The following is a 63,372-nucleotide window of genomic DNA, read 5'->3' as shown; positions in this document are numbered from 1 at the left end:
CTCCCTGTCATAATATCATAAACAGAACATACATTTTCAGATGGGTTGCCAATTTCAGCCAATCAGGAGAGAGTACCCATTAGGCTATCAACTGTAACTTTATAGTGTTCCAGTTCCAAATGTATCGCTCATTTCTATATGTGTTATCATCACTTCTAATTTCACTTGTTTAACCTGCTGTATCCTGTGTGAGTTCTCTTTCCTGATTGGATCAAATTGGTAGCCTATGCCGACCTGAACATGTATTTTCTGTTTACTTAAGAGCTGGACAGACAGGGAGACGTTTTGTATCTATGTCTAATCTCAAGTACATACCTGCTGCTTTTTTAATGTGTACGTAGATATCTTTGACATGTTTCTTTTTCTGTTTGTTTTCTGCTCTCCCCCTTTTCTTTCTTTCCTAAAAACTAAATGATGGAGACTTGCACAAAAATGAATTTTACCCACAGATTTACACCTGTAACCAGTGATGTGACAATAAAACTGATTCTGATCCATGTGTAGTGCCCCAGACAAGACCCAGCCACAACTAGCCAGGAAACCAGACGAATGTGCCATTGCAGTGATATTATCCTGGCCTAATTATATTACAGGGGCAAGTTTGGAATTGCAGCCTCCTAAAGGTGTTCTTTTAGGGCAGTTTTGAAAGTGAGTAGGGGTTTACACTCCTTTACTCCTTTTGGTAGGGCATTCCACATTGTTGTTGCATAGCATGAGAAAGAGTTCATTCATTCCCTTGTTTGTGCCAAATCTGGGTTGGACATGATCAGTGGAGCTGCCTCTGGTGTTTGAAGTGATTGTGGACTTCATTTACGTTTTTGAAGTATTTAAATTTTAGACAGGTACATGGGTATCCCAATGTTGTGGTGAATCAATAGGCCCTCTGCGGTGGGTTGTGCTTCGGTTTGCCGAGTGGGAGACTGGGGTTCGATCCCGACTCGGGCCTAAATCACTACTCATGGATCTTCATGCATGTTAGACCAGATGGGCATCCTGATCCATCCATTGATCTTCATGCATGGTAGACCAGATGTGAGACAAGTGTTTCAGCTGCAGAACACATTTCCATGCACAGTAGATTATTTTAGACTGTGTGTTTTCTCTGGCCCCGCAGTGCAAAGCAGTGCTGCTGGTTGGTGGTGAAAAGCGGTTCTATATTGTGGAGAATGTTGATTATGTATGGTGAGATGGTAGTGGATGATCCCTCATCTTTCAGATGAGCTGTACTCATGTAACCAAACATTACCGTTATGGGACCCACATTATTCATGGTACTGAGGTATGGAAATAACTGAAAACAGATGCACAAATTGGAAGCGGTGCGGTTCAATGGGGAATTGCAGGGTTAAAGGAAAACAAAAAGAGTAAGACTACAGTACATCCTACATCGGACGTCATTAATCTGTAAACCTCAGTTATTTCATCTAATCTCAATGACTGCTAATGTAGTCGTCAGTGGCTGGTCTGTCCTCAAAGGACCCGAGGCGCTAACATGGAATGCTTCTTGCTACAGTCCTGAAATCAAACACAGTCAAGACTCAATTGTTTGTCTGTGTTTGTTTGTCTTTGTGACCATGCATGTCACTGCCCATCTTTCGCCGCAGGCTGAAAACCCGCCTCTTCAGGAAACACTACCCTGACCCTTCCTCTTAGCCTTGCCTACTTGTTGTCAATTATTTGTATGAGCTCTTGTTTTATTAGATCTTGTTTATTTGATGCACTTATTTGTTTTTAGCTCTTGCTCATTTGATTTTCCTATTCTTCTCATCTGTTTAAGAAAGTAGGTAGCAGATATACAGTATTGCACTTTTACCTTAGCGCTGGGTATACTCTTAGTTGCTTGTTTTAGAAGAGAATGCTATGAGTGACTGGTGATTAGTAGTTTTCTTGCCTACCTATGTTGAATGCACTAACTGTAAGTCGCTTTGGATAAAAGTGTCTGCTAAATGACTGTAATGTAATGTAATGTAAATGCATGTGGTCATTTGTGCAGTCAGATTTCAAATTGTTATGATTTATTAAAAGCAAGCCCATACATTCAGTGGTTTATTTATTGAGCATATATTACAGTTCAACAGGTTAACCAACAAAGCATCAGCACATTGTACACTTTTAAGTTAGACTCAACAGAAAATAAAGGAAATGTGCATTGACTATTTGTCCTCTTTTTGATCTATTCCAGTGATTCTCAACCTTTTATATTTCAAGGACCACCATACAGTATACTTTGGCCATGGACCCCCATTTGTTTCATCAAAATCATCTATGGGACCCCAATCTACACTGTAAAGTCCTGAGTGTTAATTGAACAAATGACCTATTTCATAACAAGCAGTACATGGCCCAAGTAGAAAATGAAGAGAACTGAAAGGCCCGAGCCTCCAGGTATGTGAAAATTAAATGTAAGCTGGATAAGAGCATCACAGTGACAAATGATGGCTTTAAGTAACTTGCAGTGGTGGTGGACAGTAATTAAGTACATTTACTTCAGTAAATCTTTGTTAGTATCTGTACTTTACAATACGATACCATAATACTTTATTGTCAGCTCACACTGAAATTTGTCTTGCGACCCAGCAGCCCTGTATGTAACACATATACACACACTTTGACATAACACAGAAAACAAAAACAAAATGACATGCATAAAAACATAAAGACAAGAGCAATGTCCACCGCTCAGCCTACCCCTGGTTAAGCCTCAAAGTCGACTGATGGACAAAGAATCGACCTCTTCTTCAGTCTGACCTTATTGTATGCTGGAACACTGTATCTCCTTCCTGAAGGCAGCAACCTATATTTTCCATACAAAACATAGCTAGTGTAGTGTTTGAAGTGACATTCCTTGCCAACCTTTACATGAGTATTCGTCTGGGAAACGTATTACTGAACTCACTCTGTTACAAGAAGATAAATCTTGCACGTTTGATTCCACTACATTTCTAGGAAGGCTGTCAAGTAATAATAACTTCAGGATTTTATCGGTAACCAAATGTGTGTGTCCGCAAACTAAAGTAGACATAACCCTAACCCTTAGAGTGAATTTCCTTGCTAAGCCTGTAGGATACATTGGGATTTCATAAAAAGGGAAGAAGAAAAAGAGGTAGCTGGAAGGGCTTTGGTCCCAAATAGAAATCTAGGCTAATGACAAACTTTTTAAATTCACCTCAGAGTTACATGTACCACTACTGTTTAAATACAATTAAAAAAGATAAATGACTGGCCTTTTTGTTGATTAGATTGCACATTTTCTAGTTTTGATAGGTGTTTCTAGGCTTAAGCAAGAGTGGTTCTACAAGCAAGCCAGCGCATACATTATGGTGTTTCAGAGAGTTACAAGCTTCTGTAAATGCTTTGTGAAATACAGCAATAAAACCAAAAGTAAAATGTATACTTGTAGTTTTGAATTTTGAGTGTTATTAAAAGCATTTACTTTGAATACTTGAGAATTTTAAAAAGCAATTACTCTAGTACTTTACCTCGAGTCAAAAAAAAATATGGACAACTTTCATTTGTAGTTGAGTAAGATTTGAGCAGATCTACAAGCTCACAACGTTTGCGATGCGTTGTACATCAGCTATTTTCAGCCAGGAGATTTTAAGCGGAGGGGAAAAAGGAGCAGACCGAGTATAGATCCCTGGAGGACCCCAGTCAACTAAGGGTTTAAGTGGTTAACACTTACATAATCCAAAATGCTATATATTGTTAAGATAAAAAAATCACCCCAAATGTTTTCATTTAATATCTCTAACACAGAGAGGATCCAGTCTGAGAAATGGTTATCCTCTTGTCAGCCAAAGACTTAAAGCGGCAATGCATAACTTGTATGTCCTCCACCGGATCTACCATACACATTGGTTAAAACAATGTTTTATTCATTAAAATAAGTTCCGGATTGCAGCTTTAAAGGGATAGTTCACCCCAAATTTTTTTTTTTTCCTATGATTTAGTCACCCCATGGAGACTTGAATTCATGGATATTTTTGTTTTTGTCGCATTCCTAAGCCAATAATTTGATGACGAGCGCACCGGTAGGCAGCGGTTCCGGTAGGAGACAAAGGAGACGCTGCCGGTCATCAAATTATTGGCTTAGGAATGAGACAAAAACTAAAAAATATCCAAGAATTCAAGTCTCCATTGATGGAAAAAAACGTCATTTTAGGGGTGAACTTTAAATTGCCCAGTCTTTTCCAAACGGTAGATATCTCTCAATCTATTCCAAATTCATAGTTTAACTCAGACAGAACCCCCCCCCCCCTGTCTCTCAGAACCAGAACTCTGAGACGAAGACGTGGATGACCACGATGTTACGATGAGACACCACTCCTGATTTGATGTAATTCATGGACACCTCCACCACCACGTTGCTGGGGCCGATGATGGGCTTCACTTGACGGACAACACCTAAAGGAGACACCACAGATTACGATCAGTGTTGCCAGATCTGCTTATTATAATTTCAGCCCAAGGTTTTATTTGAAAATAGCAGGTCTACAAGCGCACAACGCGTCGCATCGCGACGCGTTGTGCGCTTGTAGATAGTCTATTTTCAAATAGCTGATGCATATGTTTAAAGTGCTCATGTGTCCCATAGTCGCTTCTTTTGGGCTTGTTTTCCTAGACCCGGTTGCTTGTTTCTCTCACAGAATCTGGCAACACTGATTACGATGAGGATTTGGTGAGAGATTGGAACATGGGTTTGACACATACAGCATGTGCAGTGGTGGAAAGTAGTATAGTAAGTATATTTACTCAAGTTTTGTACTTAAAAAGTTTTGTACTTTTTTCACTTTACTGGATTATTTCCAATATTCAATACTTTTACTTCGACTCCACTACATCTCAGAGGCAAACATCGTACTTTTACTCCACTGCAAGTATTTGAAAACTTAAGTTACTAGTTACTTTGCAGATATAAATCACTATATTATAAAACATACATGGACTACTTTAGCCCTATTTTATACCTAGGCTATTTTCAAACATTTTAGTACTTTTGCTTTTGGTACTTTAGGTAAATTTTGATGCCAATACTTTTGTACTTTTACTCAAGTAACATTTTGATTATGTATGTATATAGATACTGTAGAAAGATTTCAGTTATAAATGACATAAAATGTCTGCATCTAACACACAGTTGCAGTAGTAAGAACACACATTCCTTCACTACCTTCATTTTCAACATGTTTGACTTACCCATAATCATGTCATAGTGGACGCGCTTCACCACATCAAAAGAATGCTCGCTGTCTGAAGCAACTATGTCAAAGAACACGTTGGTGGCTCCAGGAAGAGGGCTGTTAGGAACCATCGTCCTCAGGAAAACAATATCTGTTAGAAAGGGAGGATCAAATGTTAATTGACCTTTTAGCCCAGGAAAGAATCTGTCATTTTTAGATTTCTTTGGGCTATTCAAAAATAGCAGATATACAAGCTCGTAGCGCGGCACTCGGTGCCACGCTATGAGCTTGTATATCTGCTATTTTTGAATAGCCAAAGAAATCTTGAAATGACACAGATGCGTCCCCGGTCTTAATGGATTAAGCATTGCACTTGCACAGTTTTGGTCAAAATGAATTCCATCTAGGGTGAAAGTAGATGTACAACGTATTTAGGATGATGGTTGCCATCTACAGCAGCGGTTCTCAACCTGTGTGGGCCGTGAGGATATTGCAAGTGGGCCCCAACTAATTGGCAAGATTTTGATCATATAAAAGAGAATATGTATTGTGATACCAATAATAGGAATAGTTCCATAGTTCCATAGTTCCATGGATCCAAGCCGGAACACAAATGAATATCCTCTGAAAATGTGGTCAGGTGGGTGGAACGCAAATATTTTACAGATTTTCAAGTGGTCCCTGATCCAGAAAACGTTGAGAACCACTGATCACTGATCACTGATGTATGACATCATTAGTGTGACATCAGTCATCTATGATGTCAGACTTATAAAATCAGTAATCTTCATAATATGAGCAAAGTTTCAGCACAATGCCAGATTGGGCTGAATCTTTGCGCATAATGTAGATTACTGACGTCATTGTATGGACATCATAGATGAATGACATCATAGTGCATCAGACATCCGTTGACTGTTTAGGTTTTAAAAAGTGAAATATTTCGATCATTAGGCAGAAGAAGGAATATATGATATCGCCCAATAACCTGCTTGCTGACGACATGGGATGTGGCCCGAGTTACAGCGTGGTCTCTCACCTCAAGAAGCTCACGCAGCAGACAAAGATAGAGTATGACCGCCTGATACCCTCCATCGACAAGAAGCCGCTCCCAGATCCGGTCATCGGGTTGCGTCTGCGGGGAGGCAGCGGCACAGTAGAAGCTCCGGCACAGCCCGTGGAGATGAACCCACAGGAGTTCCAGGACGTTCACCTGGCTCAGCCCAACAAGAGTCTGAAGCCACAGATCTTCAAGAATCCCTATGACATCCCCCGCAGTCAGCTGCTGGACCAGCTCAGCCGCATGAGGAGTAACCTCTTAAACGCGAGTGTCTGTGCCCTCAGAGGACAGGACCCAGACCAACTCCCCAGCGTGCCAATAGCGCAGATGGGAAACAAAGCCGCTCCTCAGCCCTTGCGAGACGCATGTCCAGAGCTTCCCAAATTTGTGCACGCATTTGGAAACCCCTTCAAATCGGTCAAGAAGGGCAAGAACGATGAAGAGGGTGAGTTTGTGACCGGCCCCCAGAACAAGGGCAAGAGACCAATGGACGATAACGTGCATGGCGGAGGGTCCAAGAAGCGACGCTGCATGTCCCCTCTGCGCCAGGGCAGGGCCTACACCCCGCCGGTCACCCCACCCGCCAGCCCTCACCCTACAGCTGATGTGGAGAGCAATGACAGCTCGCCAGAAGAACTCAAGATGAACCACTACAGCCCGGACGGGACCTCTGAGTTGGACCCAGGGACAGGGGCGGGGAATCCAGAGCACCAGGAGAACCTCATAGCAGCTGCAAACCCCCAGGACCCCCAGAACGGGCTGGAGGGGGAGGAGGAAACCGGCCGACCCCCCGGGGGTGTTGAGCTGCAGCCCTGCAGTGAGGGGGGAACGGTGGGCATCTTGCCACAGCACCGACCCCCTCACGATCTGTCACCCACAGCACTGAAGAACCAGATGATCATGGAGAGTTTGGAGATGAACAATGAACTGAGTGCTCTCATCCTCCAGGAGATCAGAAAACCTGGCAGAGACTATAAGAAGATCTTCTGTTTCTTGAAGCAGATCGAGGGCAGTCTGGAGACCCAGCTCCTCTTCCTCCAGAACATCATAAAGGAGGCGGCCAGGTTCAAGAAGAATGTTCTCGTCCAGCAACTGGAACACTGCTTGACGAAATCCAGATCGAACACCATGAACCATTTAGACGTGCTCTGAGATCCGAGTTGGATTGGTTTACACTTAGCCCACTTAAACTCTATATACTTAGCTGGGCTCTATACTTGGTCTGCTCCTCTTTCCCTCTACACCAAATCTCTTCACCGAAAATAACTGATCTACAAGGTCACAACGCATCACATTGCGACACGTTGTGAGCTTTTAGAGAAAAAAGAAAGAGACAGTTTTTGAAAAGTTGTATACATTTTTCAAGATTTTCACCTGTAATGAAATGCGCAAAATTAGGACTCAAGGGTTAAAGTGGTTACTCCACAACTGTCTCCACAAATGTATACAGCCTGGCACAACTTTTAAACTGGTTAACATAACAGGCACATAGCTGACATTGAAGATTATTTGTTTTGTTATATCAATAATAACATTTGCAGTAATCTGCATGGTTGGTCAGCTTATTGAATTGAATTGCTGTGGCAACAATATATGATTATTGTTTGTGTTTCAATGTCCCTTCTTGAGGGGAAATTGTGATATTGTAATGTGATAGTTCTGTGTTCACTGGTTCCTGTATAACTTGTCTTGAAAAATATAGAATTTCATAATATACAAATGTAAAACTGGAATAATATTGAATGAGGCTGCTGAAAATGTTGAAATACACAGGCCATAGCCCAGGAACTGACAACGTAACACGATTAAGCAATACCAATGATACCCAGTGGTGTGTTCAAGGGCATACTACGTATATAGCGTAACACGGTATAACACACCACTGGTACTACCCCATATTACGTGTTTGTTATCTCAAAATGGTTGTTATACAATGGCAGAATGTCCACTTCTGGGGCGTTTGTAAAAGTGGTAAATGGTGCATTTACTGTATATAGCACCTTTTATCTAAAGCGCTTTACAATTTCCATATATTCACCAATTCACACACAAATTCATAACTGGAGTTCCAGTTATGCGGTGTCAACCATACAAGGCACCAACCCGCTCATCGGGAGCAGCTAGGGTTTAAGTGTCTTGTTCAGGGAAGCTGGTTCTTAAAGGTGAGGGCACCCGACACTCTGGTTTTAGTAATATAACACCCAAAACACACTCATGACTAATTCAGGGCCCTTAGCGCCGGGACGCAAACGCAGCACCCACATTTAGCGTCCTCTAGATATCACTATTGCACTGGACAGTGGACACCCCCCCACACCGCAAGTTAAGACCATGCACTGTGGCATAAAGTTCTGCCGTTAAAATAAAGCCCCAAATCAACCATACTTGTCTTTGTTTGTGAAAAAGATAGTATGTTGAATACACACTGAACTATCACATCACAATGTCACTTGTCTCCAGGCCAAAACAAAATAATTTCCCCCTCAAGTTCACTGAATGACAAAAATAAATGCAAAAAAAATCATAATCTTCATTTACTGTTATGTTAACCAAGTTGTGCCAGGCTGTGTCCTTTGTGGAGACAGTTATGGAGTAGCCACTTTAACCCTGGGGTCCTAATGTCATGCAATACGCATGTCATTATAGCTCGAAAATCTTCAAAAAGGACAACAACTTTTCAAAGAATTGTAGCTGATCTAATAAGCTCACAATGTGTCATATTTAATTGCTGATAAGAAGCTGGTTTTGTTGCAAATTGCAAAATTACTGTAGAGCTACAGTTTAGATTAGGGAGTTAGAAATGGGGTGGGGGGCATGTTGTGAATATTTTGGTTTTCCATTTGGTATGTATTTATCTTTTTCTATTGTATTTGTTTTGTGTTTTGTGTGAGATTCGTTTGATTTATTTGGTTGGTTATTGTATGTTTTTCCTTATTTTCAAAAGAAGCATCTGCATTTTGAATGATGAAAGGTTTCTGTTATGTGATGCTTCACAATAAAAAAACATATTTGATACGAGAGGTAAATAACCTTAGAGTACTATTTAAACAGCATGTTCAGGGGAAAAGGCAGTGTAAGCAGTTCCATGAACAAAAGCTATTTTACATTGTGAAGGGCCATGTAAACGAAACATCACAAGATAAAAAGAAACGAGAAGGCAAAATATTTTAAAATGTATAAAACATTATGTGAAAACAAAAAGTTGAGGAGGGACTATAGGAAGGCCTAATGGTAGCGGACACAAGACCGCTGTCTCGCTGTGTTGGTTTGCGAGATTAGTCCTTACAGACACACACACAGACCTTCTAGATAAGGGGTTTTCAACCTGTGGGTCGGGACCCCCAGGGTTTTTGGGGGTGTCCCCAGATAACAGTGAAAAGACAATTTAAGGACTTTTAAGACATTTTTAATACCTCAAAAAAAGAAAGAGTAGAGAAAAAGAGCATTACTGCATCAGAAGTAATCAACAAAATATACTATAAAAGCTGGCCATATTGTCAAATAATATAAGAGGCAAACATTTTGAAAATAGACTATTTTCACAATATTTATGTATCCCTGGAACCGAGTCTAAATGGAACCGAGTCTAAATGGAACCGAAACTAAATGTAATGCCTCAACCCCTACAATTCCAAGTGCTTGTCAGGGTGGGGGGTCCCCGGTTCAAATATGATTATTTTGAGGGGTCCCCACAGTTCAAATATGATTATTTCGAGGGGTCCCCACAGTTCAAATATGATTCTTTTTTTTGGGGGGAGGTGGGGGGTCGCTGCCTGAAAAGGTTGAGAACCACTGTTCTAGATCACAGGTTTTCAAAGTTGTTTGAATGAAATACGTCATTATCCTTTTCGCAAGTTGTTAGTGTGATGCAGTATAAAGGAGGCCTCACCCTCTGCTGCGGTGAAGTCTCTGTAGGTGGGCAGAGAGATGACGGTGTGTGTGATGAGACGAACGGGGTCCACGGCACAGCTGACGTCCCTGGGCTGACAGGCCTTCACACATCGCACACCCACCGAACCCCCATTCTTCTGTCTGGGGAGAGGAGAGAAGGGACAAAAAAAAAGACAGAGGTGAACTGACAAAGCTAGTTGGGCAACCAAACAAAGCAGGGCATCATTCAACTGAACAGTCAGACAAAGAACTACACATAGATTTGTCACGAGTCTAACCATGACATTGTAAAACAAAAATACACGTTTACACGTGCCTCACCATTTCGTCTGAAAGAAATGGCTTTATTTTCCACCAACACCACACGGGGGAGTTGCACAAGAACTCGGCAACCCCTGAAAAGCCCCATACAACATATGGTTTATCAATGGATCGATCGCCAAACCATAGAGGCGTGTTAAAGAGGTTCCACTGAGGTGAAGACAGAAAGTCTTTCAGCGTGCACCCGAAGGAGCGTGGGGGAGGGGAACAGGGCCTTGTAATTTGTAGGAAGCAGGTGGGTCCAAGTTGGTCTTTTTAAGCCTCAGGCCAAAAGCCACAGAAACGATATCCATGGCCAGCGTGTTGCCACAGAGAAGAGGGACGAGTACAAAGCGAGGGAGGGCACATGGACTTAGATGTCATTCGAGGTGATCCGATGAGAAGAGTATAGGCCACTGCAGTGATTCTCAAACTTTTTAACCCATTAAGACAATTCTAAAGATGTTTTCTGAATCCAACAGTTTTTTGGAGAAAAAAATATTAATAATAATAATCTCAAAATATTTTGTTCCAGGGACCCCCAGAAGCAAAGATTTGAGTTACACATGTTTGCTTTAACAAATATATATTTGAGCTCATAGCACTATCTCTTTTCTTTTTTTTTTTAAATCTCTGGAACCCCAATCTACACTGTTAAATCCTTAGGATGGGGGGTGCATTTTTAGTAAGGATTGAGAGAGGAGAGAAATGAGAAACAAGACAGTGGAGGGATTTGAACCCTGGTCCTCACGCTCACAAGGAACACATCATCACTGTCAGGCGGAAACCTTGTATGTCCAAGACATAGTTATTTAGTCACAATCTCTCTTTTTTACTACATTTTTATCCCACGATTTTTCAACTCTTTTTTTTTCACCCAGTGCCAATTGTCTAAGTAATCCTGGGCGCTACACTCCCTCTGCCAGCCTAGGGAGAGCCCAGAGCCGAGCTCATGCCTCCTTCAATGCATGAGAGCTAACAAGCCTTCTTATCACCCGACAGGGGGGAGTTTCCCCGTTTGGACGTAGCGTAGAGAGACCAGGATTACTGCATTTTGTGTGAGGGTACCTACCCTAGGAGACACGGGGAGAACATGCAAACTCCACACAGAGAGGCCCTTTCACCAACCCCACCTAGGGTATGGGCACTGATGACGCGGAGGGGAGAACACGCCCCCAGTGTCCGAAATCAGCTCTTGTTAATACTTTTCATTGGTTCAATATTTACAAAACACACTGACACACATAACCTCTTCCAATCTGGTGTCCCTATTTTGGCCATGTCATTAGAGGCAAAAATCTACACAAAGTTTTAAAAGAAATAGCAAAAATAGACGATCCACAAGCGCACAAAGTGTTGTGGATCGGCTATTTGTCAGTGCTTATTTTTCGTGCCACTGTCATACTACTAAGTATAAATATAGGGCATTCGTATTTGAAAGAAAGAAAACATAGAAAGATGAAATATGGGCACTAACTGGCTGAGCCACCAGGCAGCTCAGTCATCTGACATTCCTAACAATGTCAGGCGCAAAATCTGGCAATATACTTGTTTTTGGAATGAAAACCGAGAACTCTTTTTGAGGGAATCCTCCTAATCATCTGTATCAGATATTAATGCGTTTCCAACACTGCAGACCAGACGAACCACAGGGAGGCACTGGCTGTCGGTGCGAGAGTCCGACCTGTCCGATGCCGATCCCCATCTTGGAGAGACCTGGACCAGTGGTTCTCAACCTTTTCTGTCTGTGACCCCCCCAAAATAATCATATTTGAACTGGGGACCCCCCAAAATAATCATATTTGAACTGGGGACCCCCCACCCTGACAAGCACTTGGAATTGTAGGAGTTGAGGCATTACATTTAGTTTGACTCGGTTCCACAGATAAATATTGTGAAAATAGCAGATCTACGAGCTCTCAACGCCTCGCGTTTGCAAGGCGTTGTGAGCTTGTAGATCTGCGATTTTCACAAATGTTGCCTCTTTCTTATATTATTTGACAATTTGACCAATGTTTGACCAGTTTTTATAGGTTTTGTTGAATACTTTTGATACAGTAATGGTCTTTTTCTTTTCTTCCTTTCTTTTTGTTGAGGTCTTAAAAGTCCTTAAAGGTTTCATGACGTTCAGTTTTACCACACATTAAAAGTCTTTGTCATGGCCCTTCAAACGTGTATAGAAAGTTTTAACAAAAAATTCCACTCCATTGATCCATGGCAGGTGTTTTTCTCTCACATTTCTAAAGCCTTTTCAACTGCAATGAAAAAAGAAATCTTTGCCTGCGGGTGTCGCTGGTGAGGGATTTTGCTTGTCAATCATCGCCTCTGCTCCGCCCCCCCCCCCCAAAAGGAAAGGATAGGGGAGGGGAGGGGCGAGGAGGAGAGTGGGCGGGATTAATCGGCTGTGACCTCACTGCCGAAGGGCCAAGCTCAGATTACTTTTCAGCCTAATTATTCAGAAAACCCCAGACCACAGAAAATCCACTGATTTTTTGGGTGTAATTGAGGTCATAAAACCCCCCAAAAAACATAAAAAATAAAAAAAGTGAAAATGAATGTCATAGAACCTTTAAATTGTCACTTCACTGTCACTGGGGACCCCCCCCCAAATCATTTGATATTTTATGAAAAAGTGCAAAAGGTTTCTATTTGAGAACATTTAACTAGAATTAATTTTATTCAATCACTTCAACGCCCTATTGAATACTCTTCTAAAATAGCTCACAAAGCAGCTGTTTTTTTAAGATTTCTGAAAACGTTAAAAAATCAGGACATATCGGCTGTATAATTGCCAACAATACCCATGTCTTAAAAAAAGTCAAATAATGGCCAATATATCGGGCAGACCGATATATATCGGTTGGGCTCCAGTCGGTGCCCTTCAAAGAGCTGGAAAAGTCCTGCACGGCTGCTGGTGTTTTGGTATCATTCACTGTATATTAACTGATATCCACCCAAGACCAACACCAAACGCACCATCCATCTTGAGAGAGCTGTAGCGCTGGCGCACCACTAATTGAGACCCCGTTCCGTGGCCCCAGGCCCAGGTTCCCATAAATAAGTGCCATGCTTATTTTTCTTGCTCTTCGCTAAAGTGGGACATCCTGAATTCCATGGTAAAGTCAGTTCTGGCACTGGGGAGGGCATAGGAAATAACTGCATTAGCCAATATTAATGACCACAGTACAGGAACACTGCATTGGCAAGAATTGGGGTGCACGTGCGTGCGTGCGTGCGTGCGTGCGTGCGTGCGTGTGTGTGTGTGTGCATGATGGAATTATCTCTGAAAAGCAGTTGTTGTGTATCACATCCATTTTAATTGAAGACATATAACATTATGTAACAACAGACATATAATAGTTGAGTACAAAAAAAGCTGCTGTACAGACATGAGGTAGATTGAGCGGGCATCATTATCAATCACTGGCTTTGAACAAGTCTTGTGATCACTAATACAGCGATGATCTTAAAAAACAGCTAAGGACCTCCATCTAGTGGTGAGCAAAAGCCAAAGCACCAATGGCTAGCACTCTACTGCTGCTACATTGTATCATAAAATAAATAATAAAAGAAAAAGCTGGAAGACACAAAGGAAACATAATAGATCTGTTTAGTTATAATAAGCTTATGGCAATAAAAAAAAAGTCAATCAATGTGGCTGATTCTGGCAGCAACCACTTTCAGTGTCAGGAAAACCCATGAAGACCGGGAACGCATCTGTGTAACCACTTTAACCATTATTTTATACTTTGGCTATTCAAAAATAGCAGATATACAAGCTCATAGCGCGGCACCGAGTGCTGCGCTATGAGCTTGTAGATCTGCTATTTTTGAAAAAACGTGATTTGTGCAAGTCTTTGAATATATATATTTTTTTAATCTTTTTTTTTTACTCAAATCATTGCTTCTGGGGGTCCCTGGAACAACATATTTTAAGATGGGGGTCAAATACTGTAATATGTAATTTTGGGGGTCCTTGACATGAAACAGTTTGAGAACCACTGATGTAGCAACATACGCTTTTTCAAAAAACTGTTAGGATTTTGAAAACATTTGTAGAAGAAGCAAAGATTTGAGTTACAAATGTTCACTTTGAAAAATATATATTCAAAGATTTGCACATTTTCATGATTTTTCTAAAATAGCAGATCTACAAGCTCGCAGGGCGGCACTCTGTGCCGCGCTACGAGCTTGTAGATCTGCTATTTTTGAATAACCAAAGTATAGGATAATGGTTAAAATCGAAAATGACAGATGCTTTCGCTGTCTTAATGGGTTAACTTATCATGCACAGTCCCTTAGGTTCAGGTCAGTTTGGGTTTCAAACCTAGGTCTCCCGTGTGACTGTGAGAGACCACATTTCTACTGCTCAGCCAAGAGACAATCCCTGCTTGGCCAGGTGAGAGCTTCAGGTACCTGACACTAGGGCCAAAATGTCTCAATGAAAGAGTAAGGTAGACCACCTCACTACAAATATGCTTGCCAGTTATATTGGGTTAACATACATAAAACAACGCTTTATTCATAAGAATTCTGTTCCGGGTTGCCGCTTTAACGCTGAAGATTTCACTTGTATGCAGTCATTATGCAAAATTCACCCCATACTAGACTATCTAGTCTATACCTCTAGTCTAGTATGGGACCCCAGGCGGAGGGGCTGCTCGTGGGTGACAAACACGGCGATCTTGGCCATGTAGAGGTGTGTCCTCCCGTAGCGCACCAGCCTCATCTCCACGGTCAGAAAGAAGTCCCGGGGCCCGGTCGGGGAGCGTCGCAGCGAGATCACGCCGCCGTGGGCCGTGGGCCTCTGCTGTGCGCCAAAGTACCCGTCCTCGTCCCCGGACACGATGTCCAGCAGCACGCTGTCCCCCGGCACGGCGTTGGAGGGCCCCATGCGGAAGACGTCCGCGGGGACGGGGGCGTCCGCGGGCACGGTGACGGTGTAGAAGGAGATCCTCAGCGGCAGCGAGAGGCACGCGGCGGGATCCCGCGTGAACTCGCACGTGACGCGTTCGCAACGGCTGAAAAGAGGGGAGAAACGCAAGCGGATTGGGTACACGGGTGGGGGGGGAGGTGAGGGAGGGGGGGCAGAAACCACGGCACATATGGATCAACGAGGGAGGAAAGACAAGACTGGAAGCCAAAGAAAGTGAAGAGTGAGAGAAAGATAGGGAGTTTGACCCACTCAATCCGGAACGCATCTGTGTCATTTTAGATGTCTTTGGGCTATTCAAAAATAGCAGATCTACAAGCTCATAGCGCGGCACTCGGTGCCGTGCTATGAGCTTGTAGATCTGCTATTTTTTAAAATTTTTGATAATTTTTGAAAATCTTTGAATATATATATTTTTAAACCGCACATTTGTTACTCAAATATTTGCTTCTGGGTGTCCCTGGAACAAAATATTTTGAGATGGGGTTCCACGGCCAAATCCATATAATTTTGGGGGTCTTTGACATGAAAAAGTTTGAGAACCACTGATATAGCACCATAGATTTTTTTCAAAAAACTGTTAGGATTTAGAAGACATTTGTAGAAATGGCCTTAGGCCTTAATGTGTTAAGAGTACAAGGGAGACTGGCGTTTCTGGTCACTCTGGTGACTATAGGTGCGATCTCCATGCGTTATTTGTTTAATTATTGATGAAAGGGCACGCCTAGGGCACACCTAGGTGTGGAGAGTTAGATACATCATGCGCAAACATTCGGCAAGAATAAGCAGATGTACAAGCGTTGCGACACATTGTCAGCTTGTCGATCGGCTAATTTCGGCAAAGAAATTTGGAGTAGAGGGAGAAAAGGAGCATACGGAGTACAGTGCCGTGATGGACACCGGTCGACTGAAGTATGCGGGGTTTAAGTAGTTCATTTATTTGATTGATTAAAATAATCAGTTAGTGCCAGAGATCAGCTCTTACCCCTCTGAGGCACGTTTGAAGTTGTGCGGGCAGTCGAAGGACAAACAGCGGAATCCTCCCTGGATGTTGAAACAGCTCTCAGTGACGGAGCAGGAGTGGCTGCCTGCGGCACACTCATCAATGTCTGAAAACATAACAATGGGGTCATATGTAATATGTAACAGGTAATTCATTATTGTCTTGAATTGGCACCAAAGTATCCAGCCAGTTCAGTAACCAAAACATCTGGGACCAATTATGATGAAGCTTCCAGGAGCAAGACAAAGCCTCCAAAAGCCCTGTTAGTGAGCCCTTGAGGCTATGCTGCTTTTTCTTTTCCTTTTTTTTAAGATCTATTTTTATTTTAGATGCAGAGAGACAGTAAACCAAGGGCAAGACAAGACGGGGGTTGGATTGGAACCGAGCTTCTCCTCACAAGCAGCTACCAGACATCCCCATGTAAAAAGGCCTGAGGGTGGTTCTAATAGGAGGGCCATGGGTGTCACCAAAAGCATGAAGGAGCATTATAGAACATTCCATGGGAATATAGCCAGTAGTTTTCAAGCTGTCTTGTGTATGGGATGAAAGTGGTAATTCCTTTGGGGTATTTTTTGTCAGGTACATTTGCACATATTATGTGAACATATTTTTTTACTATTTTATCCATCCGCAGTGGGCGGACGGACAACGGCCAGAGAGCATTTAGGGATTAAGGGTCTTGCTCAAGGACACTTTGACACGTAGACTGGGACAAGGGAACCTCTGTTTCCCAAACACAGTCACTCTACCCATTCAGCTATAGCCACCCTCATGTGGCTCATCGTCCCTAAAGCCCTGCCACTAACAGCTTATAGAAACAATCACATTGAGGTGCCAGGTGGATCAGCCAGTCTCCTTCCCACATGCCCTTCATGTCTCACACGTCTCCCTTCTGTTACTCTGGCCTTGGTTTCTTGTCTCCCTCCCCCCGAGACCCTTCTATCTAAATAAAAAAGCAAAAACAAAAACTGGCACAAAAAATATCAACACAAAACAAAACAGAAAAGTGTTGTGGTGGGGTTTTCTGTGAGATGGATTACGGAGATTCAAATGTACTCACAACCTTACAGCGTCTGCTCAGACAACTGTCACATGCATTTGACACCCAATAATAACAAAGGCTGGCATTGTGTGAAAACAGCTAAATCATTAGGGCTATAGTAGAACTCAGAGAGTGAACAAATGGAACCAAATGGACACATAAGTGTCCATTTGGCAGTGGTGTAAGTACATTTACTCAAGTACTGTACTTAAGTACAGTTTTGAGGTATTTTTTACTTTACTGGAGTATTTACAATTAGTACTTTTACTTTTACTACATCTCAGAGGCAAATATTGTACTTTTACCCCACAATTTTTGGGGGAAAACTTTAGTTACTACTTACTTTGTAGATTTGTATTATTACAAAACAAGCATTAACCACTTTATCCCTACATACTTCGGCTATTTGAAAATGACTGATCTACAAGCTCACAATGCGTCGCGTTGTGAGCTTGTAAATCTGTTATTTTCAAAAGATCTTTGTACATTTTGATGCCAATACTTTTGTACTTTACCTTACTTGTAACAGAGTATTTCTGCATTGCGGTATTGATACTTTTACTTTAGTAAAACATTTGAGTACTTTTTCCACCACTGCCATTTGGTTCCATTTGTACACTCAGTTAACATTGACACACAGGATAGTGAAGGTGTGTGTACACAGATAATGGTTCTTCCTTCACCTTGACACGAGCGTCCATTGGGAGCCAGCGTGTAGCCCGTTGGGGGGCAGGTACAGAAGAAGCTCCCAGGGGAGTTGACACAGCGGTAGGAACAGACATGGCCTCCAGTCGGCAGGGCACACTCGTCAATGTCTGACGACAGAGGAGAAGAGCACAGAAACCAGTGGTGTAATTAAGTAACTAAGTACTTTTATTACTGTAAGTACTGTACTTAAGTACAATTTTGAGGTATTTTACTTTACTGGAGTATTTCCAATTTTCAGTACTTTTACTTTTACTCCACTACATCTCAGAGGCAAATATTGTACTTTTACTCCACTACAATTATTTGAAACTAGTTACTTTGTAGATTTTGATGATTAATACAAAACATTAACCTTCAGCCCTATATACATTTCGGCCATTTTAAAATAGCCGACATATAGCTCACAATGCCTCACGAAGCATTGTAGATCTGCTATTTTCAAAAGATTTGAATACATTTGAAAAGTTGTGAAATGGGACATTCTGCATAATGAGTACTTATGACTTTTGGTACTTTAAGTACATTTTGATACCAATACTTTTGTACTTTCACTCAAGTCAATTTTGAAGTCCGGACTTTTACTTGGAACTGAGCCTTTCTACATTGCAGCATTGATACTTTTACTTAAGTAAAAAACATTACTGAGTACTTTTTCCACCACTGGTTGAAACGCAGATAAAAGGCACAACAACACTGCGTTGTAAGGAACATCCGTAACGCTTCTTCGACGTCGCAGAGTGTGCTCCGAAAAAAACGTACCTTCACACGTGATCCCGTCGATGTCGCTCAGCTGGTAACCACGACGACAGTAGCACTGGTAGGAGCCGTACACGTTGGCGCACTCCTGGGTGCAAGGGCTGGCCTCGCACTCGTTCACGTCTGCCCAAAACGACAACAACAAAACGCACACGGCACCATTAAATGGAACCAAAGTGTAACTTAGATAGCATGTTACGTAGACCAGTGGTTTTCAACCAGTGGTCCTTGAGGGGGTTCCAGGTGGTCCCCAGCTAAATGATAGAGTTGGTAACCAAACCAGTTAAATAATTGTTAAACATCTGCATTACTTAATTAAAGAATTGTTATTTTGATCAACGTTTGCCTGTTATCTCTCTGTTAGCTCTCTCTATTGGTACCAACATCAATACAGCATGGAATTGTGGACAAAATCATATCCAACGATAACAAGATATTCTACGTTTTGGGTCTGAGAGGCTAAATCTCATCAAATGGTGGTCCGTGGCTCAAATGTCGAATAAATAATGGACCTTGAAAACCACTGACGTAGACAGATACCAGGTCATTGTTGGCCTGGCATCCTATAGTGTGTATAGTTTCATTGTAGGCTGATGATAGGTTCTTGGTTTACGCATGTATTAGTTGTTATTAGATTATTGGTTTACTCATGTATTACTTTATTATTAGATTACTATTTTTATGCATTTGATGTATCATGTGTATTATGATGTATTATCTTGTGTCCTTGCTTACTGTAAGTCGCTCTGGATTAAGAGCGTCTGCTAGATGCCTAAACTGCAAACTGTAACCATGTGACTACAGTGTCTATGCAGCTTTGCCCTCGTTTAAACTTTGAACAGACTTTAAAAAGCTACAAACCACTTAAAACCTACATTTTACTTGGTTGACTGGAGGGTGCCCCAGGGCTCTACACTAGCTCCGCAAATTGTTTCCCTCTACACCAAATGTCTTTACCGAAAATAGCTGATCTACAAGCTCACAAAGTCCCGCGTTGCAACAGGTTTTGAGCTTGATCGGCTGTTTTTGCCAAATGCCCCCCCACCCCCAGAATAGGGACGCTATGGTTCATGTGGTTCATGTGAACAACATATTTTGAGATGGGGGTCCGCAGCCAAATACATATAATTGTGTGGGTCCTTGACATGAGACAGTTTTAGAACCACTGATATTATAGCAACATACGTTAAATTAGGATTTAGAAGACATTTATGGAATCCCCCAGAAACAAAGATTTGAGTTACAAATGTTCGCTTTAAAAATATATATTCAAAGATTTGCACACATTTTCACAATTTAAAAAAAAATAGCAGATCTACAAGCTCACAGCACACATAGATATACAAGCTATGAGCTTGTATATCTGCTATTTTTGAATAGCCAAAAGTATAAAATAATGGTTAAGGCTAAAAATCTAAAATGACACAGTATGCGTTCCGGGTCTTAATGGGTTAAGGACAGCAGTGAGTTTACCTTCACAGTTCCTGCCATCATTGGAGAGTTTGAAGCCTGTGGTACAGCTACAGTGGTAGGATCCCTCCGTGTTCTCACACTTGTGGGCACAGAGTCGTCCTGGATAATGCCGGCACTCATTGATATCTGGAACACATGATACGGCAGTTAACAGCAGCCCATATAGATAGAAAAGATAGAAAAATTATGATAATCAAATAAGATAGAAAACAATGATTCAGCATCATTCGTTCACTTATTTCTATACACCCCGACGGCTGGAATCAGCTCACGATGGCCAATGATGCAGATGTACTCAAAGGGTAACTATTAAATGTTTATAATTGTGAAACGCTGTGCTTTGAGTCCATATATATAACATAATGTAATGTGGTTCATCAGTGACCTAAGTGGGGCATATCAGGCAACTGGCAAAATATGAATTAGTAGGCTAATTTAACAGATAATTCTCTCTCAGAGTTCAATTAAAGCAGCACTATGTAACTTTTTTAACAACTATATGGCATAATATGTACCACACGATTATAAAGTTATATGTTTAAGCACTAACAATCATCCTTCCATAAATGTATAGACTCAGGGGGGTCCCTGCTAGGGGCTTGACTGTATTACTATGTATAGACTCAGGGGGGTCCCTACTAGAGGCTTGATTGTGTTACTAATATGTATAGGGGAGACAATAAAAGACATGGTTATAATACTGGACAGGCACTAAATGGTCACTTTACTTTACCTCTGCCCAGAATCAATGCACTTAAGAGAACAGTAATGTACAGAGCCATTGCATACTGGGATGTGCTCCCCCCCCCACATTTGACTCTATATATTTGGTTTAAAAAAGAAACTTAAGGAAGCAATAATCAGAAAGGAAATTTGATTAGATTAGGTTGTTATTATTTTTGGACAGGCAAACCTGTTTTATTTTACTGTTAATGTAAATGTTGTTCTCTAAGTTGTTTTTGTTTTTGTTCACTAACATTGATTATGTTGTACTGCATTTTATGATTTGTATTGTGATGTTTTTTTTGCCTGGACCCAAGGAAGAATAGTCTCCTCTACGGTGTAGAGTAGACTAATGGGGATCCTTAATAAACAATAAATAAACAATGAGTTTCATCCTGGCATTTGCCAAGGCACCAGGGCAGAACTGCCAGTCAAAGCGAAGACTGGCCAATCACAGCGCGTGCTCGCCAGATATGCTTGCAAAGACTCTGCCATGTTATTTGTGTCCAAAGTGGCCACTGATACCCCAAACTACGTACAGTAGTGCTGCTTTAACACTCAGGATTTCACAGTGTAACATCTGTCCAGGCTGAGACCTGATGCATGTAAAGAAACGTTTGCAACCTTTTGCAACAAAGCGATCCATCTACAAAAGTACATGTTGATCATAAGTAATGATGACCTTCACACAGCTTCATGTGGCTGTTGAAGACGAATCCGGCTCTACATTCACAGCGGTACGTCCCTATGAGGTTCACACAGCCATGACCCCCACAGGCGTCACCTACACGACACTCATCTACGTCTGGAGAGAGAGAGAGACAGAGAGAGAGACAGAGAGAGAGACAGAGAGAGAGACAGAGAGAGAGATACAAAGGAAAAGAGACGATAAGAGGGAAGCCAGTGGAGACAGACATCAACTTGATTACTTCATTACTGTATTTAGTAATAAGAAATGTTAATAATAATAATAAGAAGAAATAATGTTAATAGTAATAAGACATGTTTTCCCCCATTCTCCTCTTTAGTATTACATTATTTAGTTTAATTGTTTTATTTATTAATCTATTTTTGTATATTGTTTTAATTTCTTCTAAGGATGGGGTGACGAGTGTTAGTTGAATGTAGTGCACACATAATAATAATAATAATAATAATAATAATAATAATAATAATAATAATAATAATAATAATACAATTAATAGAGAGCTAGAATATAAATAATAACAATTAACAAGATGAAGTAACACAATTATTATGACAAAAAAGCTACTGTTCTTGGTTCATAACAGCAGCTACCTTCACAGCGCGTGGCGTCGTCGATCAGACGGTATCCTCGACCACAGGTGACGGTGTTCTTCAGACAGGTGTACGACCCCATCGTGTTGATGCACGTCTGGCCGGGCCGACACGGACTGGTCTGAGCCACACACTCGTTAATATCTGTCAGGTCCAATATAACACATAATAACACTAATGGATATCTTATGACATTACAAGGACAGAAACAAACTAATTCATAGCCTGTGAGAAGAAATAACTATGGTGCATTTAAAGGACTAGAGAGTCTATATAAGCAATTTCGTAATTGCAGGTACATGAACATATATAAACATTTTCCCATTAGCGGATTCATTTTTAGATGTTGCCTGTTTACATTTTCCCCAAAGTCCTGAAAACGTTACAGAACTTCCCTGAATAATAGCATCATCATTGTTCGGTTAATAAGACACACACAGACCCGTCATAGGTGGCAAGCCCTTTTGAGGAGCCACACCATAGAAATATTCACAAGATGAGAAAAATATTCAGGTGAGTGACTTCATCAGCCTATGGCAACGGACCAATGAAATTTGGTGCTGATCGTGTAGTGATTTTTAAGATTAGCAGCGGACACACAGACAGACATTAATTAACATGGGGCTAAAATGTAATCTCCCCCTGCCTTGGGCCTGGTGGAGATGATATAATGCTGGATAGCTTGGTCGAACGTGTGACACCAAACTCACCGATACAGCTGCCGATTGCATCCTGAATGAAGCCGCCTCCACAGCGCTCCTTAGGGTGACAACGGAACGAACCTGGTGTGTTGTTGCATACAAAGCTGTCTCCACAGTAATGAGTCCCAAATGCACACTCATCAATGTCTGCTCAGGGACACACACACACACACACACACACACACACACACACACAATCTAAAACACAATTGTATACAATATAGAGGGGGTCCCTGCTTCATCTCTCTCTCAGCTAGGGGGTCCTTGGCCTGAAAACGTTGAAGACCCCTGCACTAGTCAGTTAGGACCGAAAACCAGGCTTTCCGCAGTGTGGAAAGCCTGGTGACACGACATATCTACACGGGTTTGCCGAAAATAGCCGATCAACAAGCTCGAAAACAACGCATCGAATCGCGATGCGTTGTGAGCTGGTATATAGATCTGCTGTTTTTGGCGAGCAGTGCAGAGTCGACGTCGGGGCAGCGAGACTACCTTGACATTGGTTGTCGTCGGTGAGCTGGTAGCCGGTCCCGCAGCTGGTCTTCCTCTGACAGCGATACGACCCCTCTGTGTTGATGCACGCCTGACCCAGGACACAGACATGAGCACCGTTCAGACACTCATTCACATCTGTGGAGAGAAACACGGACAGAGGACAATGTAGTGTGACCCAAGCCAAGGCAAGAGCGTCAATATCTTTGTGTTGTGCACTTTGTGTAACATTTCTTATTTGCAGTGGTGTGTAACTAAGTAACTAAGTACATTTACTGAAGTACTGTACTTAAGTCATTTTTGGGGGTATTTTTTACTTAACTGGAGTATTTTTAATTTGCTGTACTTTTACTTCTACTCCACTACATCTGAGAGGCAAATATTATACTTATATGTCACGATGCGACACATTGTGAGCTTGTAGATCTGCTATTTTTATATCTGAGAGGATGCTAAGATTCAACATTTGAAAACGGGAAAATGTGACATTCTACATAATGAGTACTTTCTACTTTGGAACTTTAAGTACATTTTGATAAAAAATACTTTTGTACTTTTAATCAAGTCAATTCTGAATTTCTGACTTTTACTTGGAACAGAGTATTTCTACATTGCAGTATTGATACTTTTACTTAAAGGTATGGTAAGTGATTTGCTTTGGTTAAAATAAGTGTTAAATAGCTTTATATTCTGATAGTACTCATTGCCATAGAGATAGATTAAACAAGTGAAATTGGAAGTGATGACACTAAGAAATGAGCAGACAAAATTGGAACTGGAACACTATACAAATTAAGCTTAAAAATGGGTACTTTCTCCTGATTGGCTGAGATTTTGACACCTACCGAAAAATGTATTTTCTGTTTATTAAAGAGCTGGAGAGACGGGGAGACTCCTGTTACTGAACAAACACTCTATAGCAATGATTACTATCAGAATATAGTATTTTAACCTTTTAACAAAATACTTTTTGTTTTAACCAAAAAATATCACTTACCCTACCTTTAAGTAAAAAATGTGAGTAGGCCTACTTTTCCCACCACTGGTTATTTGTGCAACTGTAGGAGTTAACAGTGACAAGGCACTATAGAATACACAGGGAATTGGGTACTAGCACAACAGCTAAATTGGGGGGAAAAAGAAGAAGTAGGGAAAGAAATAGAAGGATTAGTATGATTCCTTGTGTGACTTGAGCGTTTACCTCCACAGGTCACCCCGTCTGTTTTCAGCTGATAGCCGCGGCGGCAAGCGCACGCACCACTCACACAGAGCTGGGAACAATTGTGTTCTGTAAAGAAACGATGAACACGTCACCTTACAGCACCATAAAATCCTATATATAACCTTTATTTAACCAGTAAAAATACTGTGAGATTACGTCTCTTTTCCATGCATAAAAACAGACCATACAAGACAAAACTCCATAAAACAAACATACATACTGACTATCAAACACCGGTTCTCAACGTGGGGTTCAGGGACCACCAGGGGTCCTTGAGGACTGGTCTGTAACTCAGATAGTTACCCTTACGGGTCCATTTGGTTCCATTTGTACACACTACTGAGGATTTTACAGCGTAGCGTAGTTTGGGTTTCCAGGGATAAGAATCATATCGAATGAGGGTCCGTGGCCTAACTAATTCACATGAGGCACAGATAATTGACTGATGAGAGAAAACCTAGCAGGGTGTTTTGTTGCACAGGGCTATAGTTGACTATAAGCCTCTTAGGACACATTAGCAGGAAAGAGATTAAATAATGATGTTATGAAGGCGCCAAACCTTGACAGAAGTCCTTTTCCTTCTCTGTCAGTGTGGTCACATCAGTTGAAGTGACATTGCTTGAAGTGACAGAGCGTGAAGTGACATCACTTGAAGAAGTTATATCTGTTGTCACTGGAGCTGTGAAAGAAATACAATCAAATACTGCATTTCTAAAGTACAGCATACTGTACCCAACTCCCTAAAGACAACATGTCCTGCAGTTCACAAATGTCCTGCAGTTCACAAATGTTAATTTCGTTTTCTCTCTATTCTGTGCCAAAAGCTTTAAGCCACAACAAAGCACCAGTTGGTCTTAAGTGAGTCACCATTTGGCAAGGTGGTGTACTGAGCTGACACTGTTGAATATCCCTGCCTGTCTACAGCTGCTATTCTCTAGGTCAGGGTCGCCCAAACTTTTGAGCTCTAGACACAAAAGATAAACTTACAAAAATGCGTTATGAATTAGGTTTCGTAAGCCCTATTTAATAGTGAACGCAGAGCAACTCATTGAGCTTGCAGAGCTGCTATTTTCGCTATTTCGTACAGTTTTGTTTTTCCTGAAATTCTTTAGAAAAATATTATGCTATGCTAATAAATATCTAAATATCATGTACTGTGTATACCTGCTTTCACACACGCTAACTGTATGTATATGTTACAGGGAGATTGGAGAAAGCACGCTCGTTTTTACCACCCAACCAGCAATTCTGTAGAAACAGCACTAGAGGGAGCCACGAGCCAGGCTTCCAAACTAAAGTGCACACACATATATGGCCGCGACCACACACACACGCGCGCGCATGCACACGCGCACGCGCTCATGCTTTCAATTTAGAAACAACACTAGAGGGAGCCACGAGCCAGGCTTCCCAACTAAAGTGCACACACACACACACACACACACACACGCACGCATGCGCAAGCCGGGATTTTTTCTTCAATTTGGTTTATTGAAAGCATGACTGTTAAGATACTTTTATTGTGTTCTGGCTTTTGTTTTAGTTTCTCCCTGACGCACGCACGCACGCACGCACGCACGCACACACACACACACACACACACACACACACACACACACACACACACACACACACACACACACACACACACACACACACAGTGATCCATGAAATGAAAATAACTATTCTGTCCCTATCGGTTCACAACTCGGACGGCGCTGATTCGACTAGCAGAGCATCGGCCGGTCAGCACGGGCACTCGCGCCTGGAGGCGCGAGTGCCCTTGCCCTTGCCCTTGCCTCTCCTCGGCCTCAAGCTCTGCTGAGTCGGCACACCTCCGTCATGGACAATAACTATTATCATGCGTGAGTGTGAACGCGTGTTCAGCGTTCCCCTAGCGTAGCTTCCTGGTTGCTACGTGGGGGAGAACAACAAAAGACAGGTCCGCGTCGCATCAAAGCCCCGCCTCGCCCCGAAGCCCTGTGCCTAAAAACGAGCGCTCTGTCTTCAATCTCCCTGGTTCTCCAATCTCCCTGTGACATATACATCTTCCTGTTTTCTATATCGTTGCTCTCACTCTACCTTTGTAGGCTTTAGGCGACACAGCGGGGGGCTTTATTTTTGGGGGGCGGGTGTTACCTTGAGTGATGGGCGTGGCTTCCTCCGTGCTGTTTTTCCCGCAGCAGGTCTCAGCTGCGTGCGCACACTGTTTCCCCAGAGACAGACCCAGCTCACAGCTCTGACCCTGGCCCACTGCCATCAGCCCCAGGACGCAACAGTCACAACACGTCTACAGGACAGACAGAGAGAGACACAAGGAGGGGGGGGGGGGTAGGGAGGGAGGTAGGGAAGGAGGGAAGGAGGGAGGTAGGGAAGGAGGGAGGGAAGGAGGGAGGGAGGGAGGGAAGGAGGAAAGGAAGGAAGGAAAGGAAGGAAGGAAGGAAGGAAGGAAGGAAGGAAGGAAGGAAGGAAGGAAGGAAGGAAGGAAGGAAGGAAGGAAGGAAGGAAGGAAGGAAGGAAGGACGGAAGGACGGACGGACGGACGGACGGAAGAAACAAACAAACAAACAAACAAACAAACACACAAATAAACAAACAAGAGAAAGAGATAATTTACAACAACAAAAAAAAAAAGCTACAGACGGTACAGAATCTTAGCATCCTCTCAGATATAAATTCTGGCAATAATGATTGAACTTATTTTCTTATCTTGAAAGTGATAAAAGTAAATGTTTAAAGGAATAGTTCACCCAATAAATTACTTATTTCCAATCAATTACACACACCATGAAGCCTTAAATGAATGGAGATTTTTTGGTTTTCCTGAGCAATTAATTTGATGACCGGGTGTATTTCCGGTAGGAGACTCAAAGTGTCAACTTTGAGTCTCCTACTGGAGACATTAGCATCTTTCCGCCGGTCATGAAATTATTGGCTCATGAATGCAACAAAAACTAAAAAAAGTCTAAATGATAGAAAATAAGAAATGTTTTGAGTGAACTTTTTAAATGAAGAATGTCTGAATTATGTGTCAGGAGGGCTGCAATGTTTTCTGCACACTAGACTGCTTGTGTGAGATAATCATTATGAAAGTAGCACACTAAAGAGCAGACTGAAACCTTATTGTAAAATGTTCTGTTGAAACTACATGTGCATAAAGTGTATAGTGTTTTCCAGGCTGTAGAATGCCCACCTTGGAGAGCCGCGTTTCCCAGGGGACTCCTTGGAAGAAGGGCCTGTCACAGGTCCCCTGCTCTTTGGCCATGTCTATGCCATTGCTGCAGAGACGGTCTATAACCACCGCCGCACAGCACTGCTCCTGTGCTATCCTGCAACGGTCACGGCAGAGGGTTTAGCAATGGAAACCGGTGGTGGAAAAAGTACTCAATGTTTTATGTTTTACTTAAGTAAAAGTATCAATACTGCAATGTAGAACTAAGTAAAAGCACGGAATTCAAAATCTACTTGAGTAAAAGTACAAAGGTATTGGTATCAAAATGTACTTAAAGTACCAAAAGGAAAAAGTACTCATCATGCAGAATGTCCCATTTCACAAGTTTTCAAATGTATAAAATGTATGAAAATCTTTTGAAAATAGCCGATCTACAAGCTCACAATGCGTCGCATCGCGACGCATTGTGAGCTTGTAGATCGGCTATTTTCAAATAGCCAAAGTTTAAATAGGGCTGAAGTGATTAATGTATATTTTGTAATAATGATCTAAATATATAAAGTAACTAAAATTTTAAAAATAAAAGTAGTAAAAGTACAATATTTGTCTCTGAGATGTAGTGGAGTAGAAGTAAAAGTATAGAAATTTGAAAATACTCCAGTAAAGTAAAAGTACCTCACAATTTTACTTAAGTACAGTAAGTATTTGTACTTAGTTACTTTCCACCACTGATGGAAACCCAAGGTGATTCTGCTGCGGTGGTGGAAGAAGTACTCCTATTTTCTCTTAACTAAAAGTAGCAACACATCAATGTAGAAATACTGTACGAAAGTAAAAGTACTGTATTCAAAATGTTACTTGAGTGAGTAACAATGTAAAAGCGACACGCAAGTATTAGCATCAAAATATACTTAAAGTGCCAAAAAGTTAAAGTATTCAAAATCTTTAGAAAATACAAAAGTTTGCTTTCTAGAACCGAGATACGTGGACTATTGACCTGTCAATCATTGGCTGGTATGTGACATGGAGAGAGATATGTACTGTATACTATATATGGGCGCTGTCGGACCTTGTATGTCCAAAATTGTTTCATTTAAAGAAATGGAAAAATAAGCTGTTCCAATGGATCCAATGTAGTTATTAATACTTCACTCATTGGTTGGATATTTATAAAACCCACTGACAGACTTAATCACTTAATCAACTAGAATCCTTTTATTTATAATAATAATAATAATAATAATAATTATAATAATAATAATTATAAATAATATAAATAATAATTATTAAAAAAAAAAAATATATATATATATATATATATATATATATATATATATATATATATATATAAAATAATATATATATACATATATACATAATCATATATATATATATATACACACACACACACGCAGTATTTCTTTCATTCCCTTTTACAAACACCTCTCATTCCTGTCTCCACCTCAGCACACGCCTCCACCACCAGCGTCCATATGTTGTCCAGGTGTTGCGGTACTCTATATCTGCATCAATCACCACCTCTGTGTTCTTTCAGTCAGACAGGGGCCCTTTGGGTGTTAAAGTGCTCCAGGGGGGGGGCACTTAACTCCTTGTACTTTGCTATGTAGTTAGTTAGTTAGTATGTGTAAATCCTCCCCTGTAGCCAGGACAGGTGGTGGGGGCTCAGGTTGAGACTGAGGACTGAGGGGGCGGAATGATCAGCGGCCTTCAGCCCCCAAGGGTATTTCCCTGCTTTTAAAGATGTCATCACCAACTCACACACACACACACACACACACACACACACACACACACACACACACACACACACACACACACACACACACACACACACACACACACACACACACACACACACACACACACACACACACACACACACACAAAAGCAAAGGTTTACGCCACTAACTACAAACCACTGGGCTGTGATTTCTTGTTGTGTACTTACTGCTTCAGTAAGGAAATTAACTTCCTATATCATGCATTTGAAAGGCAATGTAAAACACGCTGTATTGTTGTAAACCTGTGTAACTCAATGGATAGAGCACTGGACCTATCGCCATGATCGCCATGATCACCTTTGCCGTACAGAATATAAGTCAATGGGTGGTTAGGTGTTATGAGCCTATATCCATTATCCTGGGTCCCCCATGCTAAAAACATACACTCATAGTAGGTGTAAGGTGCTTCTACAAGTAGCATACACTGATCTCAAAGTGAGATCCCCCCAAAATGTGTTAATATAGCATTAAAATCCGTTCAACCACTTTAAACCTATACATCAGCTATCTGAAAATAACTGATCTTCAAGCTCACAGCGCGTCATGATGTGACACGTTATGAGCTTGTAGATGTGCTGTTTGTTTTTTGTTTTTAAACTTGAAAATGGCGAAAACAACACTTGTATGGGGGTCCCGACTCCCTGGCACAAAATATTTTCAGATGGGGGTCCGCGGTCAAATACATTTTAAATTGGGAGTCCTTGACATGAAAATATTTGAGAACCACTGGCCAGTGGTGTAAAGTAAGATTTACTCAAGTACTGTACTTAAGTGGTATTTTTACTTTACTGGAGTATTTCCAATTTTCTGTACTTTTACTTCTACTCCACAACATCTCAGAGGCAAATATTATACTTTAACTCCACTACAATTATTTGACAACTTTAGTTACTAGTTACTTTATAGAATTTGATTATTATTACAAAACATACATTAACCACTTCAGCCCTATATACATTTTGGCCATTTGAAAATAGCCGATCTACAAGCTCACAAAGCTCGCCATGCAACGACGCATTGTGAGCTTGTAGGTCTGCCATTTTCAAATGATTTTTATACATTTGAAAACTTGTGAAATGGGACATTCTGCATAATGAGTACTTTCTGCTTTTGGTACTTTAAGTACATTTTGATACGAATACTTTTGTACTTTTACTCGAGTAAATTTTGAAATTCCGGACTTTTACTTGTAGCACAGTATTTCTACATTGCAAGTATTGATACTTTTACTTAAGTAAAAGATTGTAATACTTTTTCCACCGCTGCATATATATACATATACATTACATATTGCAGCGTCAAATAATTTGACAAGGGGCCTCCCCACACCACAAGGCCCCGGGCCCCGTGGTGGAGGAGGTAAGGAACCAGGTGTGTGCTGACCTGCAGATATGTGAGGAGGAGAACAGGGGGATGATTGCACAGTCTTGTCCTCCCAGGGCCCGGTCCCTCCCATCCTCACAGCACTCCTTTAATGTTGGCTCCTGGATCTCTGCAAAGGCCCACAGAATACAATACGTGGAGATATATGGGATACCAAATAGATAACAGTTGGAGCCTATAATAATAATTAAAAAAAAAAACATAATACTACTACTAATTTAACCACTTAAACCCCATATGGGTAACTGGAGTCCCTCAGGGCTCAGTTGCGTGGTGTTGTGAGCTTGTAGATCTGCTATTTTCAGCGAAAGCTTTCCCCACAACACCGATCGATGCTGGGGTCTAAGTGGATAATAATAATATAATTTATTGTTTTCTCTTTAACGAAAACAGGGTAGAAGCCATATTATACAAAACCAAATATTCCATAATGTCTTCATGGTATTTTTTGCTCAGAGAAAACTTAAAACATAATATTTGTTTCAATATACCAAATGGAAGTACAAATACATTTCTAGACAATTTTGCTTGGCTTTTGCTTGGCTTGTGAAATATAAAAAGATTCTTACAAATCTTACTAACTTATGTGCATTTGCTGATCTGACTTGTTTCTGTTTTCCTTAAAAATAAATAAAAAAATGGATTAAATATATATATATATATATCTTACTAACTTACCTTGTCCAATCACAAGTCTGTATAAGGAAAAACATAATAATATCCAAAGTTCCATTTAAACTGTAGTGTATTGTGTGTTCTCTGTAGGATCCTCTCACTGAGCAGGCTGTCATTAACAGAGAGGTGGAGAAACACACTCACTGACTACACACTACACTATTGCCAGGTTTTGAGAGAGAAACAAGCAACCAGGTCTATGAAAAAAAACCCAAAAGAAGTGACTTAGGCCACATGAGCAATTCACATCTATATTCAGCTATTTGAGAATAGACGATCTACAATAGACCAGAATAGACGATCTACAATCTCGCAACGCGATTCAAAACAATCTTGGGGAATAAAGTGATTTAATTTTTTTATACTAGTAAAAAAAAAAAAAAAACTGGGTCCCTTGCAGAAAACATTTTTCAGATGGGGGTCTGTGTGGACAAATACATATTAATTTGGGGGTCCTTGACATGACAAAGTTTGAAAGCCACAGCCACTGGTTTAAACAACATTAGGAAACAAGCCCAAGTATCCACAACCACCAACATTTATAAGCAACTTTGCAGAACAAGCCCAAGGTCGCTTATAATAAGCGGACATGGCAACGCTACTACAAACACAACTTCATTCATACTGGTCTGTAAGAGCCTAATTTATCATCTGTCGCACCACGGTGTCGCGCACCCAAAATAGCAGACCCACAAGCTCACATGGCGAATCCTCCGCGAAGCCGTGTGAGCTTGTAAGTCTGCTATTTTAGACGCGGGACACACACCGTTGTGCGGCGAAGCATAAACCAGGCTCAAAGTTAACCGTCGAGAACAAGTCTAACTTCCGGTAACGGATTTCAAACTAAAAGTATGTTTTCTTCTTTTTTGTGATCAAAACTAACAAAAAAAAAGTAAGATAAACAAGTCACTAAGAGTAGGCCACTCTGAATAGGTCCCAAAGTAAATATTAACAAATGCAAATGGGTCAAAACCGTTTCCCAAACGGTGGGTCGTGGACACATTGTTATGGCTTGCGAGTAATTATAAATGTTTTTAAATAGAGATAACAAGAATTTCTAACATTTTTCTAAATAACTTCATACAGTATATGAAAAATAATAATAAAAGAAACCTTTAAGGAGTAGCCTAGTGAAAATAGCTGATCAACAAGCTCAAGTGTCACATTGCAACACGTTGTGCGCCTGTAGACCTGCAACTTTCACTAGTTTGGGTCCCGGAAAGACACCAAATTCCCCTAGCTGGAAACCACTGGTCGAAGCCAATAGACATTTTGAAGATCTAAAAACTAACAAGAAGTTTGGTGTTGGATGCGGCTCAATAAATAATCCATTAAGAACACTCCATCTATCTTTAATTAAGATACAACTCCATCTAATTTAATGGCCCCCTGAGCAACATCATGATAGTTTTCATCGCAATACCCAATTAAATGTTTATTTTTTTGTAAAAAAAATCTAATTCCATGCTTTTATTTTGGAAGCAATGACTGGGTAATATTGTTGGTTAGCTGTGGTGATTTTGCCAACTCTGAGTCAATGATAGATCTTTAGACAAGTAGCGCCATTTGTCAGGCACTGTTGGCAGTTGATAACATTCCACTTCTATCTTTGTATTTGGGGTAGTTGTGATAAGAGACTTACTGATCAAAGACTTATCTGTGAAAATACAATCAGGGCATAGAGAACGCCACAGTTCACTAAAAATAATGTTGTCAGCGACGTAGACTGACGACTGTTGGTGGGTCTCATGTAATTACTTGTTACTACTTGGTCATGGCGTTTGTTAGAAGCCCTGCCCTGATCAAAGTTCACAACACAAAAAAACACCACCAGAGCAATGCAGGAGCATTTGTTTTATATTATCCTCACAATTGAGCAGTGTCATTTTTCTAAATGTAATTTGTCCAAAACCCATGTAGGACGTGATTCTATACACAAACTATGTCCCATTTCCATCAGCCTCATCCGTTACACATTCAACTAAAATAACATTAAATCACAATAAAACATAAATAGACCTGTCCATCTGATTATAACTCAAGGAAATGGTTAAAGTGAACTACATATCTATAAACATAATATAGTATGGAGACACGATAAATATTATTGCATGCATTAACTAATAGGAAAGTGTTTTCATGATTCTGAATGTGGCTCTGGGAGCTACAGTACATCGCAATGATGTTATGTACAAGAGTTGACATGATGAATTTAAGATACATGATAAAAGGACATTGGATCCTCATGAGATGTCATCTGTGTGCTTTCTGTAGTCATCAGAAAAAAGAACCTTATGTTACAGTATAATTGAAACCTTTGCCAGGTCCAAAACAAAGCAATGTGTGTTATACTGCGGCTGTTGTGCACTATAACACAGGACAGTTTTAGTATTGCAGTATCGTGTTTCCTATTGCAAATTATAGAGGACAAACATAATTGTCTTGATTGCAGCAACTAATGTCCCCTTGTTGTTGGCAAGGGGCCATTTTGGTGGAAGACAAATATCATCCATCTTTTTTTCATTTCAATAGTTTGTCTCTCCTTCAACCCGCTATCCCACCACCTCCTGCCCCTCTTCCGTCTTGTCTTTGGCTGCATTTGGAGGAGTCGCCACCTCCTCCTCCCCCTCCCCCTCCTCTTCCTGCTGCTGTGTTTTGGCGGGGGTGTCCTCTGGGCTGTCCGTAAGGGGCAGAGGGAGGTGGTCTTTTGGGGAGACGGAAGGTGCCGGGTCCCTGGGTTCACTGCTAGCAGCGGTGTCCATACCGTCGTTCTCTGGAGTTGGCTGCAGCTCTTCCTCCACCTCCTCCTCCACGGGAGTCTGCTTCTCCTGTTCTATGTCATCTGCAGCAGACGGCGGCGACGTCCCTCCTTCCTCCTCCTCCTCAGCTCCCTCAGTCCCTCCTTCCTCCTCAGCTCCCTCCGTCCCTCCTTCCTCCTCGGCTCCCTCAGTCCCTCCTTCCTCCTCAGCTGCCTCCATCCCTCCTTCCTCCGTCCCCCCTTCCTCCTCGGCTGCCTCCATCCCTCCTTCCTCCGTCCCCCCTTCCTCCTCGGCTGCCTCCATCCCACCTTCCTCCTCAGCTCCCTCCGTCCCCCCTTCCTCCTCGGCTTCCTCCGTCCGTCCTCCCTCCTCGGCTCCCTCCATCGCTTCTTCTCTGTCAGTAGAGTAGAGTATTGTCTTCCCTTCCTCCATTCTCTCCTCTTTCTCCTCCTCCTCGTGGGCTGGACCGACGTCGTCCATTGGAGCTGGGTCCTCCTCCCCCTCCTCCTCCTCCTCCATGGGCGGGATGTCCTCTGCGGCGGGGCTGACGGTCAGGATGAGGGTCATGCCGTCCTCCGGCATCTCCTCGTCTTCGATCTCGTCCTCCAGAGGAGGGATCATCCTCTCCTCCCTGCCCCCGGGGAAGATCTTGTCCGGGTAGACGAGCTTCAGTTGCTCCTCGAAGTAGTCCTCCAGGTACAAGCCGGCGCTGCCCACTTCGGACGTCGCCTAGGGCACACACACACACGCAATTCACACAACTGAGATTTCAGGGCAACCTTCAAGCGTTGGCTTTGCTGTAAACTTTAACATGAAGGTGGACATTAACACTAATGAGCACTATTGATTTCGTCGACTAAAAATATAACAAAATGTCTGTCGACTACCTTTTTTCACTTACGAAAACTAAATAAAAACTAAGCTATGATGACTAAAACTAAATGACTAAATATACTGACAATTCGTGGGTTTTCTCAGTATGGGTGCGCGTGCGTCACAGACCGAAAATAGCAGATCTACAAGCTCGTTGTGAGCTTGTAGATCGGCTATTTTCGGCATACAACTAAGTGAAAATCAGCCATTTCGACGCCATCACGGCCCGCCAAAAATCTGTTTTAGGTTGACTAAATCAACTGTAGATTTTGTCGACTAAAATCTTATATTTAGTCAAATAAAACTAGAATAAGAGTTAAACATTTCAGGTGACTAAAATGTGACTAAAACTACACAGAATTTTATTCAAAAGACTGAATCAAAATTTGCTGTCAAAATCAACACTGTATATACAGTATCACTACACTAAATTAACATAGTGTGTATGATATCTAATATAATATTATCCAATATCTCACACTAATGAATTCACACGGTGTATAGACATTCCATACTGACCTTGTAGTATTTAGCGCAATTGAAGAATATGAGCCTGACGTCTGCCACAAACTCCTCAGGGTTTACGTAGTGCGTCTCTGACTTTGACTTCACATCCAGTTTGCCTTTCACTATGGACAGATCCATGGGCGTCTTAATCAGCTCCTTGTACCTCTTCGTCTCCTACAGAAGGCCAAACACATGATGACTCATTTCAAATTCATAATGGACAGTTAAAAAACAATCAAACACAACGAATACTCATCTTTTATGACATTACCGAAATGTATTTTTTTATAGTTTTTGCTGTCTTCACGCTATTATATGCCAGCAGTAATATGCAATGAAAAGTGCAGCACATGCTCTTGGCCAGTGGTTGCTTACCGATGGCTGCTGGAAGTCAGTGCTGAAGTCGTTGCAGTACAGACGCAGCAGCAGCCTCTCGCACTTCTGAAGTTCAAAACAAAATGGCAAAAATGTTAAAACAATTACCGTTGTATCCCTGCAGAGAATATATCATGTTTACTGACTTTCTTTGCCTCTCATCTGCTGAATATATGTTTCTGATTTCTTATGAGAGCAATGCACAATGTCAAATTCCACGCATGTGGTGAACATACCTGACCATTAAATAGATTCTGATTAAACAGTAGGAATCTGTATTATCCATGCGCTCAAGTTCCACATACCACCCCCCCCCCCCCCCTCCCCCCCAACAATAGGAAGAGGCTTAGCAGCTTTAGACAACACAGGCCAGAATGCAACAGATACAAATAAAATAAAATGACAGTGAGTGACTATACCCTTCTATCAATGCGCGGGAATTCCACTTCTCCGTTGGTCTCCTCATTCACACCAGTGTTGTACACCATCTCAGGAGACATCAGGTCACGGCAGAACGAGCAGAACCACTCGCCACTGGGAGAGAAACACCAAGACCAGATGCGAGATTTATTAGACCTGAGGTGTTCTTCCAGACCCACTTTCCCAGACAAAATGGCTCTATCATCTTTACTACCTAATCTAATTTCTATGGGTCATATGTAACATGCTAAATATGGTCAAATGATTACAGCCTGGGTCCTACCGGTGTTGAAATGCATGAGTGGTCTGCTTTTCAAACAATCTAATAGCAGGTGGGTTTCAAAGCACTTTTTTTAAATTGGAAATGCCAGAAAAGAAAAAAAAAGTTTTTTACACTTGGCTTATCATTGGCATATCCAAAAAGAGAGGATGCAAAGGAGTTGAGTATCGCATCATCCCAAGGGGGAAAGATTTTTTTTTGCATTCACCCAGGAGATTTGCACTCCGTGGGGAGCTGTTGGGTGTCTTACTCAGGCCCCTCTCTACCCACTCAGCTACGGCCGCCGTAAAGGGTGATGGGAAGAGATGCTTTAAATAAACTAATGACAATATCTATTTCAGCCCTCATTAAACAAGCCATTGCATGTCCTCTACAGTATGCATGCTGTATGCAGGGGTTGAAACAGCCCAGATGGCCACAACATTTATGATTTGCGAGAAAATCATCGTCAGAGTGTAATTATTCTAAGCTGCACTGAATGGGCAGAGAAATGAAAGCTGATTTAACAGTTAGATTGACCAATTTGTTTCACTTCTTCAGTTCTAAACCTGCACTTTTGTACTGATTTAAAGGAATGGCAACACTGAGTTATGGTCAGAGAGAACCCAAGTTCTGTTTTTTACAGATTTTCACTTTTATTTGTTACTATTAACTAGTTGACTAACAATTATTTGCTCACCTGGGGGACTCGCAGAGCGCAGGGATGTGACAGGTCAGGTGGAACACTTTTGGACACTTGTCACAGCAGAGCAGTTCTCCTCCGTTCTGACACACGGCGCACCAGTCTTCGTTGGGGTCTTCCTCTGGCGCGGAGCTCTTCTCCGGCTGCGGTAGGGGTAGGAGCAGGGGTTGGGGTTCTGGCTCCGATTGGGCCTGGGCCTGAGGCTGCGGTTCCTGCAGCCTCAAGCCGTTGGGTTCTGCTCCCGGGGCCGGCTCTGGCGGAGTCTCCCTCTGTTGCTGGGAGTTGGACTGGACCCCAGTGCTGCTGTCTGGGAGGCTCGCCCCTACACTGGACTGCACCTGTGGATATATTCAAATCTATTGATTAATTTGAAGATGGATTTTTGCACTATGGATGCACGAGAGAGAGAGAAACACACACACAATATGAATACACAACGCTTTCAGACCCTTTCAATTCTTTCACATTTTGTTTGTCTCATCTTCAGGTGGATTCAATGAATCCCCCCCCTCCAAAATCTATACCCAATACTCCACCATGCTGAAACTATAAGTGTTTTGTTGAGTCATTACAAGTAAAAGACTTAAATATCTAATTTACATAAATATTGAGACCCTGGTTACCTGTGTGACCAAGGCCCTTCGTGCCCTATTGCGCAGTTTGGCTGGGTGACCAGATCTAGGAAGACTGGTGGTGGTTCTAAAGTTCTTCAATTTGAGAATGATGGAGTGTAAGAGTACAGTGCTCTTGGGCACTTTCAAAGCTGCAGAAACCTTCTAGTATCCTTTCCCAGATCTTTGCCTCGACATAATCCTGTCGCAGGTCTGTTCTCGTGCACCCCATTCGGATGCTATCAATGCATTGAATGGGAGATTATCACGTTTTATCAGACCATTGAATGGGGGAGTAGGCGACATACTGACCTATCCGCGATTTATCAGACCCATCCATATGTACAGCATCAACTGTGAGACATTATCTGGTAGGCAACAGGCAGCAGTAATATCTAGTCCAGCTAATTATTTTCTAAATAGTTTACAATGTTGAACAGACAGTCCCTAATGACATGGATGTGAAAACTGAAATGTTGATTAATGTGCACGGTCCCTGGTAAATACATAAATAAACTAGAAGATGTGCTCCTCGGAGCACAGGTCTCCGCCAGGTCAGGTTGCAGCACGTCCTGCAAAGCTTAGCCTATGGGCGGTGGTGACAGACGGACACACACACACACACGGACGGACGGACAGGGGGTAAAACATACTCTCCACCATACCTTCGGCCTGGCGGAGACAATAAATGTCCAAACAGACAATCTACCTCTACCTGAAGAAATGTGAATGTTAATATTGATAAGCTGAGCACATCTGCAAGTTGAGTGGCCGATCATCAAGCTAAAAAAAAAAATGTCACATGCCTTTAACAGTTTCTCTCCTTATAAAGATATACATTTAGGTAAGGTGAGTGATATATTTTGGTTAAAACAAAGGGTTTTGTTAAAAGGTTAAAGCATAGTAATCATTGCTACAGTGTTTGTCTCTCCAGCTCTTTAATGAGTAAAAATACTTTTTCAAGTGGGTTGCCAATTTTCAGTCAATCAGGAGAGAATACCCATTTATCAGCTTACATCTTAGTGTTCCAGTTCCAATTTTGTCTGCTCATGTCTTTGTGTCATCACTTCCAATTTCACTTGTTTAAGCTGTATTCCGTATGTTCTATCATGTTCTATCAGTATAGAGTTGAGTTCCGAGTTTATTAGGATCCTCATTAGCTGATGCATGGCATCAGCTTATCTTCCTGGGGTCCACACATACACAAACATAATAGTGTGGTGTACAGGGTCCCCACACATTTTTAGCAATGAATTTCCAAAACTTTTCCAAAACTTTTCCAGAATATTTAGCCCAATTTCCAGGCCTATAAAACAATCATTCAGCGCAATAATGTGTCTCTTACTCCTATGTACAATGCCCAAAGATAGGCAGTGTAGCAAAAATAAAGCATAGAATATAAAATAGTACAATTTCATTCAACATTTCGTGCAAAATTAGGGCATAGTGACCCTGCGAGCGAAAATAGGAGGGGTGGACGACGTCGTTGCACGGTTCGTTGTCGCTCGCGGTAGGTCAGGACGGTCTCATTCAAAAACATGTATTTTAATGAGATTTCATCGCCCGCTCGCTTCGCGTCACGTCGCATCGCTGGCAGTGCGGATGGGGTGTTACAAAGCCTGTTTGGCCAAAAACTACTTATGTTACATATTTTGTGTAATGTTATACATGTTTATGAAAATGTTTTGTATTAAAAAAAATCAATAGCCAAAAACAATGCATAGCCAAATATTTTTCCAGGACCCTTGATAAATTCCAGGACCTTTGATCAATTCCAAAACTTTTCCAGTACTGGATTTTTAAATTTTTTATTTCAAAATATTTCCAGGAATTTCATGACCGTGGGGACCCTGGGTGTACTGTGTATTTGTGTGTGTGTGTGTGTGTGTGTGTGTGTGTGTGTGTGTGTGTGTATGTGTGTGTTTTTCTACAAACGTTCAATGAAAGAAGCCGCCTTGTCTTTGCATCATTAGTTTATTAAAACAATCGTTTCTTCAGAATACAAATTTCAAAATTTTTTTGCTCCAAGGTAAAGTGCAGAGTTAGAGATGCTATAAGGAAAAGAGGCAGCAACGAAGTAATTGGAAAACAAACATAACATTCAAGAACAATGCTATCGGTAAAATCAGACTAGAACAGTGTAGGCTGCTGATTTAACCAAAGCAAATATATACATATATTATAGCTTATCATGTTCAAGTAGCCGTGGCCTATTGACAGTTATTACAGCCTCATAACTGAGGGAAAGGGGAAAAAATGCAATCCTTAGTAATCCACACAGTGTAGAGTGATTGTATCAAGCTTACAGCTTTCAGTTCATGTAGCCTAGAACTCCTGACAGTTAAAAGGAGCCTTTTTATAAAGGGCAAAATGTCCATAGATGCTCCTTTCATTTGTTTCACAAAGCTTCAGTTCATGATGGAAGTGAGCAGCTGCTGATTTGACATTCAGAAGTCTCTAACTTTCTCCTTCAGGTGGCTTCCGAGTGTGGGTGTGGTTTTGATGCTTTTTTTTTTACAGCGAGAATCCTGCTGGTACTGTACACTTGACACAGTAATGACAAAGGCCACTTTTGTCACCATTGGATAAATGCTGGGAAGCTCTGGGATAAAACTTCACAGGCAGTTTGTAATCTAAATCCTCGGTAGTCCCAAAGAGCTCTCGTCGTTGGAATAACGTCGCATTTTGCATTTGTGCTACTCATCATTGCAGGGTCACCGCTGAAATAATCTGCGATGCACAACATGGCTGGTGAAGTATATTCATGATGATCTGTGTGGAAATGGTGAGAGATAATTAGTATGACCTCGACTATAATCAAGGCTATAACAGGCTACAGTAGATTTTTTCGGAGGGCTTGAGTAAGTCCTCCATTTTATTTGACAATTAGATATTTTAGTCTGTTCCAGCCTAAAAGAGTTTTGCAGTGTGCTTTTGAAATCTCATTACAAGCGTCTCATGTAACACATTTCATACCATTTAGCATGTTTCAATTGCAATGTGTTGGTTGAATACAATGATTAAATAGCCTCCAGGAAAGCAATAGCCAAAATAAAAGGGCTCACCAGCATTCTGTGGGTATCTTGTTGGGTTTGGATGACAATGAAGAAGATCTAGGTCCTCCTCTGGGAAGCAAGAGTTTTTTGGTTGTCTTTGGTTGTCTATTCACTTCCCTGTGTCATCTCCACATCCCCGTAGACACAGTTGATGCATTCATCTTGGAACCTTCGTTACTCTGGGCCTGGGGCTTCACGTAGCTGTGGCTGTGACACTGAAACGTTTCACAATGTCTTTCTGGAATACAAGACTGAGCTCGTTCATGACAGGGAGGATATCACAACGAAGGTGGTGTGAGTACAGGCAATGAACACTGTATAAAAGTTAGAAGCTTGTCATTTGCCCCTGGGTGCCTCTTCGCTGACCTCCTTGATGAGTAAAGGCCAGTTGAATTGGATGCTCTCTACTCAGTGATGTAAGGAAAGCCAGCAGACGGTACGTGGCTGTCCTCACGCTGAGGGAGACCAGGCCTACAGAGGCGGAGGCGACTCATTCGCGTGGTAGAGTGATGGTAGAATCAGTAGACCCCATTAATAGTGTGCTTATAGTCATTTAGTGTCCATGGCCTTTTGCTGTATCGGTTGCTGCCAATGCAGCACAATGTGCAACCCGTTGCACTTCTGGATAGAATAGGGACTGCCCCTGTGGCTTGCCTGGTAGAGTGCGTGCCATGAAGGGAATGGGTCTTTCCCACAGCTGGCCTGGGGTTTGGGTCCGACCGTGGGCCCTTTGCTGTGTGTGTTGTCCATTCTCTCTCTCCTGCCTTTCCTGTCTCTCTACTGTCGCTGTCGGATAAAGCAGAAAATGCCAAAACAAATAATCTTTAAAGAAAACTGATTGTCCTTTTTTTTGAGTAAAGCTCCCACTTCTGCGCGTTTCCCCGTCATAACTCTGGTCCCATCTGACCAGACCTCTCTCTCATGCATCACACCCACCACCTTGTCATACAGTATTATACATTGAGCATCCCCAGCTTCAGTATAATTCCCAAGAAACCAGGTCTCAGCTTTCTTCCCACTTTCCAGTTTCAGAAATTTGATCAGTTTTCAATCCACTTTTATATTGACTTTCTCCACAACAATTACGAAGTCACTCCTATTTTTTTTGTTTCATCCATCTCTTTAAGAATTATACACTCCAATGATTTCTCCAAGTCATCAAACGAAGCCGTGTTGTTGGTATATGCCTGTTGACGTTAAGAAGTCGGGAACATTGACAACTTCCAGCAGCTCGGCCAACGGCTGAAACTGAGGACTGGGAATGTCATATTTTGTCACGTAGAAAGATACTTTCAGCTGCAACTCGACTGTGTTGCTAGACGCTTCTATATCCTTAGCAGAGTGCTCTTTCATTGCCGCCTGTTGCCACATCAAGCTCATAGACGCTATATGGTCGTTGCAAATATAAATCTTTCCAACCCGATCTCTCAAGAGTACGAGCAGGACCTCTTTTCATTCATGTGTCCACCGAGGCATTTTAGCTCGAGTGAAGCGTATGCTTTGAATTGTTTTCAATGGGAGCGCCACGTATTTATGCCACGCTCACATATGTTGTGAGTGTTTAAAGTATTTTCAACTCTGGGCGTTTGGACGAGAGCGCCTTGCTTTTCCTCTAATGTTTCTATTAGGGTTAGAATCGGAATTTGTACTAAGAGAAGACTGTTTAGCCATTATCGCTGGCAAGTGGTGAGCAGGCCAGTCCAACCAGTGAGAGTCGACTGATTTGTGGGTTTGATGCCGATGCTCCTTTTGCAGAGTCCTCGACCACTGATTACAGATGTTCAAACAGATATTTTGTAAATTGCACAAAAGACTTGGATTTGACTAGTTTCAATTTGATAACATTTAACTTATAAGCAAACAAGTAAATACAAATAATAAATAACCTTTTAACCCTAGGTTTTAAGTTACCCAGCCAGTCAGGGTCTTCTAAATCAACATTAAGTTGACATTTGTATTCAGTCAGCTTTGTTTGCATGTGTTTATGGGTGACTTTGAGAGCCGTTATACTGTACAATGTAAGTCAATGAAGCGGCTATTTGTGGATTATCAGTTACTAATCAAAGACGCAAATATCTCACCATTTGGAATAGTTCCATCATGACATGGTACACAACCCAAACCTCTACCAAAGTGTCCTTGTGCTTTTAAGTGCAAATTGCAGGGCGAATGCGGCCACACACACACACACACACACACACACACACACAGCCTCTGATAGCCTTACGTTCTCGTAAAATGAAAAAACACTGACAATCCCCCGTCGTTCAGTGTTGAGGACCAATGGTTCTCTAAGTGGGGCCCGGGGACCCCAGGGGTCCTTGAGGGGGTTCCAGGGGATCCCCAGCTAAATTATTGATAGTTAGGAGCCAAGTGGACCCTTACAGGTCCGTCACTCTTGACAGTGTACAAATGGAAACAAATGGACCCTTACAGGTGTCAGGTCCACTTGGTTCCATTTGTACCCTGTCAGTGTTATGGAGGTCCGTGGCCTAATGCATACTAAACTGAGGGGGGGGGGGGGGTCCTTAAAGTTAAAGAAGCACTGATTTATAGAACCCGAGTCATTTGCTTACAAAATGAACTTCATCTTCATCCTCTGGCTCGTCCTTGATGACGATGATGGGGCCGGGGGACGACCTTCGTCGTCTCTTGGCTGGGGTGGAGGCTGGCGGCTCAGTGGAGCGCTGCTTCCAAGATGTCGTCATCCTTCAAACACACACAGACAAAGAGGAACACGGGTTAGGGAATTTGACTACGGGTGGGTGCAACAGTTAATCGAACTAAACGATAAAAATGAACATTATGGATAATCGATCAATTAATAATCAATTCCTATTTTGGGCATGTCATTATGGGTGAAAGGTTTCAAAAAGTGAAAGGTTTCTTTTTACTAGAAACTTTTATGCTTACTAAAGTTCTTCTACTTGAATCATTATTTTTAAGTAACCACCTCTGGTGCCAACACTGCTGGCTTTTATACTCAAAGAGAAGCACTGTTGATGGCTCCAACAGCAATGACAGCTAGAAAGTATTTGTAACCCATTAAGACCTGAGGCCGATTCTACAGATGCCTTCTAAATCCTAACGGTTTTCTGAAAAACGTATGTTGCTATATGGTATAAATAGCTAAAATCTAAAATGACGCAGATGCTTTGCCGGGTTTCCCTCAGAGCTATTTAACGTTTGGTTGACTAACATTGAGTTTCAAACAGGTTTTCAGTAGCCAAAGAACTGCCATCTTAAAAAAGAAAAATGCACTCAATGGACTTGGTGTGAAGAAGAATGATGGAGCAGAAAGGGACAGACTTACCCTGTGCTTCTGTCTGAGGAGGAAGGCTTGGCCATCGGTGAATCCTGTCTTCCTTGCACTTCAATGACAGACGGACGGAACAAAATACATTATTTTAAAATGACTTGATCTCAGGTTAACACGTTGACGTTAGCGACAACAAAAATGACCGATAAACTTCCAGCTGATAACGAGTTATTTTCATCAAATGATGCGGTCGTGTGATTATGTATGAATGCACTCTAGTTTGATCAAGTGTACCGGTCTTGTCTGTGGCCGCCGAGGCGACGTTCTGGGTGAAGCTTCTAGGGATGGAGATGGTGATGGACGGGATCGTAGAACCACTGGTCTCAGTCCTCTTCAGGAAGGAGGGATCCAATAGACCCCGCTGGTACAAACAAACAAACACAACCTAGCATTACATTTTGGGTTCTGCCGACTGCAGCGGCACACACAAGGACTTGTAGCCCCAAGGGTGGGGGAGAAAGAAAAAACTAAAATTACGATAAAAGCTTTTTATATGAAATAACCCTTTGTTTACACAGTGCTACTTCTTAAAGCCAAGACCCATACCCAAGCAACAGTTCAACCTAGGACCAACATTTAAAGCAGCACTAGTATCGGCCCAATTGCATGTTTATGCCCAATGCTTTAACAGACCATCCATAGTCGACCTGGAAGCACCAAGTGTATGTACACGTGGTGCTTCCAGGTCACCTATGGACAGAACATTTATTTTTGGAAGCAATGCTTGCTTTACTAAACCATGTCCTCAATTGTTGCAACCCCCTAAACTAATGCTACAACTTGATTATCTCAAAACCTTACCAATGTTGGACCTGGATTAAGGCAAAACAACAAAACAAATTATAAATCGGCATCAGCTGATAGACATAATAAATATAATATATATATATCCCTAGTAGCAGTTGATTTTGACAGCAAATTTTGATTTAGTTTTAGTCATAGTCTTTTGAATACAATTCTATTTAGTTTTAGTCATATTTTAGTCATCTGAAATGTTTTAGTTTTAGTCTAGTTTTAGTTGACTAAATACCATCAGATTATAGTCAACTAAATCTACAGTTGATATAGTCGACTAATATGTATTTTGGCGGTGCCTTGATGGTTGCATGCTGAAAATAGCCGATCTACAAGCTCACAACACGTTGCAGCACGACACATTGTGAGCTTGTAGATCTGTTATTTTGTGAGAGTGCAACACCTGAGCGCAACCAAACTGGTTATAAACATAAAATGACTCGTCTTAGTTCTACTGGATCTCTTCTCCACTCGTCCCTCCCTAACATTCTAGTCTAGTTTCTATTTGTTGACAAAATTGTCAGTATATTTAGTCTTGGTTGTAGTCATCACAGCTTAGTTTTTATTTAGTTTTCGTCAGTGAAAAAAGGTAGTCGACGACAATTTTTCGCCATAGTTTTAGTCGACAAAATCAACACTGCCTAGTTTGGTTCATATGACAGGCACATTTTCCACCATTCTGTTCCTCTACCAACCTGCTGTAGTGAAGTTTGCGTGGCTGGTCCGGAGCCCAGGGGGTGGGCGTAGCGTGATGTGCCCTGCATGGCGTCCATGGTTTTGGGAGGGAAGTTGGAGCTGTGAATCAGCTCTCTCAGGGACTGGACAGAGGAAATCATCAAAATCAAGGTTACGCCATGTTACACTTTCTGAATAACCTGGGGGTTATTTAACCAATCTCGAAGCCGAAGATAGCTTGATATAAAAGCTTGCTATTTTCTGTTTATGTTCCCCAAAGAATTAAGAAAAGGGACGCTAGGGTTGAAGCAGTTAAGTGCACTAGTGGGAAAAGAAACACTTACGGTAACTCACTGAGTGCCAGAAATATTTCTGGCTATTTCTGGCCAGTGCGTTTTTTTTTTTTTTTTTTTTTTAAGTAAAAAAAATGTGCTTAGGAAGCGAGATACAGCCTTTTTCAGTTATAAGTTAAACAAGGAGTGGATGGAGCTGCAAATCTTCAGATAGGGGAATGTGCAGAGACCTTAGTTAAGAACTGTGGCTTGTTTCTTTGTACACAAATGTTTCAGTTATACATATACATACTGTACAAGGTTGTTGCTACATGTATTATAATATTCAAATAAACCAAACCAACAGACTTGACCTGGTCCTCAATTAGCTAACATGTAAACGTGCAAACAAACAAAAAAAGAGAAAGTCTTAATCAAACATTCCAGTCATGGAAAGGTTTTTCATGTTATTACCGTGATATTGAGGGTGTACATGAGATTTTGTGCGTTTATATTTAAACGCAAGACATATTGAAATATAAACCAATAATGGAACACAGCGTTACCACACATACAAGACCATTGATCATTAATGAACTACTGAAAACTACTCACAGCTGAGCTGTTTCACAAGATAAGTACATATATCTGTATGATTAGAGAGATGCATTGCAACCCCAGAGGAATCTGCTTCATCCCTCACCCTAGCCTCATTGTTAAATGAGATCTCCTCTCAAGACTAAAAATAAGTCTTTGGAAGAAGAAGTGAGTGAGGTACTGAGACCATCTGAAATGGCTTTTTGCGACCATATCAAGACGTATTTCCTAGTGAAACAGGGGCTGGGTGCTTCCTCAGCCAATCACACGGCAGGTCTGTCCTGTCCCCTCGAGCTATGGGATTTAAACTCCTGCACGCTGCGTCACACACTACAATAAGCTAGTGCTGAATCATGTTTATGTTACTAAACTTTTACAGAATAGAGTTTAAAGTGAAGCAGACACACTCTGTATATTTAAGACTAGACTAAAAACCTTTCTCTATGATAAAGCCTATAGCCGAAGTGTATAGACTCAGTCAACCTATAGTCATCCTCTCCCCCCCTTTTTCCTCTCTCCTCTCGTCCTCTCTTTTCTCGTCCTCCCTTTGGTTGTGTGGGTTTGTGTCCCATTGGTACAATCGTAATTAACCCTGTACGGATTCACGCTCTAGTAAGGCCTGCCACTAATTCTACAACCGGGGACCCGTTCCCCGGAGTTTCTTTTATTTCCCACGTCGCAGGTCCATGGACCCCCAGCTGCGGCTCAATACTGTGACTGCGGACCGGGCCTCTCCATGGAGCACGACCGTGGATTTCTACTACATTACACTATACCACTACACTATACTGTATATTATCTTAACATTCTTTTATTATACCATTATATACTGCATACACACTATTGCTGTACTATATTATATTATCATATACTATCTTACACTATTATATTTGCTACTATTGTTATTGTTACTACTTGCACTGTATCTCTTTCTGTCTCTCCTCTGTCTGTCTCTCCCTCTCTCTCTCTCTCTTCTTTCCCCCGACACGGTCGAGGCAGAAGGCCGCCACCCTAGAGCCTAGGGTCTGCCTGACGTTTCTTCCAGTTAAGAGGGAGTTTTTCGTTGCCACTGTCGCAAAATTGCTTGCTCAGGGTGGGATGTCGGGTCTCTTCTCTACATGTAAAGTGTCTTGAGACAACTTGTTGTGATTTGACACTTTAATAAAATTGAATTGAATTGAATTGAATGTGCGTTTGTTTGGTATAGTTGCTTCAGTTTGTAAAGCTGCATCTTTGTTTTACATTCTACCATGTACAGAGTAGCACCGCCTCCTAGTGTCTAGCATCAGCTCCATGTGGAAGAGGGATTGACCCCGTTGAGCGATGGGATTGACAGGTGTCAGGTGAAATTGGTTAGTACCTGCCGATGTAATCACGCATTACGTTTTTGTTTGACAGGTAGTACTATTAATTAACCCATTTAGACATGAGGCCGATTCTCAAAACGCCTTCTAAAAGTTTTCTGAAAAAGTTCAAATTTGTATTAAATAGATATTGTTGATATATACTGTATATAGCAACTACACACTACACACAGAGGTGTTCCCGGCTTGAAAGGTAGAACAGCGTATGTGTTGCAGGTCTAACAGGGTTGACATGGGACTTTTGAGATCAAAATACAGACAATAGAAAATGTAAACATTTCTTGCCATATAATTGTTAACTACAGTATATAGTAACTCCATCATGACCACGGATATGGTCTAAAAGTATGAAAAACATGTGCATTAACATTCAGAATACTGAGCACAGTCTATGCCAATTGGTTCTCAACCTTTTCAGGCCGCGACCCCCCAAAATAATCATATTTGAACTGGGGACCCCACCATTTTGTTTGACTCCATTCCACAGATAAATATTGTGAAAATAGCAGATCTACAAGCGTTGCGAGGCGCTGAGAGCTTGTAGATCTGCTATTTTCACAATTTTGGTCTCTTTCTTGCATTATTTGACAATTTGGCCAATGTTTGAAAGTAGTTTGTTGATTACTTTTGTTGCAGTAATGGACTTTTTTTTCTCCCTTAATTATTTTTTTTAGGTATTAAAAAGGTCTTAAAAGTCCTTAAATTGTCACTTCACTATCATCTGGGGACCCCCCAAAATCATGTGGGGACCCCCCTGGGGATCCCGGCCCACAGGTTGAGAACCACTGGTCTATGCCATCCTGTTGCCCCCTCCAAGGCCCCCGCCACTTACTTGAGCCGGGGGGAATCCCGTGTTGTGGAGCATGGACGAGGTGGGGCTGCGGGTTGGGTTGGGGTGAGAATTTCCGTACCGACGGCCCTGCTGCTGCTGCTGCTGCTGCTGCTGCTGCTGCTGCTGCTGCTGCTGCACTAGGGCAGGGGGGCCCTGGGAGGGGGAGCCCGCCCCCTGGATGGGCCTCGCAGGAGGCGGGGGCCCGGGCGGGCCGGAGGGCCCGGGTGGCCTGACGTTTTGGTACCAGGACCAGTGGTTGGGTGGAGGCTGCCGGCTGGGGTGCTGCGCCAGCTTCTCCACCTGCAAGGATAGGGGGGAGGGGGGGGTGAGGGGAACCGACCAGGGCTGGGTTGAAAACATTTGTAACGCAATCAATTTAGGAAGCTTTTTTTGTTTTGCTTAAAAAGAAGAAAAGAACAGAAAAACACTTACTTTGCTCAATGATGAGATGTGTTCAAAATAGAGGGTATGCGCATGCTTAAAGTGAATGGCACATCGAGTGGCAAAGCGGGTGGCAAAGCAACATGCAAAGTGAGTTTAACATTGTTTCATGTTGTTTAATGGAATCAGATATGACTTTTCTGTTTGGATGGATGGGCTGTCAAGGCCAAAAAGATTTTTTTTGACACTCAGTAGGCATTCCTGCATAACTTCCGGGTTTGATGATGATGTCACACGCATACCCTCTATACATTTTACAGTATTTATTTACATACAGTATTTATGATGCTTTGTGATTATCAATGCAATCACAAAAAGGTATACAACAGGGTTCCCACACATTTCTAACAATACATTTTCAAAACTTTTCCAAAGTATTTTACCCCATTTCCAGGCCTATAGCAATCATTTGATGCAATAATGAGGCTCTTACTCCAGTGCGCTATCAATGCCCCAAAACGTACTCAAGCAAAGACATCACGTGGCAAAAAGAATAGATCTACAAGCTATGTTGTTAGCTTGTCAATCTTTTCTTTTTGTCGCATGACGTTCTGCATACATTAGGTCGCACTCACGTAGCTCGTGCAGCGCAGCGCTACATTTCACCATGTTACATAACAGTATTTCACAGAATGCTACACATGTTTTAAGACATGTTTTTATGAACAAAATCAATAGCCAAAAACAATGTTTATCTAAACATTTTCCAAAACATTTGATTAATTCCAAACCTTTTCCAGGCCTGGAAAGGTTTTTCTAATTTCAGGAAAGTATTTCCAGGAATTTCATGACCGTGGGAACCCTGACACTATTAACCCAAAGTAATATTTCATTAACCCATTACAAAAAAACACAGATGTAGCCAATGAGTTCTACTATGTTCTTGTCTTGTTTCTCACACTGATGTGACTCAAACACATGATCTCTCTTAACTACCTGCCAGCATTAGAAAGCCCCTGCCAGCTAATGTGTTAAAATGACTGAACCCTCACCTGCATCTGGAGCTGGGCCAGGGTGCTCTGGCGCTGCTGTGCAGTGGTGGCGGACAGACCCCCAGGAGAGGCTTCCGCTCTGAGGCCAGCCTGCTGGCCAGCCTGCTGGCCAGGCTGAAGGCCAGGCTGATGGCCAGGCTGATGGCCAGGCTGATGGCCAGGCAGCCCAGGCTGATGGTTGGCGAGGGGCGGCCGACCTGGGGCCCTCTCTACCAACAGAGAACCTGGGAAACACATGGTGAACCACTTTAAACCTGGCGTCCCTATTTTTTTAGGCAAAAATGTTTCACAAATATTCCAAACTCAGATTTAAGACGGCAAAGATGCAGATCTACATGATATGTTTCATCACAACACATTCTGAGCTTGTAGATCGGTTATTTTCACCACATGACAAAATCGTACGAAGAACGAACGAAAACAGGCCTTACATTTTTTTTTATACTTATGTGGCTGTGGTGTGATGTTTGGCCACAGGGTGGCACTCTGGTGCAGCAGTTAGCACCTATAATCAATGAAGTGCTTCTGGGATGACCTCTTTTTGAAGGTCAACCTGGACGTTACCTTCACAATTGGTTTCCACTGCAGATTTACAATGGAACGTTTGCATTGGGTTTGGAATCAATTAAGAAAATAACCAAAGGCTTTGGAATTGGTCGTTTTATCCTCTCCACAAAACACAATTTAAAAAATATTTTTAAAGCACAATATAACTTAAAAAACATCAAAAGCTGTTCCGCTTATGTTAACCACAGACTTTATTTTCTGACAAGGGAACCCATAGCTAACTCATGGAATTCATGACAACAGATTTTGTACATTCTGCTTAACTGACAAACAGCCTTATCTGGTGAAATGTAATGGACTGTGTCAGAACTTAACCAGCTTACACAAATCTCACTCCCAACTCGTGTTGACGCTTGGTCAAAGTACCTTTCTCGTGTGACACGGACGTGAAAGGTACCCCTTTCATTAAATAGGTGTGTGAATCTTCACTGGCCGCACAATTTGACTTACGATTCACCTGTTAACTCATTCACTGCCACAATTATTGCTGGCCGCGTTTGCCCACTGCCAGAGATTTTTCATTTAAAAAAAAAAAGTACTCAGGAGCCGAGATACAGAATTTTTAAGTTTTAAGTTAACAAGGAAGTGGATGGGAGTGTAGATCTTTAAACAATCATATCTCCTTGGTCTTTGGGTCAAATTTGAAAAAAAAAAAAAAAAAAAAAAAAAAAAAAATAATAATAATTTTTTTCAAAAAAAAAAAATTACGTTTTTTACGTCAGTGGCAGGATTGGTAAACGGGACAAATTACGTTTTTTACGTCAGTGGCAGTGAATGAGTTAAGGATTCAATAGTCGCTCTGCTATTTTCTACAGGCGTGTCGGAATCTGTATGACACCACAAAGAGTTTATTTCAATGCCAGGAAACATGAATACCGTACCAATGTCCCCACCTACAGTTCATGTACTTAAAATGATGTAAGTCTAGGAGCTTTCAGTGTTTTCATTATTAGGAGAATAAAATATAACAACCAGAGGATAGTATATTATTAAAATAAATTGTAATAATGTTTACAATTCATTTTTACAAAAGTAATTTGCTTTTTCTAAATGTGATGACATCCTTGTTACCTATTCTAGTAATGCCATGCATAGAGTTAACCTCAACACCTGCATATTTTTATAGCGTCTAGCGATATTATTGTCAACCTCTGTTTTGTGGTCACGTAAACCTGGCCAGAACACGTGACTCCAACCAGACACACTGTCGCAGTATGTCAAACATTAAAGGCTGCAGCATAGTTAGTATTACTTTAATTATAGTTGTTATCTTGTGGTAGTCTTGGTTAACTTATGTTGCTCCTCTATTGTACACTTTACGGTACTACCCACACAGGGATATACGCATGTGGTGTGAGCGCTGCAGTTCACATGTGAAATATGGAGGGAACCAGGTGTTTGTCCTACAGATAAATTCAGGCATCCCATAAAACAGGTGCTTTACAGAAAAGTGCATTTCAAAAACAATTCAACAAAATAACAGTCTTACCCAGGTCTACGTTAGTGGCCCAGAATCCAGAACGACACTGGAAGCGAATAGAGCTCTGTGGGACAATGGAGGGGTTGCAGTTGGCCCTCATCAGGTAGTGGATCTGGAAAAGGATCTGGGGAGGGGGAGGGGGGGGGGGGTGTCACTACATCAAGTATCTGTTGAACTCATGTCAGAGGGCCATGTACTTAACAATTTAAATCCTATATACTAACTTTGTTGACTGGGGTCCCCCATGGGTTTATCTTTAAACAAGTTTTTCCCTATACACCAGCGTTGCAGGCTTGTAGATATTTTCACCGAATGTTCACCTATATTTGACAAATGTTCGCCTATTATGACATGCCCAGAATAGGGACACAAGGGTTCATGTGGTTTAACTCTAGATGCAGGTTGTGTCAGGTGAACTACTTGCTTGGTTCAGTTTAGTTTACCTGCACAAAGCTCAGGGGTTATAAACAGTCATATAGGAACCGGAAGGTTTTCCGGTTGAATTTGGCCAATATAAAGAAGAAATAAAGAAGAAAAACAGAAAGATGGCAAACGTGAGAAATCACATAATTAACACCAACAGACTTGCAAAAAAATCTCCCCTCAAGGATAATCCGTCAAAAATATCTATTTCATGAATTCCTCAATTTGTATGAATTCTTGTTCTAACATGGGGGATCTATCAAGCAATCCCTCTCTCTGATTAATATGTCTCTAGTAAACGTTCTGCGTTTCCCCTAGGATGAAGATGAAATGTGATGGCGTCGCATCCCGGTTAGATCAAAGAGTGTTGACACTCTCTTTCAATGGGTCTGAATGGAGCCCTCTACTCTCGCTGCTGAATGCATACGGGGGAAACACAGATATTTTAGTGTTTGTACCAGTCTCTTGCAGTAGAGGAGAGCTGTGCCACTGTGGCTGGCTGTGGCCCACTTTGTGAAGCTGATGACATGGTCTAGATGTCTGGTCAGAGAGCTCACGTCTTCCTGCTGCTTTTTCAGCCCGGCCTCGTGGTCCTTGGTCAGAGCCTGAGAATCACACATATTGCTTTATGATACTATATTTGGCAGTATTATCCTAAATTAACAACTTTCATTTAACCCATTAATGCCGGGAACGCATCTGTGTCGTTTTAGATTTCTTTGGCTATTCAAACATAGGAGATATACAAGCTCATAGCACGGCACCGAGTGCCGCACTATGAGCTTGTATATCTGCTATTATTGAAAAATCTTTAACATTTTGTGCAAATCTTTGAATACATTTTTTTAGCAACATTTTTTAACTCAAATCTTTGCTTCTGGGGGTCCCTGGAACAACATATTTTGAGATGAGGGTCCGCGGCCAAATACATATAATGTTTAGGGTCCTCGACATGAAAAGGTTTGAGCACCACTGATATTGCGACGAGAGGGACCAAAGTACACATTGAGGAATTGGCAACTACTGAATTGAGGAGAAAATGGGGATATGCAAAATAAATAATAACAGATTGTGGATGAGCTAGACATGCATACCTCCAGCTGGTTAACCAGGATCTTTCCCTTCCTGTTGATCTCCATGATCAAGTTACAAATGGACTTCTTGATTTCATTGGTGACCGTCTTGCGATTTTCATCAACTTGCTGGAGCCTATAATAAAAAATGTAGAAAAAGATATACATCTTAATGCTGCCAAGCATGAATCCAATTCTTTTTTTTATTATTTTAAGACTGAATGTAAAAAAAATTGGGTAAAAGCAAATTAAATGAATCTCTCTCTACCATAACAAACGTACACATACATCCCCAGTTTCTGAATAGTTTTCTGTTTTTTTGTTTGTTGACAGACAGTTGTCTTTAGTATAAAACAAACTTTCATACCCGGTACTGATACAGTTGGAGACGTCCTCAATGGCCTTCCTCTTCTCCTGTAGCTGCAGTGTCATTCTCTCCAAATACTGCCTGTGGTTCCTGTATGCATCCTCAAGGAACTGGTAGCTATGCAGAGAACGATCGTATAAGCGTACAGAAAAAACCCCCAGCAACATAGTGTTTATGATGAATTGAATACATAGGATCATAATGGAAAAAAGGCCCCAGGGCTTTTTGTGTTATGCTTTTAGCATTATTGTATAGCTGTACCACTGTACTTTTTGCAAACTGTTAATAAAGTATTTAATCAATCAATCAAATGAATACGGTAATTTACTCCCCAATTCAGTTCAAAATGTATAAAAATCTTTTGAAAATAGCAGATCTACAAGCTCACAATGCGGATGCGACGCATTGTGAGCTCGTACATCGGCTATAAATATATATAGGGCTGAAGTGGGTAATGTATGTTTTGTGATAATAATCTAAAACTGCAAAGTAACTAGTAACTAAAGCTGTCAAATAATTGTAGTGGAGTAAAAGTACAATATTTGCCTCTGAGATGTAGTGGAGTAGAAGTAAAAGTATTGAAAATGGGAACTACTCCAGTAAAGTAAAAATTCCTCAAAAGTGTACTTAAGTACAGTACTTGAGTAAATGTAGTTAGTTACTTTACAGCACGGGTCAGCAGTGACAGGAACTATACAGGTGGGGGTTGTGTCTTAACTCAATTGGAAGACAATTGGGATAAATAAACAAGGTTGTGTACTTGTGGTCCTTGTGCCTGAGTAGCTGACAGTCTCGGCAGGTGAGTCGGTCACACGTCTCACAGAACAGCTTCAATGGCTCCTGCTTGTGGATGTCACAGAACACAGGCTTCTGTGAGGACATGCCTAGTGCTTCTGGAAAATATAAAAGCAAAGAGGGATGTGTTATTGTGCAATCTTGTTATTTTTATTACATATTGTTTTTATTGTGTATTAACACATTGATTGCCAAGATCGCATATATGCGTTCTTTCAAATCCATCACTTGATTGCCTAGATCGCATATATGCGTTCTTTCATTTTTGGGGGGAAATTCCACAAGGGGCGACCTAACACAGCTTTGGAATGATCGATCGTGTGGATGTGACATCATTCCAAAAAACGTCACTTCCACCCGCCACAATGATGGGATTTTCAGAAAAACGTCTATAACTCAGTTTCTTTTTTTTCCATTGAAAACCACCCGTTTTCAGCGGACCAAAGCTCCAAAATGGCGAATACACAGATCCTTCCGTCTACTCGCAGGAAACTTTTTTCGTGTGTTTTTTTTACACAATGTCGGTTCCACGGCGTTTCAAATATCATCGGATTGAGGTAATTATACGCCGGCACAGGGATAGAAAATTATGTTTAATATCTTGGCAATCAATGTGTTAAGGAATTCTCCTGATCTGAGCAAATCCGGTCAACAAACAACAATGGCATCAAGATGGTGGTGGTCATGTTTGAGTAATATTGGGCAGTCACTCATTTTGCATTAGTCTACTACTCTGAGAGATACTTTGGTCCTCTGGTATACTAAAAATCTCAGTGAATGTTTAAGAGTCTTAAGCACTTAAACCCTATATATTTTGCTGACCGGGGTCCCCCAGGGGTCTATACTTGGCCCCCTCCTTTTGGCCCTCTGTCTCAACAGTCTTTGTCGAAAATAACAATCTACCAGCTCACATTGTGTATGCGCGTGCATGTCAGTGATGAGACAACGGAGTGACGTTAGGAGAAGAGAGATGTTTTTCAACATGTTTTTTCAACTCTGTAAGCTTGTAATTAATTGTTATTAATAGTTAATAATTGTATCGTTGTTTCCCCTGTCATGATGACAATGATACAGCAAGTTGTCATCATCTGCATCTGTGGAACATGATTAGGTTATATCCTCATTTGTGAAGTTAACTTAAAACACATGAATCCTAGCGTCTCATCATGGCAGGAGCTGTGTGAGGCATAATGGATTCTTTGGGCTGTAGCATTTTTGTCTTCATAATGTCTGCCACGGCAACTAGCGTTTGCTTTTATGGTTCAAGGCTGAAACTAGGTCGTAGCGTGTGAATTAAGAGTGTGGGTGAAGTCTTATTATGGTATTTATTTGATTGTGTGCAGTTTTCATCCATGTGGAACGTTGTGCACACACACCGTGACCGGTCAGACATAGTTACACACTGCTATGTGGACCGTCCTTAAATTACCTGGAAGAAAATCAGGGGAAATGTGGAATTTGAAACAATATCTGTTAAAAACTAATACCCATAGTCCTTGTAACAGCGAACAATCAAAATATGTAACAAAGAGCTACAGACAGACAAAAACAATCTATAAGACCTGGGGTCTGTTTATGACATTCTACCACAACACACAAGCTACATAGTGTGGCGTATTCCTGTTTCGACTGCCACAGCAAATTACAACAAACCTAATAAGTACTTTTTAAATTATTTAAATTTTGTATTTTATCTGCTCTGATTATTTTTCATGCCTTTTGTTTTTCCTTTTATTTTTATCTTATGATTGTGCCTTACAACTGTCCTGGGGATTGAGGGGGGGAGGGTGGGATAGGGCCCCAACTGCCACTCACTGCACTAACATAGCCCGCCAGCACCGCCCCCTTGTGCTTCAACTGCATGGAATAAGGCTGTTCGCAGGTGTGTGCGTGTGTGTGTGTGTGTGTGTGTGTGTGTGTGTGCGCACGTGTGCGTGTGTGCATGCGTGCATGCGTGCATGTGTGGTGTGGGGCTCATGTCTGGCTTGCATTGCCCTCTAGCGTTGATTCTACAGAATTGCCTGGGGGGCGGTGAAAACAAGCGCTTCTTTTCCAATTTACCTGGAATGGCATTTTTCCTGTAACATATATACACATTTTGTCTCTGTCCTTTTTGTATATCTCTGTGATATCGTATATGAAGAAGATGCTAGGTACAGTATGCCCCTGGGCTTTGTCTAAAAAAAAACTAATACAAAGATTTTGAAAAGAAAAGAAAATTCAACTGCATGTCGATTGGCTTGAGCTTGACCGACCCAGAGTACAGTATGTGATGGTGAAACACAGTACCTGGAGACATCTCCTCCTTCTGCCGTATGGTGTGATCCCTGGTGAACTTGACCCTCTGGTGGGCCTCGATGCACGTCACGCACAGGAACTCCACACACTCCACACAGTAACCTGTGGCCTCCGTGTTGTCGTCACAGCTCATGCACACCTGAAGAGGAAGGACAAAGTGATATGTGGGTATGAGGGGGCCAGCCACAGATCCCAGAGAAAGTGGAAGAACACACCACCAGTCACACAGAGGTCAGGAGAATCAAGGCTATGAAAAGATGATAAGGACACGATGCACTGGGAGGTCAAAGAGAGCCGGAAGATCAATGGAATGCTTTTAACACATTAAAACCAGGAACGCATCTGTGTCATTTTTTTCATTTCTTTGGGCTAGCTAACCAGCTAACTCCAAAATGTTCATTTTTCAGGAAATGAAAAAAGTGGAGTTAGGAGGTTTTGTTCATCATTGATAAGAAAGAACAGCTGAATGGACCTCCAAGCTCACAATGAGGTTGGAGGTCAAAAGGGGGTGGAGCCTGGAGTCAGCTAAACCAGCTAACTCCGGTGGACTTCACTGGTTTAGCAGAACATTTGAGGATCCAATGGAGTTAGCTGGTTTTGTCAGAAGCACTTTTTAATGCTTTTCAGTGGTTCAATAAACACACAGACGTAAAGGGTGTTCAATGGCCCCGATTTATGGAAAAAAATAAAAAATATGAAAAGATATATACTCAAAGATTTGCAAAAATATCTTCTATTTTTCAATAGCCAAAGAAATCTGAAAATAACAGATGCGTTCCCGGTCTTAAAGGGACATTTGAAAACATGTGCCAACATGTGTCTTCTTTTATTTTCCAGAACCCAGTATTTTACAATAGTCTCAATCACTCATCAAGAGGGTGTTTATCCATAAGCTTGTTCACCCGGCAAAACATTGACAATGACATTCCATCACACTTCCTACCAGAGTTTGCCTCCCGACAGTGAGACACAACTGCCAGCTGGAACTGCCGCACCAAGAAAGTGACGTTCATGTCCGTTTACCTTCTTTTTCACATAGCCTTGAGGAGAATCAAGATACCAACCTGGCTGCTTTTCTCCACCGTGCTGCTTGGCACCTCCGCCGAGTCTTTGACAAAGAAGTTGTCCAATACGTCCATCTCCCAACATTCTTGTCTACACACCGGGCAGCGAATGGCACCTACTGCTAGGACAATTATTTGAAGAAATAAGAAAACATGCAATTATTTAGCAAGGAAGCACTAGCTTCTTGTGAGTTGAATTTCTATTCTTCATATTTCCTAACAGATCATTTTGATTAAGTCTTGCTAATTTCATGTCATAACAGGAGAATATGCAACAGTGTTGTAAATTGGCTGCTTGACATCGACATGTCTAAGCCAGTTTATGTACAGTACCAGCCTTGGATCAAGACTATCAGATTTATTTTATCGAGTCTGACTTTTACTTTCGTACAGAAATGTTGAAATCGATAAAAATACATCTATGATATAGTCTTGATCCAAGGCTCATACAGCACACAGAAATAATCTTCAAATCACTCTTGAGACAAGTGATAAACAAAGAATAATTTGTCCAAAATACACATTTTGGTAACTCTGAGACACATTTGGTAACTCTGAGATACATTTGGTAACTCTGAGACACATTTGGTAACTCTGAGATACATTTGGTAACTCTGAGACACATTTGGTAACTCTGAGATACATTTGGTAACTCTGAGATACATTTGGTAACTCTGAGACACATTTGGTAACTCTGAGATACATTTGGTAACTCTGAGATACATTTGGTAACTCTGAGACACATTTGGTAACTGAGAGCGACCATGATGAGGGCCATGATTTGGTTCCAGGGGTTGACACTAAGGACTCGGAGGCACTTGCCCGTCGGGCAAGTACATCACGCTCTACTTGCCCGCAGGTCTTGCCCACTTGCCCTGAAAATCGTCCATTATAAAATGATAGGTACATTTTTAATTGCCGTTCAATTTAACACTTTTACTTTCTACCAAATATCTAAATAGGAGAGAGCGAGAGAGAGAGAAGCGGGGACTGAGTGTTCTGGCCACGTTCTAGGCGTTTAGACAGATATCTCGTATTGTGTTTATAGTGAACTAAAAGATGGTTGTGTCTCCACTAAAACTAGCAGTTGCCCGGGTCGGGCAACCCTCTAGTTTAATTTACCTGCCCCAGGCAGTCGGGGAGCCATTAGTGTCAACCCCTGGGTTCCATGTGTAGATTGTGTATGTGTACCCTCTAAGACAGTGGTTTTCAACCTTTTTCATATCCAGGTCCATTATTTATTCGGCATTTGAGCCACGGGACCACCATTTGATTAGTTTTAGCATCTCAGACCCAAAACTCTAATATTGTGTTGCCGTTGGATAAGATTTTGTCCACAATTCCATGCTGTATTGATGTTGGTACCATAGGAGAGATAACAGGCAAACGTTGATCAAAATAACAATAGAGCACCGAAGTCTGACGTAATTTACACATCCAACCTGGGTCTCGTTTTTTTCCCCCCCATTCTGAATTCCCATAGACGTGTTTAATATCGCGTCAAATAAGAACTGTTACGGTTTGACTCTTATGGATATGAAGCATCAACTGACGGTGAGAAAACGCTAATGTTACTTCCGCCGAATTAGTTACATTTTCGCCAGAAACATACTGTATCAAATATGAGTGACTGACTATCATAAACGATACAGAGCCTACAGTCTGTCTATTTTTGGACCACAATTCTTATATGAGACGATTCTAAGATGACCCAATGTTATTCTCCATAGAGATATTACATCCGCGACCCAGGGGATGAACGAGTGACATCAGGACTTCTGTACTCTATTCTTTAATTAAGTAATGCAGATGTTTCACAATAATTTAACTCTTGAGAGTGTAAAATGAAACATTTTACACTCTCAAGAGTTAAAGATCTATAACGGTCCATTTGGTTACCAACTCCCCATCATTTAGCTGGGGACCACCTGGAACCCCCTCAAGGACCACTGGTTGAGAACCCACTGCTCTAAGAGTTGAAAGAACAGATTTCAACAGTGTACAGTGTTGAACAGTGTCTCACGTGGTTTGTTGCTGTCGGGAGGCGGCTGCGGGTCTCCGCGCCGGGGGTCCGCGCTCCTGAAGGGGGGCGGCAGACACTTCTTGCAGAAGGAGTGGAGGCACGGCAGCAGCTTGGGCTCCCGGTTGTGGAAGCTCAGCTTGCAGCTGGGACAGGTGTCCATGAGCCCGAAGGACGCGCCGCCTCCCGCCGCAAGCTGCTTCAGCCTCTCGTCCTCCGCCGGGAGACTCTCAGCCTCGTTCTCCACGATGATCACGATGTCATCGTCCACGTTCTGAGCGTTGTTATCATCCATCTTGATGGCAGCCTCCTCCGTCCCTTTCTTTAAAGGTAGGGTAAGTGATTTTTTTTGGGTTATGACAAAGGTTTTTTGTTAAAAGATTAAAGCACTATATTGTGATAGTAATCATTGCTATAGAGTGTGTTTGTTCAGTAACAGGGGTCTCTGCGTCTCTCCAGCTCTTTAAAAAACAGAAAATACCTTTTCAGGTAGGTGACAAAATGTCAGCCAATCAGGAGAGGCTACCCATTTATCAGCTTAATGTTTTTTATAGCGATCCTGTTCCAATAATATCTGCTCATTTCTTTGTGTCATCACATTCAATTTCACTTGTTTAATCTGTATCCTGACTGAATTCTCTATCCTGATTGGATAAAAATTGGTGTCCCGACCTGAAAATGCATTTTCTGTTTAATAAAGAGCTGGAGAGATATAGAGACTCCTGTTACTGAACAAACACTCTATAGCATGAGTACTGTCAGAATATAGAGCTATTTAACACTAACAAACACTCTATAGCAATGAGTACTATCAGAATATAGAGCTATTTAACACTGTTACTGAACAAACACTCTATAGCAATGAGTACTATCAGAATATAGAGCTATTTAACACTGTTACTGAACAAACACTCTATAGCAATGACTACTATCACAATATAGGGATATTTAACACTTATCTTAACCAAAGGAAAATCACGTGACCTACCTTTAAATAGTCAATCAATCAATATTGTCCTTCCGATTGGGAACAATACAATGGTTGTAGTATAAGCCTGAATGGTTTTATGGCTCCTCCAGCAAAAAGCCAGATGCTGAACATCTAAATCAGACCGTAGTTCATTATAAACACTGTGAAGGTGCAGACAGTAACGTCCTTAACGACGTTATATATGAACTCATTAAACCGCCGATACCTTAAGTAAACGTTCTTCCCGTTTTACACAAGCTAAGCTAGCTAGCCTAGCTAGCCAACTTTAGCTCACACATGTGTCCGATAAAAAACAAAGCGCTTCGCAGACATTCTGACGCGAACAGACGAGGTATATGACACGCACACGTTCATATATGAGTAAGTTATTGTAAATATTCGACGCTGTAGAGTTCATAGAGGGGTTCAAAACGTTAAAAAAGGCCAACATTGGTGCATTCTTTACTGACAACACTACAACTACCCACACGCCATTGCGGTTTGTTAATAAAAGGTACGGCGGCTGTCTGAGTCCAAACTACTGTACATGAACGGTGCTCGCTCGTCGTCAGTTCGAAAGAAGCAAACGGCAGACACACGCCACTTGGTGGTGGTTTGCAGTGGTGGAAAAAAGTACTCAAAATATGTTTTTACTTTAAGTAAAAGTATCAATACTGCGCTGTAGAAGTACTCTGTTACAAGTAAAAGTCCGGAAGTAAAATGTAATCTTAGGTAAAAGTACAAAAGTATTGGTATTAAAAGTAAAAGTAAAAGTAGCCTACTAAGATGTTTGAAAATAGCAGATCTACAAGCTCACAGCTTGCAGATCGGCTATTTTCAAATAGCCCATGTATAAAATAGGGCTGTTAATGAATGTTTCATAATATCATAATTTATATCTGAAAAGTAACTAGTAACTAAAGTTTTCAAATAATTGTAGTGGAGGCAAAACAATATTTGCCTGAGATGTAGTACGTGGAGTAGAATTAAAAAGTACAATTTGAAATACTCCAGTACAGTAAAATTAACTCAAAATTGTACTTAAGTACAGCACTTGAGTAAATGTACTTATAGTTACTTTACACCACTGGTGGTTTGGTGGCTATACCTTAGTACCTTTTGATTGTATTGTATAGCCCAAGCAACTAGATCCTATTTATAATATCTTGACAGCCCATTCATCCAAACAGAAAAGTCCTATCTGATTGTATTAAGGGACGTTAAACTCCAGCAACATTGCAGCTGTACGGAAAGCTTGAATTATCCTCTCTCTCTATCTGCAAAGTTTTTGTTTCATAAAAATCCACTGTAGACATGTTATTATGAGCTATTTTCTGTCAATAAAACCGTGCAGGTGATTATTTTTCTAAGTGTTGGAGTTTGGAAGTGCTTGTTGGAAATCACTCACAACAGACTCAGTCCTGAATAACACCTGTTTCGAAATTGCACACACAATGCAGGCGGCAGTAGGCTATTGAAAACGAACGCATCTAAACTCCAACATTGCTTGCGGCTAATCGTGAGATCGCTAAAGCGATAATTGTGAGATCGCTAAAGCGATAACACTAATGTTATTGCCAATAATTCCCACCGTTTTTTGGACCCTAACTAGTCCTTCATACTTTTAGCTACAAACTCCGTTCCAACTCT

General features: G+C 41.5%; 2 protein-coding genes across 2 annotated transcripts; both read right to left on the bottom strand.

Annotated features, from left to right (window-relative positions):
- Positions 1–4,264: 4,264 nt before the first annotated feature.
- Positions 4,265–33,591, bottom strand: LOC308079666 (fibulin-1-like; the record flags this gene model as incomplete). Its single annotated transcript, XM_080421217.1, has 21 exons — positions 4,265–4,404; positions 5,197–5,331; positions 6,234–6,465; positions 6,835–7,052; positions 7,119–7,340; positions 10,130–10,272; positions 15,075–15,452; positions 16,350–16,473; positions 18,093–18,224; positions 18,877–18,996; positions 20,347–20,472; positions 21,752–21,874; positions 22,369–22,512; positions 23,079–23,216; positions 23,562–23,699; positions 24,763–24,849; positions 26,923–27,073; positions 27,977–28,112; positions 31,087–31,249; positions 31,917–31,924; positions 33,584–33,591. The coding sequence occupies 21 exons, from the start codon at positions 33,589–33,591 to the stop codon at positions 4,265–4,267; spliced, it is 3,066 nt and encodes a 1,021-aa protein (XP_080277343.1).
- A 776-nt stretch (positions 33,592–34,367) lies between these two features.
- trim24 (tripartite motif containing 24) lies at positions 34,368–62,209 on the bottom strand (the record flags this gene model as incomplete). The annotated part of the gene is made up of 20 exons (XM_080421216.1): positions 61,741–62,209; positions 60,756–61,074; positions 58,733–58,851; positions 57,660–57,807; positions 55,336–55,468; positions 54,576–54,692; positions 54,230–54,344; positions 53,594–53,740; positions 52,722–52,836; positions 50,666–50,889; positions 49,233–49,532; positions 46,188–46,310; positions 44,932–45,058; positions 44,692–44,749; positions 43,955–44,087; positions 37,709–38,049; positions 36,749–36,863; positions 36,330–36,395; positions 35,967–36,128; positions 34,368–35,303 (listed from the first exon to the last, which is right to left on the bottom strand). Exons 2-20 carry the CDS (start codon positions 61,045–61,047, stop codon positions 34,368–34,370), a joined length of 3,771 nt encoding a protein of 1,256 aa, XP_080277342.1. The 5' UTR covers positions 61,048–61,074; positions 61,741–62,209.
- Positions 62,210–63,372: the final 1,163 nt, after the last annotated feature.

Source organism: Gymnoscopelus braueri (assembly GCF_963280865.1).
Source record: "Gymnoscopelus braueri genome assembly, chromosome: 23".
Lineage (NCBI taxonomy): Eukaryota > Metazoa > Chordata > Actinopteri > Myctophiformes > Myctophidae > Gymnoscopelus > Gymnoscopelus braueri.
Note: the sequence above shows the minus strand (reverse complement) of the source record. Positions and strands in the feature narration are given on the sequence as shown.